The sequence below is a fragment of the Oncorhynchus nerka genome, linkage group LG8, assembly GCF_034236695.1.
Source record: "Oncorhynchus nerka isolate Pitt River linkage group LG8, Oner_Uvic_2.0, whole genome shotgun sequence".
Lineage (NCBI taxonomy): Eukaryota > Metazoa > Chordata > Actinopteri > Salmoniformes > Salmonidae > Oncorhynchus > Oncorhynchus nerka.
In genome coordinates, this window is record NC_088403.1 from 21,617,509 (window position 1) to 21,689,444 (window position 71,936).

A 71,936-nucleotide genomic window follows, 5' to 3' on the forward strand; every position below is an offset into this window, starting at 1 on the left:
ACCCTTGGTATGTTCACATTGTGTGTGTTGTTGTCATAGAGTTGGAAAGAGGGCCCACCTCCTATCTTTGACATTGTTGCTTCTGTGACAGCAAAGGTTTTGTGGCAAGTGTGCCCTCTAACCAACTCTATGGTCGGTGTGTAGGAGGGCGCTACTTGCCAACTCTATGGTCGGTGTGTGGGAGGGTGCTACTTGCCCTGTCACTAGCTGTAATATCTATGGAACAGTCAAACGAGTGTAGACTTCACAGTGATGGACAGAGTTTCCAGGTGAACAAGGTCGTGAGGAGGAACAGGTGGGAAAAGATTCACACTGTAATATTCTATGGTCACACACCAAACACAGAGTACTGGAGAGACTCTTAGAACTCCCTTAAAAGTTGAAAGGCCCTGATAACAAGCAAGCATAAGTGACTTTGTGCAAAACAACAACTATATCCATACGGTGAAATATCAAGGCTTTAGGGGATTAATGGGCTATCAAGGCTGACTTGAATGGTGTATTTATAAAGGACAATGTTTTCTGTAGTTGCCAGAACTATTGTTGTGCTGGCTCTCTGTTGAGAAGTCCAGGGAGGGGACTGGACATCTGAAAAAAACAGGATCCAAGGTAAACAGTAAGATTGGTGTAATGTAGATATACAGAATAATAATATATCAACAACAAGCTGAAAGCAACAGTAGTGTTAAAAATCACATCGCTTCAGTGAATATGAGCTACATTTATGGATTTTATAAAAAATATTGAAATGCGACAACTAATCAAGTAAAATGTAAATTGCCTATGGTTGTGGTTGAATAGTCTTGGGTATCAAGATACATCGTAAATACTGTATATTGTTTAATAGCTGACAGATTTGATACGAGGCCAGTGACACCCAGATAACTGTGGTTAAAAAAAAAGAAGATTTCTCCCCAAAAACATGACTGCTCTATAGGGGATATCTTCAGTCTTTTTCATGAATCATACTCCCGCAACAGGCAGCATGCCCTGGACCTCGCAACAGGCAGCATGCCCTGGACCTCGCAACATGCAGCATGCCCTGGACCTCGCAACATGCAGCATGCCCTGGACTTATGAACTATTGGAAGGTTGTGTTAACAACAAAGATAGACACTTTAAAACAAGTTTGCTCCCTTGACTCGTTAAAAAAAACTTAGGAAACCCGATATAGTATATTTACTGTGATAGTATTGATATCATTCATGGTTTTAGATATGTCTGTAAAGCCTCCATGATTCCTTGCCGATTTGGGTCACTTACACACACTGAGATACCAGACAATACACATATTGCATATTGACAGGGAGATATTTATACAGCAGTGTTTCCCAAACCTGTCTGTGAGTTCTCCCAACTGGTCAACGTATTTTCAAACCTAGATTAAAATCAGGTGCGCTCAGCCGAGCCATACGAAACATACTGTAATGAAACAGCAGCGACCTTCTAGCCCGACGTCCGACGCGCTTTCGACTGTGCTGCACAAGCATGCTCGTGTGGCATTGTCCATTTCCGGGTTTATAAACCCATAGTCGTTACAATACATATAGGCGAGTTGGTTGTTTAGCAACAAAACCAACGCGTGCGCAACTATGGGGCAAAATTAGATTGTTGACAACATGTCAATTATATTTAGTCTCCAAATGTTTATTGAAAACAAGTAAATTTGCACAATGAGCACTTGTTGTCTCTTAAATACGTTGTTACAGTTGTTGGTTAGCTAGCTAGTGAATTTCAACCATATTAGCATTGACATGAAATCAGTCAAAACACCTCAAAACAAGACGTGGTATCAAGAACAAGATTAAACCTCGTGAAACGAGCCACCTATGATTCCCCACATGGCAGCTTGTCATTTTCGCTAGCTTTCTGATCGTTCAGAATCATAACAAAGCACGACTTCCGACCACTTCGATGTGCGTGCATCATTTTCGTGACATTGTCAGCCAACACGTCTATTTTTGAGCACCTTTAAGACATATGATATGTACTAATGGTCTAGTTACTTCAGACAGAAAGTATGGAGGTTGGTCGGGGAGGAAGGGTGTGCTTAAACCGTCTAGCAAAAGGTTGAATGTTCAAGTCACGTCGGGGACAACTGTAGCATTTTAGCAGGATTGGGTAAATTACTTTCTAAATGTAATCCGTTAGTTACTAGTTAGTCCAAAATTGTGAATAGTAATGTAATTTTTGGATTACCCAAACTCAGTCAAATAATCTGACTACTTTCAGTTTCTTTTGGATTACTTTCCCCTTAAGAAGCATTAGAAGAAGACAAAAATGATCCATCAAATGCATTTGGTGTGTCATCATAGTCTCTGACTTTCAAAGTATCTGGAATCCTATTATTGATTGGAATATTTTTGCTGGTAACGTAACTGATTACAGTTTGTTTGTAATCAAATGGCATGTAACTGACTACGTAATCAGTTACTCCCAAACGTTGCATTTGAGTTGAACCCTTCCCCTAACCCTTATTCTAACCTTAACCCAATTCACCTCACCTGGAATATATGAGATGAGGAAATGGTACAGTATTCTGGTGTTTTGTACCTCTTGTCAAAGTGGGGCCTGTTATTTCGTGTGAAATACACAGTAATACTAAATGCTCTACAGAATGCTCTTCTCTAACAGAAGAAAAGGTTGGTGCCAAATAAGCCTATACATCTAAAAACTGTCATTTCTAGAGAGATTTATGATTTTAATGACTTGCTGTATAATCAAACAAGGTCTTCAATTAAATAACTGTCCATAACATAAGGATTACCAGAGAGATATTTGACAGGGCTGGAGCCCCAACCAGTAAGGTGATTGGTGGACGTTATAAGGAAGGTGAAGCATGTAGATCCATGACAGGAATGCATCAGTGTTGGAGCCTCTGGCAGTGGCACACACACATCTGTTAGTCACACTACAGCGTCATGGATCTCCTACCCCTCTCTGTCGCCCCCATGTGGTGGGTATTGTCTTCTCTCCATCACTCTCTCTGTCGACCCCCTCTGCACACACACACACACTCTCTCAGTGTGTGTGTGTGTGTGTGTGTGTGTGAGAGAGAGAGAGTGAGTGTGTGAGCATGTGGGTGTATACATAATGCACACATGGGTTGGCAGGTACATGCATGTGTGTGTTATGGCTTGATGTGCATATGTGTGTGTGTGTGAGGGAGAGACAGGCAGGAGAAGGTGCATGCATGACAGTATGAATGTCTCTATCCATGTGCCCACGTGTCAGAGTGAAACCATGTCAGAGTGAGACTACAGTATGTGTGAGTGAGACTACACTAGGTGTGAGTGAGACTACAGTATGTGTGAGTGAGACTACAGTATCTGTGAGTGAGACTACAGTATGTGTGAGTGAGACTACAGTATGTGTGAGTGAGACTACACTAGGTGTGAGTGAGACTACAGTATGTGTGTGAGTGAGACTACAGTAGGTGTGAGTGAGACTACAGTATGTGTGAGTGAGACTATAGTATGTGTGTGAGTGAGACTACAGTATGTGTGTGAGTGAGACTACAGTATGTGTGTGAGTGAGACTATGGCTGTGTAAAATATATACAGTATAGTCATGCTTATTACCCACCTGTGATGGGCCAATCAAACAAAAAAACATCACTCTGCAAATGGAGGGTGACATTATTGTCAAGCAAAAGAGCCCAGATCTGTGCAAAAAATACCATAAAACAATCTCTGCATCATGATTTTTTAAAGTAAGTCAACTGCATGTGATGCATTTGCGAGTGGCAGTATTTGGAACACACACTGAATAATGTGCCTTCCTGTCTATTTGAAATGTTAGCCATCAAACAGGCAGTGTCAATACAGGGCTAAAATCGAATCACACTACTCCGGCTCGGACGCTTGACAGATGTGGCAGGGTTTGCAAACTATCACGGATTACAAAAGGGAAACCCAGCCGTGAGATGCCCAGCGACGCGATCCTACCAGAAGAGCTAAATGTCTTCAATGCTCGCAAGCAACACTGAACCATGCATATGAGAGCACCAGTTGTTCCGGAAGACTGTGTGATCTTGCTCTTAATAGCCAATGTAAGTAAGACCTTTAAACAGGTTAACATTCACAAAGCAACGGGCCAGACGAAATACCAGGATGCATACTCAGAGCATGCTCTGACCAGCTTGCAAGTGTCTTCACTGACATTTTACATTTTCAAGTTTTAATGTCATGTGCACAAGTACAGTGAAATGCTTTTCTTGCAAGCTCTAAACCCAACAATCCAGTAAAAATAACAAAAAATAAGAAATCCCCTATCCTTGACCCGGTCTGTAATACCAACTTGTTTCAAGCAGACTACCACAAACCACTATAGTCCCCGTGCCCAAGAACGCCAAAGTAACCTGCCTAAATTACTATCGTCCCGTCGTTCTCACATCTATAGCTTTGAAATGGCTCACATCCACATCCACACCATCACCCCAGACACCCTGGACTCACTCCAATTTGCATACCGCCCCAACAGATCCACAGATGACGCAATCTTTATTGCACTCCACACTGCCCTCACCCACCTGGACAAAAGGAATATCTTTGTAAGAATTATGTCGAGGCTGGGAAAGACAGGCGCTGACAGGACGACCGCTGGTAAGCTTGACAAACAAGACCAACTGGCAACAGACAAACACAAAACACAGGTATAAGTACACAGGGGATAATGGGGAAGCTGGGCGACACCTGGAGGGGGGTGGAGACAACCACAAAGACAGGTGAAACAGATCAGGGCGTGATAATTACTAAGCATTTACCAATTGAATTAGAAAATGTAACTTAAACCCTGTACGAATCATGGATCTTGGAGATCTCGTAAAATGCACTGTAAGTCTAACTATGCCTAAGTAACATTTAATGATGTTTCTCTGTGGAAACAGTTCTCATGGGCACACAAATCCACAATAATGTCGTACTATGCCATTGCAAAATGTAATGCTTCTAACCCAAAGAGTCAACCATAGGCCTGCTGTCATTAACATATGCTTGTTGGATGGATTGGATGATCATTGGTGTCTAGCTGTAGGATAGTTGTCTAGCGGTATTGTCGATCATCATCAGGTGATCCAGGAAAGAAAACAAATATTGATAGAAAGTAATAAAGCTGTATAAATGGTCTGGTACTTCTGTCCCTGGACGGCACGGAGAAGAACAGTCCCCACGCGCACCTGAAAAACAAAACAATGAGCGCTCTAAACAACAGACCGACAAAAACAAACAATGATAAATCAACAGATTAAACTAATGCACTGGAATAAAGCCTATTTTTAATCAGGGACGCATGGCAAATAAATGGCAAAAATTAAGAAGTACAAAGGAAAATCTATACATGAAGAGTACTGCCACATATAAATAAATGGTTTAAACCATGACAGAGAGGTAGGGGTGTTTGAGTTGAAGATTTTCATATTTACCACTAAATTATTTAAAGAACCTCCACCAAAGTTCAAATTTTGTTGCAGTTAGGGGAGCTAACATCTCATTCAGGGGATCTGAGCCCCCCTTGTCCCCCATAATTCACACGTTACTGGTACTCTCTGTATATAGCCATGTATTTTTACTAGTTGTTGTTGTTTATTATTCACTGTATTTATTCCCTGTTACTATTTCTATTTTATCTCATTTATCTTTAGCTCTGCATTTCATGATAGTCGACACCTGAAGCTTGACAAATAAAATGTGATTTTGATTTGAAATCCTAGAAACCAAATGCTCTGTGCGCGTGTGTCTGTGTTTGTGCGGATACTCAAGTGTGTGTGTTGTATAAATGGGCTTAACCAGCTTAGTCTATCTTACATTAAGTGGATCTATTGGTTGCCCTTTTAATGCTTCGGTCAGCTCTGGTCAATGGTCCTGCTGCACATGTAGTACCTCATGCAGTGTGTGAGTGCCAGGATTGGCTGATCTGGCCAGGGATGAGCCAGTCTGTTATAAGACAAATTAAACACAGAGTGCGAACAAAAAGTGTGTGTGTGTGTGTGTGCGTGCGCGTGGGCCTGCATGACATCCCATTTTCTCCCTGTAGACATAAGGGGTTTGGGTACAGTTTGGGATGGCTCAAGAGGTGTGTGTGTTTGTGTCCTCCAATGATAGCTCAGAGTATGGTTTAGCATGAGATCGTTATTAAAATCATGACCTGGTTAATAAGCTGTCGGTTTCCCAGGAACGTACCAGTGTATTTCCTGTAGTGGACGTATCATTTTGTGTGTGTGTCTGTGTGTGTCTGTGCGCGTGTGCGAGAGTGTGCGTGTGTCTGTGCGCGTGTGCGAGAGTGTGCGTGTGTCTGTGCGCGTGTGCAAGAGTGTGCGTGTGCGAGAGTGTGCGTGTGTCTGTGTGTGTGTGTGCGAGAGTGTGTGTGTGTGTGTGTCTGTGCGCGTGTGCGTGTGTGCTACATTCACATATGAAAGTGTTAAATCTGGAACGTCTGGAAAATTTGAGCATTCCAATATACAGAACAGAATGGAAGTGTTAAATCTGGAACGTCTGGAAAATTTGAACATTCCAATAAACAGAACAGAATGGAGTTTGTTATTTCTGGATTGGCTGTATAAAGTTGTGATGCATTGTTTAACTGAGCTGACATAATGTTCTGTATACATGTTTGAATGGTTAATGAAACCATATGCTGTACCTAATGGCTAGACATCAATAAACCTACAGAAATAGAGGGATTTAGCGCATTAGCTAAATAAGCTGGCATAACACCAAATGGTATAAATACCTATTTCATTGTGTTGGAGCAGAGTTTTGCAGTTCATCTAAATGTATAGATGTAAGTTGCTGAGAAAGCAAAAAGATACTTCCAATTTTTCCATCAATGAAACAGCCATCGTTTGACTTGTTTACATATAGTGTAATAGTTCATTGGGAAGAACTGTGGGTTACTGGTTTGGGAAGAAAATGGGACTGGAAACAGAGGTTGTATTCTGTACCGAAACAGCTTTTCATGATATAACGTTCCAGTGCCATCCATTAGAGACTTAGAACGTGGCCAGTATTAACACCAGAAATGGAAAAACAATGTTACTGAAATATAAATGGGGAAAATAGTCCTTAGAGCCAAGACCCATCATTTTCAAACCATTGGCTCAGTTCTGAGACGTGGAGAGGAGAGGATGTGAGAGCATCAGGGTTGACGTCATCAAAGCGAACAGAGGAAGCAAGGTGACTGGGAAGAATATCTGTTTCCAAACTTTTGAGTGTTTGAGTAGGGGTGGGAATCTTTCCAAAGGAAAGTGCAGCAATAACAGGACTGAAACGTCAACACATCATCTTCAAGACATAAACACTGTACAGGGTAATGATGAGGTGGTAAACCAACCCACAAGGACAGGACTGGACAATGGAAAGCGCTAAGAAACATTCCACTGGGCAAAAATGTCAATATCAATGTTGGTTCAACGTCATTTCATTGAAATTACCTGGAAAAAACGTTGAATCAACCAGTGGGATTGCATTGTTTTCTGGGGGATTCAAAACAGTATATATTTCCACCTTTGGTCAATGTTTTGCCCTTCGAGAGAGGATTGAAACAATAAATTGGCTTGTACAATGCCAGAATGTTGTCAGCTAAGACAATATAAGGGAACGTATTTGGATAAACATAACACATTTACCCAGTCAGCCCCAAAGTAGATCAGTATATCTAATGACTGTGTTAACTGATCGTTAACAGGTAATACATTCTTGACCCCTAATGAATCTAATAGCTTAGTGAGAATAAACAGCACCACCTCTTTAGGGGGTCTGTCTCCGGTTATTAAAATTGCAGTAGCAAGATGCAGAGAGGAGGTGGTAGAGGTGACCGTCTAATTAGGAGACCAGATCAACATGTAAAAGTCATGTGTAAAGGCCACCACTAGCGCAGGGTGGAGGACATGGATTCAGATGTCTGAACTGGTATTCATGTCTACTACAGAATGTGTCAGAGTTAGAATCAAAGCTGCCAAAATGGATGCTCATTCCAAAATAAACATTCTGCATTACGTAGACCTGCAACAGGCGTGCATTCAATGAGTAATTAGCTCTCCATTGGTTTAATAATAACTGTCCAACTAACCGTGTAACTTTCCCTTCCTTCTAAGCTCAGCACACCCCAAGTCCACTACAGTATCATCAAATCAAATCAAATTGTATTGATCACATACACATGGTTAGCAGATGTCAATGCGAGTGTAGCGAAATGATTGTGCTTCTAGTTCCGACAGTGCAGTAATATCTATCAGGTAATCTAACAAATTCACAATGACTACCTTAAACAAACAAATGTAAAGAGATGGAATAAGAATATGTACATATAAATATATGGATGAGCAATGGCCGAACGGCATAGGCAGGATGCAATAGATGGTATAAAATACACTATATACATATGAGATGAGTAACGTAGGATATGTAAAGATTATTAAAGGAGAGGACTGAGAACGCACCCTTGTAGGGCCCCAGTGTTGAGGATCAGCGGAGTGGAGATGTTGTTTCAGACCTTCACCACCTGGGGGCGACCCGTCAGAAAGTCCAGGGTCCAGTTGCACAGGGCGGGGTCAAGACTCAGGGTCTCAAGTTACATAGGTATTCCTCTTGTTCTGATGGGTTAGGGCAGTGTGCAGTGTGATGGCAATTGTATCATCTGTGGACCTACTGGGGCGGTAATCAAATTGGAGGGGTCTAGGGTAACAAGTAGGGTGTTGGTGGTAAGATCCTTGACTAGTCTCTCAAAGTACTTCATGATGACAGAAGTGAGTGCTACGGGGCGATAGTCATTTAATTCAGTTGCCTTAGCTTTCTTGGGAACAGGAACAATGGTGGCCATCTTGAAACATGTGGGGACACCAGACTGGGATAGGGAGAGATTGAATATGTCCGTAAATACACCAGCCAGCTGGTCTGCGCATTCTCTGAGGACACGGCTAGGGATGCCGTCTGGGCCGGCAGTCTTGTGAGTGTTAACACGTTTTAATGTTTTACTCACGTCAGCCATGGAGAAGGAGAGCCCAGAGTCTATGGTAGCAGGCCGTGTCGGTGGCACTGTATTGTCCTCGAAGCGCGGAAAAATAAGTTGTTTCATTTGTTTGGGAGCAAGAAGTTGATGTCCGCGACGGGACTGGTTTTCTTTTTGTGATCCATTATTGTCTGTATTATTGTCCTGCCACATACGTCTTGTGTTTGAGCCATTGAATTGTGACTCCAATTTGTCTCTATACTGACTCTTTGCTTGTTTGATTGCCTTGCAGAGGGAACAACTACACTGTTTGTATTCGGTCATGTTTCCACTTAAAACCATGACCTAGGCTTTCAACTAGATGGGATGGTGAGATGGAGGAGAAATCGAGGGACAGTTGCTTGAGTTTGGGACGACCATGTGGGACATGAAGAAGAAAATGATCTAAGGACAAGAATGATGGAGGTGAACACAGAAGCAAGCAAGGACATGGCTTTTTAAAACGGTTGGATAGCAATACTTATGGTCAAAGCTCTCGAGGATCCTAATCTTATCAGAAGGGTCTGGAAGCTACTGCAATTTGCCAAGTCGAGAATCTTGAGCAATTCGGTTATGTGTGAGTAGGACGAATGTTCATTGTCAAATTAATAATAGGTTTTTCTAGCCATAAACTTCCCAGTCGGCCACAGTGGTTTTGTTTCCAAGAAAACCATTTTGTGAATAATAAGAATGTTAATTGTTAAATTAATCATGGGTTTTTGCAGCGATAGGCTACACAGCTGGTTATTTTGGAAACACTCGAAAAAGAAGTATACACATGCTCCTTCACAAATCACTTCTGCAGTCCAATGTTGATGCGGGAAGTCTTTTCAATATAAGATGGCCGCCAAAAAGGCATGAGCTGTGTTCGAATACTCATACTAACCACACTAACCGTACTATTTGTGACGTGAAATTGAGTATATAGTATGCTTATTGGTCATAGTATGGATATAGTTAGTATGCCAAAAGTTCCCGGATGTCGCCAAAATATGAAGTATACACGCAGAGGACACTATTTCCGTACTTTAGGGCCCATAATGCAATTCTTCAGGAAATGGGCGTGGCTTCACATCGTTTTCAGATTTGAAGACAATGGCGGAAAATATGCAGCCGAAGTACAACGAGAGCAGATACAAATTCATTGCTTTATCTAATTATGACAAATGTTATGAAAAGTTTGAGCAATGTAATAAAGTAATGACTATTCAAATAAGTTACCTTACGTTAAGTTGACTGACAATTTGTTAGCTACGCTGTCCTTATGAACCACATAGCATATCATTACAGCAGTATGTACCGGTATGTCAAACTTGCCAGTATATTAACTATAGGCTATCTGACTTCCCAGCGTTTATTGACTTGATTATTCCAGTCATTCTTAGCTTTGCTAAATGGTATAGTCGTTGTGCGTTCTCAATGGACGTCCGGGTGCTTTCATAAATTCAGTCTGGCTATCTACTCCGATTTCAGAGCACTCTCGTGAGTGTACCAGAGTGCAGAGTAATGAATTTACGAGCACTCAACACCCATTGAAAATGGCCGGTGTCAAGTAAACGTAAGCAAAAAAAGCATAATTAAATTGTTGCCAGAGAGCGAACCACTCTGAATTTACAAACGGACAATCTGACAACGCTCTGAATTTACAAGCTCACTCTGGCACTCCACATTGAATTTAAGAACACACTCGAAGTTGTAAAATGTCTAACTAGTCATTTGTTATGCTAACTAGCTAGCAAGAGGTTGCATAGCAACAGCATCAACTTCCGGTAGACAGGCGAAGAGCTAGTACGCTCAAATGAAAGCATACTGTTCGTTTATAGTATACTAAAATGAACTAATAGTATATAGTGTGTAGTATATACTCATGAAGTATGTAGTATACAGTATGTTAGTATGGGTATTTGAACACAGCTATGGTTTCCACTAGTAAGCACAGCCACAAAGTCAAAATTGGCTATATTGGAAAATATTTGAAAATAAAAATTACTTATTTGGTCTTAATTTAAGGTTAGGGTTAGGCATAAGGTTATCAGTGTGGTTAAGGTTAGGTTTAAAATCACATTTTAAGAAGATATTTTTTAGAAATGGGTGGGGTTTATTATTTTGTGGCTGTGGTAACTAGTGGCGACTGAAAGACGTGTGTGGAGACACACATGGGACTGTGACCAATTGAATCCAGACGACAGACCTGCGGTGATGCAAGAGTTGAACATAAACAAAGAAAGGTGAAATTGGGAAACCATTACAATTTCAGTCTTCTTCAGCAATTTCAACAAAATCTTCTAGAAGAGCCATTGTCTTGAAACGTGTACTGTAGATGCAGTGCAGTCTGCAGACGGATAGTTGGATATGGAAGGAGATGAAGAACACTTTGAAGTGTGTGAAGATAAATGGAGGGAGCAGGAGAAGGAGGGGGTCTGACGGCACTTGAGTGATTTACAGTGGGGACCAGAGGAGGTTGGCGGGAGGAGCTATAGGAGGACTGGCTCATCGTAATGGCTGGAATGGAATGAATTGAACAGAGTCAAACATGTGGTTTCCATATATTTGATGTGTTTGATACGGGTTCAATGAGGCCGTCCTCCCATATCTTCTCCCACCAGCCTCCTCTGCTGGGGACATATGGAATTCATTGGACTCACATCTGCCTCACCTTACTTTCCTCTATTATGGTACCATGTGTTTACCATGAAGAGGCAGATGAGGTTAGGGTTTAGGGGCTAGGCACTCTCCACGGGCTCGGAAGAAAGCGGATGTTTACGATTTTCAGGATTACGGTATTTTCAACCTAACTTCCGTTTCCCCTGAAAAAACGGATGTGGGGACTCGGAAGTCTTCTTCCACCTGCTACGTTAGGTTAAGGGCTAGGGGTCAATTTGGGATTCAGCATAGGCTGTTTTACAATCCTTTTCTGGTCCACTAAGACCTCGTCACTTTTTCCGAGACCCTATTTAAGGTTTCATGCTGCAGCATAACAATTGGCAGCTGGCTCTGGCTGCAGACAGAGTTTCTCCACACACCTTCTTTACCATTCCAGGAACCTTTTGTTTTAACTTGTATCCACTTCGCTTTTTTGTTAGTAAGGGAAAGGAAGAAAGGGAGGTGGTTGTTAGGTGGAAAGGGAGGAAAAATGACAGATATATATGATGCCATGTGTCCTTTGTGATGCTTCGCATCCTCATTCACGCATGAGGCGGACCTCGTATCCCAGACTGCACTGGTGCACCTGTGACTGGTTAGGCAGAGCCCATAATTCTCAGATTCTATGCCTTAAAAACTCATGTCGATGTCATCGTCTTCATATACTACAGTTTGGGCAGCTGCCTTCTGTCAATCCGGGACCACAGTCATCTGAAGAAGCAGAAGTTTTCCCACCCCTTTCCCTCGCTCTCTCTTTATCTCCCCCTCCCTCTCCCTTTCTCCCTCGTTCTCCTCCCTCTCTCCAGAGACATCTGGCTTTTGAGCAACCACAGTCTTCTTACCTGCTGACCTTCTATCCCACACGCAGAGGGAGAGAGAGAGAAAGAGGAGAGAAAGGTAAGAGGAATGGACTCTTGTCATTTCCTGAAGGGTTCCTGCTCGGTTGTCCCTAGGTATTTGGTCTTTCCATGCTGGGATTGATAGCTATCCCAGTCCCAGCTAAACTCCGGGGGAGGATTGTGTGTGATACAGGGTTAACTAGTTGTCACTTGACAAGAGAAAGGAGTGGAGAGATTTTTGTACTTCGACTTTATCTGATGCTTTTCATGTTGCGTTGGACAATGTGTTGTTCTTATATTGCACCATGGCATGAATGCATTTATAAAATGAATACACTGAATTGATGCACAGTATTGTTAGTCAAAGGCATTAGTGTGTTTGCATTTGCAGTACGGTATTATCATGTGATGACATGTCATACTTTAAATCAACACATTGAGTTAAATCCTCTTAAAAGTGTCAATATGTTGTGATGATATTTATTGTCTTTATTTGTTGACATTATAAAGTGTGTGTTCACTGAAAAACCTGCATTGTTGGTTCATAGATAGTTCTGAGTATTTACAGTAGGGATCTGCCTCTTTTTTTTTGAAGAGATTTGCAATTCACTGGTATTACCAGATTGCTGCTTTTAGGGTGATTCATGAATAGTTTTGGTCAATTGAGCTTTTTCAATAGATGTTTTTCTCTCTCTCAGGGAACCCTAGTGGCCTGAGATGAATGTTTCTATCTTGGAATCTGTAACAAGTCCATTCTTTACCAGTTTATGTTGTCTATCATCCAATCGAAATGTCATGTATTTAACTGTTCAAATAGAGTTTGTTCTCTGTAGATTTTAAAATCAAAGTACCACTCAGGATAATAGTCGGTAAGACTATGTATGAAATGTTCAAGATGTGGTAGACAAACCTTTGCTGACTTTCTCCCTGTTTCACTTTACGTTTTTTCTTTGTCTCCCTTTCTCCCTCTGTCTGTTTTCTTCTCCCCAGTACAGTTATGTTTCCCCTCCGTGTCCCCATCTTTGCCGTGCTGGTCAGCCTGACCGTGGGTCAGTACGATGACTACGACTACCAGCCGGCCTCCCAGTACGGCCCGTCCACCGCCAACTGTGCCCAGGAATGCGAGTGCCCCATCAACTTCCCCACTGCCATGTACTGTGACTCCCGCAACCTTAAGTTTGTGCCCATTGTGCCCTCAGGCATCAAGTACCTGTACCTGCAGAACAACCTGATCGAGGAGATCAAGGCTGGGGTCTTCGACAACGTCACGGCTGAACTCCGTTGGCTGGTCCTGGACCATAACCAGATCACCAATGAGAAGGTGGCCAAGGGAACCATCGACAAGCTGACTGGACTTCATAAGATCTTGTTCAGCTTCAACAAACTGACGGAAGCTGTGATCCCTCCCTCCATGTCTTTGGACGAGCTGAAGATGATGAACAACCAGCTGTCCAAGTTCCCCGCAGGGAGTCTGGCCGGCATGCAGAACCTGACCTCGGTCCACCTCCAGAACAACGAGTTGACCTCTAAAGCTCTTAATGGGGTCTTCAAGGGCCTCAACAAGCTGGTGGCCATAGACTTGACCAACAACAAGCTGAAGAAGCTGCCCTCAGGCATGCCTAGTTCGCTGGAGACCTTCTATGGCGATCACAATGGCATCAGCAGCATCGCCGCCGGGGACCTCAAAGAGCTGCCCAAGCTGGCGTACCTGAGGTTGGCCTACAATCAGATGACGGATGCAGGGATTCCGGCGGGCGTGTTCAATGTGACGAGCCTGATCGAGCTGGATCTGTCCTACAACAAGCTGCAGTCCATCCCTGAGATCAACGAACAGCTGGAGCATCTCTATCTGCAGGTCAACGAAATCAACAGTGAGTGATTTGTATTTCCTCTTTTTTTTTCATTCTCTTTCTCTTCTCTCTTTCTCTTTTCTCCCTTTTCTCTATTCTCTTTTCTCTCTTTCAACATTCTCTTTCCGTTCTCTTTCTCTATTTCGACATTGCAATTACAAATACATCTAAATCAGTCATATCCATCCTCAAGTCTTTACTGCCTCCCAGCAAGTGTCAGGCAATCGGAGTAGGATGTGTACATACAGTAGGAAATGTTGAATCATGTCAGTTCACCAAACCCCTTCCCACCCTTCCAGAGTTCAACCTGGAGAACATTTGCAAGTTCTCTGGCCCTCTGAACTACTCCAGACTGAAGCACCTGCGTCTGGATGGGAACAACATCACACATGCCGACCTACCCCATGACTCCTCCAACTGCCTGCGCCAAGCCTCTGACATCATCTTCGACTAAGGACCCTCCCCTCATCCGCAAGACTCCCTCTGTGACCCTCTCCCGGCACCACGACCTACCCTAAACTAATCCTTCAAACCCCAATAGACACAATGTGGCTATATTCCAATATCTACAATAGCATACTACTCAGAGTATATGGCCAATATGTTTCTTTATTCTAAGTGGAATGCTAGTGTGGATAATGAACCCGAGTGACAGTGTTTGCAACAACCCTAAATACGTATCCTCCCCCTACCGGCGAAATCGAGGTCACCTCTGTCAACTCATCGGTAGTCCTTTCTGTAAACACAGACTATGAAATAACAAACCAACAAAGTTTAGAAACCCCGGAGAGACCTTTTATTTTGCAGTGCATCATGGTATTCTCATGACAACTATAGAGTATTTTGTCCGTAGCAAATGGCTGGCTCTGTACCAATAGTTTTGTCCAAATTTGCTGCAAATCAAACAATCGGCCGCAATATAATGTAATGGTGCCTCGTAAAAAGCACTTGAACTGTACTTGTATGTATTTGTTTCAAACAATAGGTGCCTTTTCTTGTGAAAAAGAGACAATATAGGAACATAGTGATTCCTGAATTAAGTGCTTTTAATGAAAATGCAGCTCACACACTTCAAACATTCCAAAAGTAGTGGCACATGTTGTTTTCAGACAAGTACATTGAGGAATATGGGAATAAATCTCACTTGCAAATAAATGCATTGCCCATTCCTCTTTTGTATGTTTGTCATGATGTTTTTTAAAGGTTTTTTGTATTTAGTCTGTACACTCCCAGAATCACATTGCTGTGCAAAAGACCTGCAGGTAAGGAATAAAAGTATCTAAGAGAGCTGTGTTGTGTACTCTGGTGTAATGTCTACTGGGGAAATATTGAACAGTGGAACACTTTTGGAACCAAATTAAAACTCATATGTCATATGTCAAAAGCTGTGGCATATTACCCACCTTTCTGTATGAATGTTGGGGGGAAAGTTACTAACCATCCTTATCGACAAGATTAAAAGGCTCGACACTGAATAGCTCTGCTGAAGTAATTGACTGTTTTTTGAATGAGTTACTATGCAGTTAAATAAGAGTCAATCGCCCGTTCATTGCAGATCACCGTTGTTATGCCGACATTTATACAACATTTGCATTGCTTGCATGCATCTCATGGTAACTCTGTATGATAATAAAAGCTAGCATTTTACGTTTTTTTGTCCATTCATGGTTACCTTGTTTGCCATGTTTAATGTGTGCTTTTGCCCATATAGCTTTATCAGAATAACAACAATTTGTTGTGACGCTAACTTTATCTTGCTCTGTTGCAGCAACGTTGGTGGAATGTCATGTGCTGTTTGGGCAGAGTATATCCAGATTTATTTTCATTATGGCTTTTGACTCAGTAATCGCTGGTGAATTTACTGTGAGGACATAACATACACTTGAATAAACTACATTTCCAATACTCATGTATGGTAAATGTTTGTTTTAAACCTATAATACCCAGTCCAGAGGAAACAGACAGTACATGTGTCTGCAGTATGACAACATACACAAAACACGTGACACAAGAAGAATGAAATCTCTCTAGTCTCTTACCCCCCAGGCCCTACACTGACACATGTATGTTGCTTCTTACTTTAAGCTTTCCTGAGTGGGTTGTGTTTTAGGGGTTAATGTGTTGTGTTTGGGCCTGCACCACGATGGTTGGCAACTCTCTTCCTGCAGGAAATGGGTCTTCTCCCAGTGTCATGCTGTGTCTCTGCACATGAATATCAAGTGGAAAATTCTGATCTGTTCCATATTCTCCTTGGATGTGTGGGTGGATGGGTGGGTGGGTGGGTGGTGGGTGGGAGGGAGGGAGGGTGGATGGGTGGGTGGGTGGGTGGGTGGGTGGATGGATGGGTGGGTGGGAGGGTGGATGGGTGGGTGGGTGGGTGGGAGGGCGGATGTGTGGGTGGGTGGGTGGGTGGGTGGGTTTGGTGGATGGGTGGGAGGGAGGGTGGATGTAGTGCCAGTGCAGGCATGTAGGTATGTAGATCCTATGGTCCTGGAGGGCTGCAGGGGTTGCAGGGTTTGACTGGAAACCAGAGCTGAAATGCTCAGTTGAGGTAGCTGTAACTATCCACACGGTTAGCTTTGATGTAATGATGTGTGGTAAACAGGTTTTTGGTGTTCCTTACATGGTGATTTGACAGAAGGATACCTGTTACTTAATCAACAGTAAGTAACGCCAAACAGGTCAAGCAGCCACTTGGGTGATGTTTGGCGGCCATTTTGTGTCAGAACACTCAGTGCTTTGGGAGTCATTTGTGCAGTGTGCACCACCTCCAACACAGGATCATAACTAAAGTATGGCCCAGTGGTGATTTTCCATCAGAATGACATAAACACGTAAGCCAGTGCCTACATGTTCCAACAGGTCTACACGTAGGCACGGGTTGTTTTTGCAGATGGTTTTGCAGATGTTGACAACCTCTCTGAAGTGTCCAGGATGGGTGGGACTGGGGGAGTCCATTTGGGATAGGGAGAGGGGATTTCAGGGAAGAGCTGATGGATGAGCAGAACCAGTGGACTAATGCGTTTCTCACATTGTACCAAGCTGTAATCCCATACACTCCTCCTCATCTTTTCCAAAGACCAGACATGGCAAATTCCTGGCGCAGACAGTCCACAGACAAATACACCGTCCAGAGTGAGGAACGTTGGACTAATTTTGTGAAGTAATTCTTCCAGTTCAAACGCCGAGGCTGAGAAATGCCGGTGTTGAGGGAGGGATACTTTAAAACATTTACTCCCTCACGTGGAAATATCTGCATCTGTTGGTTTTCTTGTGTAGTTTTATACTGAAGACATTTCTGTTTTAATGTGTAGTAGGAGTGAACTGTTAGCATGCTGGCTATGTAAAGTCGTATTTGGGATGGGATCTGTGCTGGGATCAGTGGTGTCGGCTAACTCGTGCATGCCCAATTAGAGCAGACACTTTCTACAGGCTCCAGGTCAGCTAATTAGCTAAACGTCTTTAGCGAGTATCACTGAACGGGTTGCCAGACGTTCAATTTTTCCAGCCTGTTACTCGTAATAAGATCCCGCAGTTATAGTCAATCACACCTTGCAATTGCTCCTCTTTCACAAATAATATCGTTGAGAGGGCTATATTATATTTGACACAGTGGTTTTCTTTCAGTGCTATTCTGCCAGTGCTTCTATATGTCTAGTCACTTTGACCTAAACAAGAGACCTACCTCAAATGAAATTTGAACCAATTGAAGCATGGGCGGCAGGATTTATAAAACCCCTAAATTACCTAGATGACATGCATTGTATTAGTCTTTACAATATTGCTCACGTCTTACTGTGTTTTTGCACAACCATTCTTACTGATCCCAAATCCAATATAATTTCCTCCTCTTCCTCCTCGCCATTTCCGTTGGAGAATAGCTTGGAGCTCTTGCTGCCGTGTCTAGACAATAAAGCCCTTCATAAAGTCATGGCCGGCACTTCCTCTTCCCTGCCTTTGGAAATGTTTCATGAAAGTTTAATCAGCTGCCTGGCCAGGACGTTCGGCTCAAAGGCCCATCCTAGGCACCTTCTCCAGCTGTTCTCACTATGCGCTTTCTTTCCTCTGTTAAATGTTCTTGTCTCCCCTCTCTCCCTCCCTCCTTTCTCTATTTACTCTGTCTGAATAGTAAATTCCTAGGATCATCAACTAGATTCAACCATGGGACGATTTTTTTCTTGAGCGGATGGTCATGATTACTAATCATTTGTAGACTGCAAATTGATTGCAAGAAGCCCAAACAGATATAAGATTTGACTAAAACAAAATCATTTAAAATATTGCTTACATTTGTATACAATCCGTGTGTCTCTGTACTATGCATGAGAATAAGATTTCCTAAAGTAAAATCACTGATTTCCTGGTGTTTTTATATTCTTATATCCAACAATGAAAATAATTTTTGCTCAGAAAATTTTGGGGCAAGTTTTCTCCCTACTCTCTTTCCCATATCCTTTATTCTCTTGCCCCCTCTATTCTCCATTTCCCCGTTTCGTTCTCCCTCCAGGATCCAGATGTCCCCGCTCTGCTCCTGGCCTCCCTGGGCCTGCCCTGTTTATCACACACAGAGAGAGAGAGAGAGAGAGAAAGAGAGAGAGAGAGAGAACGGAATACATAAACAGAGAGCCTGAAGGGATGAAGGGACAGTAGAGAGAGAGGTAGAGTGCTGCAGTGTTAACCCTGTCAATGTTCTTTGTGTGTGTGCATGTTGCTCTGTTTGTGTCACTAAGTGCCTGTGAGTGTTAGTACTCAGTAGCCTTACATTCTTGGTTATCAAGGTGCCTGAACGATTCCCTAAGCTCCAGTCAGTCCTGGACTGACACTATGATAAACATAACCTATGAAGAGGTCATGTGCATTGCTATGGCGATAATGATTGGGTACAGGTCGACGTTCCAGCTAGGGCCGGGACAATACCAGTATCACCATAATTTTTTCCATTATAAAAATTAAAACACAAAGCAGAACAAACTCTTTGGTCCTTTAAAACCCTGCTGTGCTGGTGAAAAGTAGCCAATGAACACTTCCGAAAGGACAATCCCCACAAACCCATACCCCCACCCTTACCAGCACACACACATGCACACACACACACACACACACACACACACACACACACACACACACACACACACACACACACACACACACACACACACACACACACACACCCTCACCCCCATCCTCACCCGTACACTCCCACCCTCACACACACCCCCACCCTCACCCCTACCCCCTCACCCACACACCCCCACCCTCACCCATACCCCCCACCCACCCTCAGACACACTCCCCCACCCTCACCCCTACCCCCAATCTTACCCCCCACCCTCACCCTCACACACACACCCTCTCTCTGATCCAACAGTGGATGTCAAAGGTACAGCCTTGAGGAAATAATATTAAAAACAATACAGAATCTAATAGGGCTTTCTCTTTCTCTCCTCCTTGGTCGCAGGGAGCAACTGAGACTGTTAGAGCACTGTGGACCAGCACCAGAGAAGAATACTGGAGGACCAGACAACCACTACTACCCCTGAGCCAAGCATCACCTGGCCATACACTACCAACAAACACCGTTTGGAGAAGCAGGTATTGTTTTTCCTGAAGAGGGGGCTAAAAGGGGTGTGGATGGGTCATCCTTTTCGGTTCATTTCTTTTGGGGGGCATTATTTTCATCTGGAGAGACTGATATGAGAAGTGTTCTGGTCTTTACCTTTGATCTTGTGCTGCCAGTTTCTGTTCCAAAAACTAACAATGTGTTCAAGAGATCTAACTGTATTTTGTGCAGTTTGCTGCAGTCTTGCAGGGGGTGTTGCCATTCAATTAGAATTAGAACAGGATTTTGTGCAGTTTGCTGCAGTCTTGCAGGGGGTGTTGCCATTCAATTAGAATTAGAACAGGATTTTGTGCAGTTTGCTGCAGTCTTGCAGGGGGTGTTGCCATTCAATTAGAATTAGAACAGGATTTTGTGCAGTTTGCTGCAGTCTTGCAGGGGGTGTTGCCATTCAATTAGAATTAGAACAGGATTTTGGCACAAGTGTACTCGCAGATTGTTTCTTAGTTAAATGTCTCTCTTGAAAAGTATGTTTTGAAGTTTGTTAGTGGAAAGAAATAATGCAGTAACAGATTGATAATGACAGCAGTGGAAGAGTTTATAGAAATGTTTGTGGTCATACACACATCCTTAAAAACGTAGGTGTTGGGCTAAAGAATGAAACATGAAAGGAACAGAGGCCTGCATTATGAATATGCTCCCAAATTACCACCTTTTTACTGGCCACGGTTCAATCCAGCACTGAACATTATCAGGTCAAGAGCAGGTGGTAAATTGAGAGCATATTCAGTGTGCGGGCCTCTGTTCTTTCCAAGTGGAAGAGTTTATTCCATAATCAGTCTCATGTAAATATCCATAGATACTATTGTAAAATCTGCAGAGATAAAAACTGCATCATGTTTCATATTCCAATGCCAGACATAGTTCTGCTTTCCAGAGCCTTGTAGTCTTATGTTGACACAGGGCTTGTTTAACACAGCTGTAACTGAGCTGAATGTCCTCTGATCAATGCTGGAGAGAAGTCCATTTCATTTCAGCGCAGTCATCAAGTAGAGCTGAACCCAACTGAAGCCCGTTCAAACACAGTCCTTTAACTAATTAACATAGCTGGCTTTGACTGGAAACCTCTTCCAGGAAATTGACATTATCATACTCCTCCACATGTTTCTTTTCAGATTGTCAAACAAGGAAGTGGCCAACATTTGTTTTTCCATCCTGCTTTGTTCCATTCTGCAACATAATCAGAAGAGTCACAAGTTAATACAGTGAGATCATGAAAACTTGGTTGTCACTTTGCCATTAAATCAATAGTAATGTAGTTATACTCATGAAAATCCTAATGGATGGATTCCCTTGGGGTGCATATCTGCAGTCTAATCTTTCATTTGATTAGAGACATCTGATTTCCATCAAGACGAGGTAAAAACATGACTGAAGTATTGCCAAGTTACTGTGGTTGGTTTGCAGTGCAGAACACTTCATTAATTGTTATTGTTTGTCCATTTCATGCACATTTCTCATGACCAGTTTTACTATATAGTTACTGCTGATGTGTAAGTGCCTCTAAGGAGAAACAGATGATTTTTTAAATTAAATGTAACCCTTATTTTATCATGTAAGTTGACTGAGAACACGTTCTCATGTACAGCAACGACCTGGGGAATTGTTACAGGGGAGAGGAGGGGGATGAATGAGCCAATTGGAAGCTGGGGATGATTGTGTAGGTGTGGAGCACTTGACTCTGGCAATGACCACACCTTTCTCCATCTTTATTGATATACCAGCTCTGCTAGACTGCTACCACTATAGAGTGGTGGGCGTATGCTGAGGGTGTCTTTTCAACAGCGAAGTGTTTTGTGATGATGATGGAGATCAAACAAACTGTGGACCGTTATCTGAGAGCATGTCAGATGAGATGCTGTATATGCCAAACCAGAAACTCACATATTTTCATTATAAGTGGACATGACGTAAACAATATGCATCACTGATTTGCAACTTCCAGGTTTTGAAAACAGGACTTTAGGACTTTTCTATTTTTGAGTGAAAGCAACATGGTGTCTGTTCCCATTGAGGTCAAATAACCTGTGAGGAGATAGGCACCGTGACTCAAGCACAGTCACTGTTCATTAAGGGGTTAGAGTGTTTCTACCTCTCACATTGTGTTGAGGAGGTACTGTATTGTGTACTAGCAGCTTGCCAGACACGAGACGATCCCTATTGGTCTCTCGCGGCACATCTTGGATCAAGGCTAGCTCCAACCTGGACAAGCCAATCAGATGGGATTATCCCAAGGTATTAGGTGGGCCTATGGCAGCTTCAAAGCAAAACAAAATGACCTACCCATCCCAGCTAGCCCAACCCCAATGCTAACTTGAGAACACTTTGCCAACCCAGTCTACACCTTTTAAATCCCCTTATTTTCATTCTAACCCCACCCCATTAAGTCTCATGTCTGGACAGACCGATCTGTACTTAATTGTACTGGGTTTGATGTCTTTTAAGGTCAGAGTCTGATTGTGTCCGATTGTGCTGGAAGATTGTTGGGTGGGTCCGCATCAGAAAGGATTTAAACAAATCTGAATCATTGGCAAAAGTCCATTTGTTCCCACAGTGTATAATTTGTTTGGAGTTCTCTGAATTCCAATTCAGAGAACTGTCAGAAAGAACACCAAGGACTGAAAGACATTGTCAAAGCCATACGTTGTGAGTGGGATTATCCTATGTCGTGAATTGGCCCAAAAGAGGGCCATCAGCACATCCCTTATCATGCCAACACAAGGAGACACTGTGACCATATTTCTCCTGGGATTTTATGGCCAAGTCACTATTATGAGGAACACATGGATTGCTATTGCACCATTCCGCACAAAAAAAATGAGGAGAAAAATTTGTTTCTTTCAAACAGAGTTGAGTTGTTCCATTCAGACATCGCTGCCTGATTAGCGCTAAGAACATTAGAGATCTCAGCAGGACATTTACCTGAAGGACATAAACAGAGAGATGATGCCAAGTGCCAACTATGGGAGAACGGGGAGTGGACAGAAGGGTTAGGGTGGTTTCATAGTGAGTATAGGCCCGTATTAGCCTGATTTTGAGTGGGCCAAGTCTCACAGCCTCAGCTACCACACCGTCGCAGGCTTAACAGGGAAAAAATCACCACATGGATTATGACCTCTGATTACAGGCCTCTGATTGGCCGAGAGGAACTACAGTGTGACTGTCAATGAAGGGTTCCCGCCAACTGAATGAAGACACCGATGGTACAAATACAGGGGAGGTGAGAGGTGTTTCTCTGAGTTTGGGACTGCAGTTACTACCACATTTCTTGAGCAAGGCAGAAACAGGGCGCAAAGACAGACTTTGGAAAATCACTTGAACTCAAAGGTACGTGTGGGTCTAGGGGACGATTACATTGGGTTTCCAGTTTGAGGAAAAGTAGGTATAGATCTGACTTTGCTTGCAAACTAATGGTCACAAAGACAATGTGAGTTCAGTTCTGGGAGGTGAAAGTTGAGGCACATTGAGTGGCTGGACCTTTATTTGGCGATTTTCTGCATTCATTTGTACTATACTGTAGGTAATTGCACTGAAAAACCAGAGCTTGTGAATGGATTTGAGGCTTTGAACGAGTGAGGCTCTGGAGAGATTCCAGTTATGGTCTTTACGGCAGTTTGCTTAACAGGAATTTCCCATTTGACAAATGTGTTAAGTAAAAGTAACTTTTCCTGACCTTGGCCAAACTAAATACTAGCAGCTATAATTATGGTCAGGTAGAAAGTTTAACCCAACAGTTGGGTCTCTAAGGTTAGAGGCATGGACACATGGTGTTCCATAGATCTTTGGCCCCATACAGTGAGATACGAGATGCCAGGGGCCCCATGAACAGGTGAGCGGGCCACGTCTTTGAAGTGGGCCCAGCCATGGCATAACCAGGCCTGTTGAAAATGAGTTCCAGACCAACGTGTGGAGCACACACCAAGAATTTAAACCAGCACCAGATGACAGTTGAGAGGAATCAAGCATTCTGGGACAGGATGGGTGGATGTGCTATTGCAGAGTTTAGATGCCTCTGAGTTATTGTCTGCCTCTGTCAATCTCTTTGTCACTTTGGCTTCCTGTCTCTCTATCATCCCCAGTTCCTCTTTTCTCCATGTTTTTCCTCTTCTATGTAGGTTAATTCCACTTTCTCTGTCATGATTGCGTGGAGAATGTATCTGCTTTTATATGCATCTGTGTACCGTATGTATAAATGTTTATATGGCATTCCACGGCTAGGTGTGTTGGTGGGTACTTTAATTCATTACCAATGTCAGGTGTAACAGATTGTGCTTCATCCACAACAGAGTCAGGTGGATTTGGTTTGCTCTGTGTTTTACTCCTAAAGGAGCACCCAACCTCAGGCCAACTTCAACTACCTCTTGCATGTGCCGATTTGACAGATTAGCATCCAATCAGAAGTATTCGTGTAAGGCCATTAGCTGACCTGGCAGTGCGTCCTGTCCTTAAGAAAGCTTATAATCTCCCATGGACCCAGTGGACAGCTGGCCTGACCACATGATGTGCCAACGCTCATTAACTTAATGTAAACTCGATTGCTAATGACCTTGCTTCAATGCAGGAGATTTGAAGCTAGCTACGGCTAGTTTGGGCTAGCCATTGATGGAAGGCCTGGCAGTTTTTTCAATAAGGGACTAAATTAACGAGACACCTGGAATCGTTGTTGTTTACATGTGAATGAACTTAAGGCAGCTTGATGAACACTTGCACACTTAATGCACCATGTCCAAATAAGCTCATCTGTACTTGAAAGCACTTAATCTAAAATAAGGTGAGAGGAAACGAGACTCTCCTATAAAAAAACAGGATAGGTCACAATGAAGTGCTAACACCTACCTGTAGTTCTCAAGCCGGTCCATGTTGAGCTATCTTGGAACATGCAGAGATCATCATATGTGCATTTGGGTTGGTGTGTTTGTTCAACCATGTTCTTGATCTTCTCTTCAGGGTTTGTGTCTGTGCCTGTATCTGTGTCTGTGTTTTGCATAAGAGTCAGTCTCATCTCATGTGTTTTCTCTCTCCTCTACCCCAGGCTGAGTGTTAAGATGGCGCTTCTCCTGGCCTTTTCCTCCGTCCTCCTTCTGGTCGGTCCCGCTCTGGCCCAGAGCCCTGACATGTCCTACGGCGACTATATGGCCCAGTTACAGGCCTGTCCCAAAGAGTGCCGCTGCCCGCCCAGCTTCCCCAATGCCGTCTACTGCGACAACAAGGCTCTGAAGCGCATCCCCAACATCCCCCCACACACATGGTATCTGTACCTGCAGAACAACCTCATCGACGTACTGTCAACAGATGCTCTCCGCAACGCCACGCAGCTGCGCTGGATCAACCTCAACCGCAACCGCATCACCAGCGAGGGCATAGAGGAGGGTGCCCTGGCCGCCATGCTCCGCTTGGTCCACCTCTTCATGGATGACAACCTGCTGAGCTCCGTCCCAGCCAACCTGCCCTCCAGCCTGGAGCAGCTGCGCCTCTCCCGCAACCGCATCTCCAAGATCCCCGCCGGGGTGTTCTCAGGTCTGGATCGGATGACACTGCTGGAACTGCAGGGGAACAAGCTCCAGGATGACGCAGTGACCGAGGTGAGCCTCAAGGGCCTGAGAAACCTGGTCCAGATCAACCTGGCCAAGAACCAGCTTACCACCATGCCCCTGGGCCTCCCCATCACCATCACCCAGCTCTTCCTGGACAACAACGCCATTGAGAAGATCCCCGCTGACTACTTCAAGGGTCTACCCAAGGTGGCCTTCCTCAGGCTCAACCGCAACAAGCTGGGAAACGGCGGGCTGCCCAAGAACGTGTTCAACATGTCCAGCATCCTGGACCTGCAGTTGTCCCATAACCAGCTAACTCAGGTTCCTATGATCCCCTCAGGCCTGGAACACCTCCACCTGGACCACAACCAGATTAAGAGTATGTTTTTGACATGGTTCTAGTTTCATTGATACATTGACTGATTGCCTGGATGGTTAACTGATGATTGGTTTAAAATCCAGATAATTATATTATTATAATCAATGGAAAATGTTTTTGATGAGTTGTATGACCGTTTTGCTAAGATGGTGTATTTGCAATTGCAGGTGTGAATGGATCTGATATCTGCCCTGTGTCGGCTGATGCTCTGGAGGGCTATGTCACTGAGACCGCTCCTAAACTCCGCTACCTCCGTCTCGATGGCAATGAGGTCAAGCCACCAATACCCAGAGACCTCATGATGTGCTTCCGTCTCCTCAGGTCCATCGTCATATAAGAAACACACTTCCACCAGCCAATCGCATCTAGTTATAGTCTCCTGGATCCAAGGGCAGATGATTACTAACGAATGGAAGTGACTATGCTAATCTATATGGATTTTTGATCTGTGGACTACACATTTGCATACTTATGTTGACAACTACATGTTAGACGCCAGGGTTAGGGTCAAACCAAACTCTGTCAATTTAAGAATTAATGCAATGAATTGGTCAATAGAAAATAATGGGCCATTTTCAGTTGTTGAATTGAGTCTCCTGAATTGGTAGAATGGGAATGGAATTGACCTCAACCTTGTTGGGTGAAGGTCACCTGACAATCTGTAGATAGTGTGATTGGACTGCACTACTGTCTTTTGACCACTAGTTGTGCCTTATGTTCGTCCTATAGTCACAAGTGCTTAATGCAATAGTGCAGTATGTCTGAGTTGCTGAGTGTGCTGTTTCAATACAGCACACATTGATCTGAAAGTGGTAGAAAACCTTGAAATGGTGTTTTTCCAAAAAAGACAATCATTTACTATGGCAATGTGATTGGGACAAGATAAGAGGAATATTGTTTTAACCGTATGTATTTAAGGCATGTTGAATCTTCTGATGACTCGTTGTCCCCATTCTCTTTATTTGAATGGAAGATCATCTTTTGTGAATACCAAAATAATACTTTTGAAACATTTTATACTGCTCCTCTCTGACAGAATACCTTGAATTGATGATATCCGACTTGAAACCAAATGAAATGCTAATCCTTTTAATTTCAAGTTCTCTGTGAATATGAATATGTTGAGCTAACTTTAGACACATGCTAGTCCACACAAACATGCAATTGTTTGCTCTTTCACGTTTAGCTCATTTATTTCATTGTCTGTTTTCACTGAATTCACGTAATTCTTGATCACTGTCTCAAATGTGAAGTTCCATTTTGTACTCAATGGGTCAACCTTTTTGCAGTCATCTTACGTATTTCGCAAATGCCAAAGCAATTTTGGAATGCTTACATTTTGTTAAGTTGTGAATTCCTTATACAGTCAATAATATAAATAAAAAAAAATTCTGGAAAAACATTAAACGAAAGAAGAAATATGTTACATTAATCACCTTCACTTCTATAGACACACTCACAAACACACAGACAGACACACACATACAGACACACACAGACAGAGAGAGACTCAATCACACTAACAAACACACACAGAGACAGAGAGAGACTCAATCACACTCACACAGAGACCTAGAAACCACACATTCTTTGAGTGCATATTTGCGGTAGTCTCTATGACTTACTGCTTAATAGTTGGAGCGCTAAGATCTCCCAGAATGCACTCCCAAGCCGCTGGCCTGGTAATGATATCATGACGGTGTTGTCACTTTATGATCTCTCTCAGGACACATTTCCACCATTCTGCTATAGCCAATGTTTGGTGACCGATGGAATCAACAGTACAGTCAGAGTACTATTCTTGCAGGAATACCACAACAGTGGCAAACACACTCAGTAATGCAACAGCGTGCAAGAATTGACAGGGATTGATATTGTATGCCAGAAGCAAGCATTCCTCGTGTCAGTTGTGATCAATCACTCTCGCTTCATATCGCCTTCTTCAGAACTTTCTCTCCCTCTCTAAATCTCTCTTTCCTTTTCATGGTTGGTGTTTTTAATTGATTGTAGCTTCATATTTTAGCTGGTAACAGTCTCAGATTAAAATATGAATCAATTAACCTTCTCAGAATCATTCTGGGGTTAGTAAAATCAGAACTCCACCTGACCATAGCTATACACTGAGTGTACAAAACATTACGAACAACTGCACTTTCCATGACATAGACTGACCAGGTAAATCCAGGTGAAAGCTATGATCCCTTATTGATGTCACCTGTTATTAAATTCACTTCAATCAGTGTAGATGAAGGGGAGGAGACAGGTTGAAGAAGGATTTTCAAGCCTTGAGACAATTGAGACATGTATTGTGTATGTGTGCCATTCAGAGGGTGAATGGGCAAGACAAAATATTTAAGTGCCTTTAAACGGGGTATGGTAGTAGGTGCCAGGTGCAGCAATTTGAGTGTGTCAAGAACCGCAATGCTGCTGGTCATTTTTACACTCAACCGTTTCCCGTGTGCATCAAGAATGGTCCACCACCCAAAGGACATCCAGCCAACTTGACACAACTGTGGGAAGCATTGGAGTCAACATGGACCAGCATCCCTGTGGAATACTTTCAACACCCTGACAAATTGAGGCTGTTTTGAGGGCAAAAGGGGATGAAACTCAATATTAGGAAGGTGTTCCTAATGTTTTGTACACTTAGTGTATGTCACCATTCCTGGTAGCAGGTGTAGCACGATTCCCAACGATTCCCAATGATTCTAAACGATTCCAAACGATTCCCAGCATTCCAGCATAGTTCAATTTCTCTCACTCAGCAAAAACTCCAGTTACTTGAGGAGAAAGAAAGAGATAGGTTTGGGGGGTCGAGTGAAAATTGAGGCCAGAAAACCAGAAACGTAGGATTAAACTGACACATGAAAACTAGTAAGGTACTTCCAGTCTGTGTCTACTGCTCCGGCCTGGGTGGAAGTAGGAATAGCAGGTCCTAGGTCAGTTTGTATTTCCCTCCTATCGGTTTAACATTAGGAATTAGAATTAAGTGAGTTGACCCTGGATCTGCATTTAATTCCAACCTCTGCCTGATTGGGCCTTGACTGTGCTGCACCAAGACCCAAGCACAGATACAGGATTTGATTTCCCAGTCCAAGTCTTGAACAATAGAAATTGAAGATAGAACTGACCTGTGGTTAGGAGGAAACGTAGCTGAGTTATACCAGTGTATGGAGAGCTGAGGCCGTTCTCCTCCAGGCAGGGACTTCCTCTCGGCAGCGTGCTAACAGAGGCTCCTCACAGAGGCCCCATTGTGTTCTGGGGCCCTGTAGATTCCTCACCATACATGAAAGCCGCACATGCCAGAGTTTCACCTTATGAAAAGGAAGACAAACATTTCTGAGTCACACTGCAGGTCTGATTAAGCCACGCACCCCTCTAGAAAAATAAGGGCTACTCTTGTTAGGGATTAAGATATTTTGTCCATTTGGGTGCTTCTCTCTCGCTCTCTGTCCCTCTCTGTCTCTCTCTCTCTCTGTGTGTCTATCTGGTGTCTGTTGATATAGCAGGTTCTCTATGTGTGTGTGTGTGTGTGTGTGTGTGTGTGTGTGTGTGTGTGTGTGTGTGTGTGTGTGTGTGTGTGTGTGTGTGTGTGTGTGTGTGTGTGTGTGTGTGTGTGTGTGTGTGTGTGTGTGTGTGTGTGTGTGTGTGTGTGTGTGAAAAGTGTTCATGGTACGGGGTGGGTGCACAGCCCAAGTCCGAGTGACCAAAAGCAATCCGCTCCCCTCCGATCGTTCTCAGTGCCTACCTTCTCACACGCAAGGTAGGGCACACTGCTCTGGTCTGCCAGAGCACACACACCTACACACACCTATACACACCTACACACACACACACACATACACACCTATACACACCCACCCTCTCTCTTCCCGGCACCGTGAGCAACCTCTCACCATTGGCCAGGTCCCCAAGCCCTCAGCATCTCCATCACGGCTGAAGGGACCATTCAAGAAAACAGGAGACAGAGGTAAGCCTTCTGGGTGCTATCTTCACTATGGGCTATGGGTTTTAGTATGCAGGATTTGCAAGGCACTAGCAAAATGAACTCCTCTAAAAAGTGCTGTTCACAGGGGTTTGTGCAGTGCACAAAGACACGTTGGTTAATTGCTGATAGAGGTTTTGATATTCCATTTTTTTATTGCTTTGGGATTTGAACATCAATTCTTGGTTTGGATGTCTAGTGTCTGATCATATCAAGTAAATATATTTATTTATTTATTAAGTGTTTCCTTATCTATTGCTTAGTGCACAACTGGCTTGGTAATTGTGGTGACAGCAGGTGACTTCGAGGAGTAGAGACGGCACTTTTGACACGTCCTCAATTTGGACCTTAACATTTGATCCGATGTCAAATTTCATACTGAACAGAGCAGTGGTTGACGTACTTTTTAGGGATGAAGTTATGCACGTTCTGATTGGATCCTTTAATTGGATTGCTAGCGCGTTGTACCAAGTGTTTTGATCCCTTCTAGTAACCATTGTGGTGACGGGGAAATTGGCACCCTGGATTGGAATCAGCAGGTTGAAGAGATTGGAGATATTATATTTGACAATTGGTCTATTCATATTTTGAGCCAATTTTGCCTGAATTTCAATTTACAGTAATTGACTGTACTTTTGGCTCTTCAGTTTGCACAAATTAGTCTCACTGCTAATTTTGTGTATGTAAGTCTGTCAAAAATAAATCAGCTTTGCTTCCAGCTATTGGGAAGAATAAGAAAAACTGTCAAATCACTGAATATCAGGAATGTCCAACGCAGAGCCAAGCAAAACACAGAGGCAGTCTGTAAGGCTGCACACACTCACACACACTGTGTGCTGTTATGGTGTGTATAAAAGCAAGCCTCTGTCTTTAGTATCGTCCCTCTTTCACCCTCTTTCACCGTTGCCATGCGTTGTCATGGTTTCATGACATTCTGAAAACTGACAGATCCCAGACCTTCCTCTATGCACCAATAAAGAGTAGAAAGTGTGCTGTTATAAATAGCAGAGGTATAAAACCACATTTAGATGGCTCTCTACCTCATATCAACAATGAATGGATTTATGACTAAAGTAAGTTTATTTTTTATTTTTTTTATCAGCACTCATCCCAAAAATAGAGACTCAATGTTCTTTCTGAAAGATAGGTGTGTTAGGTGTGTGTGTCTCTGTGAGGGTGGTGTTTGTGTGAGTCAGTGTTTAAGTGTATGTGTGTGTGTGTGTCTGCAAGTGTGTGTGTGCGCATTGAATGAAGGTTTTCCTTGCAATCGTAACTCACTGCCATCCTGTCCACAAACCTCGGTGGAATTTCGAGTGTGAGTGCTGAGACAGGCCGGGACGTGGACTCATAAAGAACCTCTGTGAAGGCCGAGGAGGCGAGTCAGCTCTTTCTCTCTCTCTCTCTCTCTCTGTCTCTCTCTCTGTCTCTCTCTCTCTCTTTATCTCTCTCTCTCTCTCTCAGTGATATTTTCCCTCACTCTCTCCAGCTAACCCTGAGGGCCAGTGCCTCATCCACGTCTCTCACACTCCTCTCTCTCTCCCCTTGCTCTCCGTTTCCCTGCCGGCCTAAAGGACTCTCTCTCTTCCCTTGCTCTCCGTTTCCCTGCCGGCCTAGAGGACTCTCTCTCTCCTCTCGTTTTCCAGGGCCTTTTTTGACCGGCCTGTTTCAATTCAGTCCAAAGTCAGGCCCTATGTTACTGTAGAGGCTGCACTCACAAGTTGCTGTCTGGTCCTTGATCTACTGAATATCATTTAAACTGGCCTTTTCTTTTTCTTTTCTCAGTATTTTCACAGCCAACAGTCCGTCTGGAATTGGCATTTTGTCTTTTATAGTGTCCAGAGATAGTCCTTTATAACCTACAGATGGTCGTGTCAGACATTGTTACTGTTTGTGTGGAGTGCGTGATGAATTAAGTATGAAGGCTAGCATCAAAGCTCTCGTCCAAGTAGGAGAGAGTGAGAGAGAGAGAGAGAGAGAGAGAGAGAGAGAGAGAGAGAGAGAGAGAGAGAGAGAGAGAGAGAGAGAGAGAGAGAGAGGTCTGACTCAGAGTTTTCTGCACAACAAGCGGAAAAGCACACATGATAAATATTCACCAATTCAAGTGAACCAAAACTTCTTATGATAACATAGTCAAAATGTTGTGACATATTCTAGTAGGGAATAAAAAACAATGGTGATTCAGCAGTAAGACAAAATGCCCCAAAAATGAACAAGGGGAAACAACCCATATTTCCCAGCACCTTGTAAACCAATGTGTTGGGAAGATTCAGCAAAAAAACATGTTCCCACGGCACCACTGAATATAATTGCAGGTACAGCAGCACTTACCAGATCAACTCTGACCCTTCACCTTTGACACACCACAGGCAGGCAATGATTAAAACCAAGATGGCCACCACCTCTTACAACAGTGAGCTCTGGGCTTTAAGGAAGGAGGTTTCAGGGGAATTTAGGGGACTCATAATTCATCTATTTGGGCTGTACCTTGGTAATGAATATTGAATTCCCTGACCTCAAAAATGTGTTCTACCAACCAAACGTCCAAACCGGACCCACAGCACACCCAAGCAGTTGGTAACGGAGTGATGCTGATACTCTTTCAAATCTGTCATACAAAAACCAATGACTGCAAAGTTAAACAAACCATATGCACAAGGACTACTTTTAATGATTTCCACACAACAACAGAAAACCTTTACTAGAAGAACATTGCAGATGCAACATTTGTTAACAACGACTGTTTGTGCTGTTGGTGCCGCCATTCTGTTACCAAAGTTCTTCAAGTAAATGTGTTTTCGTAAAAACATTCTGTGGAAGTCATCCAATGAGCTGTATGGTTTGTGTAACTTTACAATTACTGGTTTTTATTTGACATACATTTTAGTCTCAGCATCACTCTGTTACCATGAAATTGCCCTGCAGGTACTGTAACATGGGCAAACAAATCCTTTTCCTTTGGATATGATTGGTTTCCATGGCTATTAGAGCTGTATCTAATGCAGAGATGTGACTTTCCAATGTGTGTGTTGGCGCTCTGAAATTCAAAGGCTTGCATATACAGTATATGCATTGTAGGAATACCATGACATTTAGTGAAGACATAGCAACGTCATTTGTAACTTCCTTTGTTGCCTCTGAAGATTGGGGATGGGATGATACAGCCTTTGCCATACACACTACCGGTCAAAAGTTTTAGAACACCTACTCATTCAAAGGTTTATCTTCATTTGAACTATTTTCTACATTGTAGAATAATACTGAAGACACCAAAACTATGAAATAACACGTATGGAATCATGTAGTAACCAAAAAAGTGTTAACAAATCAAAATATATTTAATTTTATCTTCAAATAGCCACCCTTTGCCTTGATGACAGCTTTGTACACTCTTGGCATTCTCTCAACCAGCTTCACCTGGATAGCTTTTCCAGCAGTCTTGAATGAGATCCCACATATGCTGAGCACTTGTTGGTTCATAAGATTATGCTAATGTTTGAATCTAAGTCTCAGTAAAAAAATATATAAAAATCCCTTTTCCTCAGTAAAATAAAATATACTGAAAGTTTCATCAATATGTCTTCTTTGTGTACTATGAACGCTTCATCAAAATGTTTCTTTATCGGTGTTCAGGTTGGGTTCAGGGTTCATGATCTCGCTCTCTGTGTTCAGTGCTTGGTTGACATTTCCTGTGTTTCCAGGTGGACTATGAGGATGTTGGAGGGGCTCATATTGGGACTCTTCGTCCTCAACGCAGTGGTGGCCAACCCCAGATTTGCCCGGCAGGTGGATTTCGACACATACGACAGCGCCAACTATGATGTGGATCTAGAAAACTTGAATTTGGAGAATCAGAATGTCAATGATTATCAAGATGGACTGACTATTGACGAACCTCAGGTAAGATACTGGGGGGAAATTGGAGGGATGGGTGACGGAGATGCTGAGATTTGACCTCAGACTCCGTTTGAACATTTTAAGAATGTATCCCTCTATCCACACGTCCTTGAAACATTCACTAACCGGTACAATAGATGAAAGAAACTAGCAGAGGACATACTTTAGCTTACACTGACTCAGTTATGACAGGTCGGTGACAGAGGAAGGAACCTCACATCACAGACATCCTATGTTTTGAAGGTGAATGTATTATTTTTGAATTTTGTACATTGTACGTATCACATTACTGTTTTGCCTTGGTTGATATTGCCGGCACTTTGCTAGCTCCATTTCCTGACTCAGACGTCAATGTCAAAGTGCCATGTAAGTTGGTGGATAAAGCATTGATCTTGTGGAAGATGGCGTGTTAATTCGTTGATGGGGACTTATCATGGCGTAACACCCAACAGTATCCTGAGCCTCGATGATGGAATCTGCATTAATGAAACATAGGAAGAGTTTAAGACCCAAGGACTTGGGACTATGTTTTTACTATCGTTTTGAGATAGCTGTTTGTCCCAGATCAGAAACCTTCAGACTCAATAAGTTACAGTCACATACAATTATTTTTGATTGACAACCCAGCATTGTGTGATTATTGCATATAGAACTTTATAGCACCAAAAAGCTGTTTGACCAGATGTTTGTATCATATTGTAAATTTACTTGTAAAAGACCACTTAAAGAGCAACTCTATGTGAATATTATTTTTTTGGACCAAAATATAAAATATAACCTCAAAACCTTTCCTGCTTATTAGTTTGAATGCTCATAGCTGACTGTAGTTTTCAACACTTGTCACTTTGGCCCAATTCCATGTATCCCTTTCCTCCCCCTTCTCTCCAAACTGCACTCGTTCACTCCCCCCTCAAGGGTTGATTGGCACCGATGGATTGTACTGTATGCATGGACGGAAACTAGGGTGTCTTGAACGTTTTTGAGAGACATCTTTTTAACTCTTCTATGAAGAGCAATGGTTGAAGGGAGAAGTTGAGTTTTGAGTTGCGTGGGATTAGAGGTTCCATGCTTCTCAACTCTGATTATTAGATTACATCTAGGCCTATTACAGCCGTGTAGAATTCGGAGTCAAATACTACCATTGCTGTGTCTGTAGACATGACTTGATGGGCTCAGTGAACATTTTTCCTCAGCTACAATGCCTTCAGACAGAGAATAATGCATACAATGACATCTATGTCGGAAAATCTTCTTTATCGTTAGTCAGTCAGGTATTCAATTTCTCTCTGAAAGCAGCTGTATCCCCCCCCCCCCTTTGGGATTAGATTGTAGACTACAAACAATACTGTAGTCTTGCATTAGTGTGTTGGTTTATCAATGTGTTTTCTCTAATGAGAGTGATTCGAATTTGATGAGTTTTGCAGATTTTGTCATCTCAGAGAATGTTCTAATGGCTCAGTTCGATGGAGGAAGGTCATGTTAATGCAGAGTGTGTGTGCGTGTGCGTGTGCGTGTGTGTGCGTGTGGGCATGTGTGCATGTGTGTTGCTCCTGATAATCACTTGTTAAATTACCACATTTTTATTTCAAGCAATTACATCTAATTAAATCTAATTTACTTTGGCCCAATTAAAACTCTTCTCAAAATGAACAGGACAGATGGAGTATAGACCATAGGATCCAAAAGCCTTGCATACAATGCAATTGTCAGACTCAAGTACTCAATCTCTCTGAAAGCAGGTGTATCTTTCCCCGCTTTGGGTTTACTACTTGGTTGGTTCTGGGTTTATTATCCAGTTCATCATGATGCCATTTTGCATGGTCAAACCCTTCATCCACAATAGGGGGCAGGCCCTATAGCTTGCCGTTACCACCTGGATATTTATATTTAGATCAGTTATTTATCAACGTTACAAAACGAGACATCTGATTTACTGTCACTGCTGGTTTAAACTGGCCATTTTTCAGAATATTTCAAATTGCCTGTGGGGAGAAGAAAAACATGCATGAAAATATTGTGCTTGTGTGTTGGGGCTGGGGGGTTAGATTGAAATGTATGCATTGAGCAATACAGCTGTATCATATTCTGACGTGATTGGGAGTCCCATAGGGCGGCGCACAATTGGCTCAGCGTCGTCCGGGTTTGGCCGGGGTAGGCCGTCATTGTAAATGAGAATTTGTTCTTAACTGACTTGCCTAGTTAAATAAATGTTAAATAAAAATTAAATAAATAAATACAGCTGCAGGGTTCGAGCTTCTCAACTCACTTGCATACAATGTATTCATAAAGGGCTGGGGAAGGGATACAATTAGGAATGTAGCTACATTAGACATGGAACTAGTATGGCAAGATGGATCAAAGTCAATGAGTGGCGTTGCTGTTTGTGAGAGGTGTTAGTACCTTCTACAGTAGCCTGTAGATACCGATGGCCTATGTGGCAAAGGATATTATAGCCCTTGTTGTTAAGTTCAATTCTAACCCACATTTGGCCCAGGTCTGACATTGGCATGCTAAAATGGGCCAAACTGCTCTGTGCTAGCCAGAACCCAAAGGGTTTCAAGTGGGCCAGAGGGTTCTGTCGGACATTAAACAATCTGAACAATAAAAAGCACCCAAATGAGTCCAAAATGGCGGAAAGAGGAGAGTGAGCAGAGAGAGCGCTGCCCATGCTAGAAGTAGCCTTCAACGGCCCAAGTTGGATGTGATGCAACTAGTCTGCAATGCAGGTTTGGACAGAGAACACTAAAACAGCCCATTTCAGCCAATGTTCCCGTTTATTTTCTTTTGTAACAAAGACACAATGCCAAAACGATGTCAAGCTGGCATGAGGCTCAACAGCGGGATCAGATTTTCGACTCGTTCCCCTTGAGCCAAACCATTTAAACTGAACCCGATGTGGTATGCCACCATCCAAGTCAGTCCCACAATCCAAGGCACATTTGGCTATTATGACATGAGGGATCTGTGTACAAAACAATGTTGTAGTCGTTCATTAGTCTGCTGTGTTATCAATGTGCAATCTCATGTTCTAATGGCTCAGTTTGATGGAGGAAGGTGATGTTAATGCAGTGTGTGTGTGTGTGTGTGTGTGTGTGTGTGTGTGTGTGTGTGTGTGTGTGTGTGTGTGTGTGTGTGTGTGTGTGTGTGTGTGTGTGTTGTTTTGGATAATCACATCTGTTAAATTACCACATTTTATTTCAAGCAATTACAGCTAATTACATCTCATTTACATTGTCCCAATTCAAACTCTTCTTCTCAGTATAAACAGGACAGATGGAATATAGTGCATGTAATCCAAACGCCTTGGAATGATTCAGGGGAAAGAGAAACTGATACAGGAGAAAACTAACCCTTGACAATAGTGTAGATAGAAGACAGGAAAAACTCCAGCAGTTCCCTTCAGACCTTCTCTTCAGTGGTGTGTGTGTGCTGGGGAAAATATACTCCAGCAGTTCCCTTCAGACCTTCTCTTCAGTGGTGTGTGTGTGCTGGGGAAAATATACTCCAGCAGTTCCCTTCAGACCTTCTCTTCAGTGGTGTGTGTGTGCTGGGGAAAATATACTCCAGCAGTTCCCTTCAGACCTTCTCTTCAGTGGTGTGTGTGTGCTGTCCAGCAGTTCCCTTCAGACCTTCTCTTCAGTTGTGTGTGTGTGTGTGTGTGTGTGTGTGTGTGTGTGTGTGTGTGTGTGTGTGTGTGTGTGTGTGTGTGTGTGTGTGTGTGTGTGTGTGTGTGTGTGTGTGTGTGTGTGTGTGTGTGTGTGTGTGTGTGTGTGTGTGTGTGTGTGTGCTGGGGAAAATATACTCCAGATCGCTCTCACATGATTAACATTTTCAGTGCGATTATAGTATATTTGTTAGTGTGTGGCAGCGCTTGCCCTTGATACAGTTGGCTACTGAAGGGTGAGAGGGCAGATTTAGGAATACGGATGTAGAGTGGGAAAGGGGATCATGCAGACTGGAAGGAGTCCTCCCTCACCAAGTCAGAGGAGACCCAATGATGATCTCTGCTTTCTCTTTCCAGCTCTCTATTGCCTTTCTTAATTCTGCAGCTCGTCTGACCCTAACCCTAAGAAGCGTCACACTTTCTCCTGTAAACTGTAATCCAAGGCCAGAGTTACTGATCTGGTGCATTTAAAGCTCTTTGCAGACACTCCTAGAACAGGAGCTGACTTGGTTTAGAGCACTGTAGAGTATGTGTCTGTTGTGAATAGGTCACAGGTCACATTGCATCAGCAACATGCAAATAGAAGCTTGTAATGCTCACTTTGGTCTATTTAAATGGTACCTCTAAGCAGCTTCAGAATAGCAGCTTTAGAGACGGTGCTAGGGGCCACTCGTGGAAAACAAGTTAAGTTATGTAGTAAAAATGCGTAGCTTTATTCTGTTTATACCTGATTGTTATTAGCCTCTAGTGGTGTCCTTAAATATGTTAATACCAGACCTGGGTCACATACAGCCAGGTATGGAAAATACTTTAAAATACTTGAACTGCACTTCATTTAGTTTTTCCGTTACAATAGAACCAATAGAATAGTCCCAAAAGTTCAAATTTCAAGTTCAATCAAGCTCATCTAAAATGTTGTACCTCTGATCGCTCAGGTGACCTATGACCTTGTGATTGGCAGTTGCTGCACATGGACAGGGATTAGTGTTTTCATCAACTTATAGGTCACGCATGCTGAACCCGTGTCATCTGGGCACCACAAGTCCCTATTAGCCCACTTAGCTAAACCCTAAACGTGAGCCAAGTGTTTAAGTCCTTCATCACATGTAACTAGGTCACCAAGCTTTATAGCAGAAAGCCTTTCAATGGACAACATATTGTAGAGTAATCAGACCCCTTGACTTTTTCCACATTTTGTTACTTTATGGCCTTATTCTAAAATGGATTAAATTGTTTTTCCCTCATGAATCTACACACAATACCCCATAATGACAAAGCAAAAACAGGTTTATATAATTTTTTGCTCTTACAAAAAAAAAATATATATATATATATCACATTTACATAAGTATTCAGACCTTTTACTCAATACTTTGTTGAAGCACCTTTGTCAGTGATTACAGCCTCGGGTCTTGGGAATGATGCGACAAGCTAGGCACACCTGTATTTGGGAAGTTTCTCCCAATCTTCTCTGAAGATCCTCTCAAGCTCTGTCAGGTTGGGTGGGGAGCGTCGCTGCATAGCTATTTTCAGGTCTCTCCAGAGATGTTCGATCGGGTTCAGGTCCGGGCTTTGGCTGGGCCACTCAAGGACATTCAGAGACTTGTTCCAAAGCCACTTCTGCGTTGTCTTGGCAGTGTGCTTAGGGTTGTTGTCCTGTTGGAAGGTGAAACCTTGCGTCTGTCTGAGGTCCTGAGCGCTCTGGAGCAGGTTGTCATCAAGGATCTCTCTGTACTTTTCTCCATTCATCTTTCAATCAATCCTGACTAGTCTCCCATTCCCTGCCGCTGAAAAACATCCCCACAGCATGACGCTGCCACCACCATGCTTCAACGTAGGGATGGTGTCAGGTTTCCTCCAGATGTGACCCTTGGCATTCAGGCCAAATAGTTCATTCTTGGTTTCATCAGAACAAAGAATGTTGTTTCTCTTTAGGTGCCTTTTGACAAACCCCAAGAGGTCTGTCATGTGCCTTTTACTGAGAAGTGGCTTCCGTCTGGCCACTACCATAAAGGCCTGATTGGTGTTCTCCCATCTCCACAGAGGAACTCTGGAGTTCCGTCAGAGTGACCATCGGATTCTTGGTCACCTCCCTGACCAAGGCCCTTCTCCCCTGATTGCTCAGTTTGGCCAGCTCTAGGAAGAGCCTTGGTGGTTCAAACTTCTCGCATTTAAGAATGATGGAGGCCACTGTATTCTTGGGGACCTTCAATGCTGCAGACATTTTTTGGTACCCTTCCGAGATCTGTGCCGCGACACAATCCTGTCTCAGAGCTCTATGGACAATTCCTTCGACATCATGGCTTGGTTTTTGCTCTAAAATGCACTGTCAACTGTGGGACCTTATATAGACAGGTGTGTGCCTTTCCAAATCATGTCCAATCAATTGAATTTACCACAGGTGTACTCCAATCAAATTGTAGAAACATCTCAAAGGATGATCAATGGAAACAGGATACACCTGTGCTCAATCTCGAGTCTCATAGCAAAGGGTCTGAATACTTATGTAAATAAGGTATTTTCTGTGTTTTTTTATTATACATTTGCTAAAAATTCCACACCAAAAAATGCTTTTTCATTATGGGGTATTGTGTATAGATTGATGAGAAAAAAATATTGAATCCATTTTAGAATAAGGCTGTAATGTAACAAAATGTGAAACAACGGAAGGGGTACGAATACTTCCCGAATGCACTGTATTTGTTTAAAATTCTTGTTTATATGTAAAGAAGCACTTTCCAACATACCACTTCACCCCTATGTGCATGGAGTACCAATACACATACTCTAAAGTTATTCATTCCATTTGCCAGTTTTGGGTTCCATTGTATATCTTCTTGGACCTAAACAAGCCTGATATTGTCTGACAACTAGAAGACTCCTAGACAAACCCATTTAGCCTCTTCCTGTGCAAAGAAACTACATCCACATGGGTGATCATGTGTGGTATACACTCTGACAATGACCCAACATATAAACCATTCTGTGAGGCTAGGACTTTGTGGTAAATGGGATTCCTTGGTTGGTTTCGTGACGTGTTTAATGGTGACATAGCTTGGTTTGGAAGAGTGGTGGTATTATGCATAGATCTCTCTAGAGTTGTGAAGTTTCTAAAGAGATGCATTGGCGAGACCAGAAAATAATGTTTGTGAGAGAGCAAGAAGGCAGTGCTGCACAGAAAGATCTGTATGCTTCAAATCAGCTCCTCTATTTCACATTATGGAACTTCAAAACTCTCTCTCTGCACATTTTGTATTCCCACATTGTTTCCCAGAGTTGTTTTTTTTTTGGTAGCCAAGCTTTCGCCTCTCGTTTCCCCCGAGTTTGTATGTTTGCTTTTTGGGGGGAGGAGGAGGAGGAGGAGGAGGAGGAGGGGCATCAGCAGCAAGCAAACTAACTCTGTGCAAGACTACTCAAAGGCCTACCTTGTTGTCTCCTAAACTCTGTCACTGCCAAACTCTCAAAAACATGCATTTTCAATTTCATACCCGTTCTACGTGGCTACGTTTACAAACGTCCCCATTTTACTGTACATGCCTTTCCTTGCATCTAAATGTGTATCTACTTTTAGGAATTTCATTATACAGCAACATACACTTTGTGGAGAGTTGCCTTTAAGTAAGTCTCAGGCTACCTCAGGTTAGGAATCTGTGGTGGGTTGCCTTTAGGTAAGTCTCAGGCTACCTCAGGTTAGGAATCTGTGGAGAGTTGCCTTTAGGTAAGTCTCAGGCTCCCTCAGGTTAGGAATCTGTGGAGAGTTGCCTTTAGGTAAGTCTCAGGCTCCCTCAGGTTAGGAATCTGTGGTGAGTTGCCTTTAGGTAAGTCTCAGGCTCCCTCAGGTTAGGAAACTGTGGTGAGTTGCCTTTAGGTAAGTCTCAGGCTACCTCAGGTTAGGAATCTGTGGTGAGTTGCCTTTAGGTAAGTCTCAGGCTACCTCAGGTTAGGAATCTGTGGTGAGTTGCCTTTAGGTAAGTCTCAGGCTCCCTCAGGTTAGGAATCTGTGGTGAGTTGCCTTTAGGTAAGTCTCAGGCTACCTCAGGTTAGGAATCTGTGGTGAGTTGCCTTTAGGTAAGTCTCAGGCTCCCTCAGGTTAGGAATCTGTGGTGAGTTGCCTTTAGGTAAGTCTCGGGCTCCCTCAGGTTAGGAATCTGTGGTGAGTTGCCTTTAGGTAAGTCTCAGGCTACCTCAGGTTAGGAATCTGTGGTGAGTTGCCTTTAGGTAAGTCTCAGGCTCCCTCAGGTTAGGAAACTGTGGTGAGTTGCCTTTAGGTAAGTCTCAGGCTACCTCAGGTTAGGAATCTGTGGTGAGTTGCCTTTAGGTAAGTCTCAGGCTACCTCAGGTTAGGAATCTGTGGTGAGTTGCCTTTAGGTAAGTCTCGGGCTCCCTCAGGTTAGGAATCTGTGGTGAGTTGCCTTTAGGTAAGTCTCAGGCTACTTCAGGTTAGGAATCTGTGGTGAGTTGCCTTTAGGTAAGTCTCAGGCTCCCTCAGGCTAGGAATCTGCCTGACACGGAGTGAAAGTCGATGGACAGCTTCTCTCAACATTGGTTGAGAGAAGTGGAGTGAAATATGCATTTTTGCAGCTACCATGTGTCTCTTGGTTCCACAAGGACCATTCCCTCTTTTGGAAGATAGGATCAGCCCATGGGTGTAAGAGAGTCAAATATTACCTTTTGCACATTGTGGGGTTTCAGCGCCCCTATGTGGCTAATAATAGAACTGCATGGAATTACTCTGGTGGTTTGCTGAACAGCAAGGACAATGAAGGCAGGTACCCCTTGAAGTATCTATCACATTCTTAACATTAGTTGAGAGTAGATATTTCTTTATTGTCTGATTTTCAGATATTTGCTTTACATGCAAGAAAATGCACTGTGGTCAGGTGGCATAGGCCAGACATAACATCAAACAAGCAAGAATGACAGTTCTTACCCCTCTCTTCCACATTCCATAACATAGGAACATGTAGCTGTGTTGGAAGTGTTGCATTATGTTCATCTGTTTAGGAGGTGAGATGTATGGCTTAAAGCGCAGTAGAAAGATGCAGTTGATATCATAACTGGTATTAAAACAATGAGTGTGTCGTGCTTTGCTGTGAGGCACTATCAGAACAGACTATGGGGGCCCTCTTACAGCCAAAGACAGCTTCTGGAAAGTGTGCCGTTAGGATTTCAAAATGTCCTCTTGACATTGAATATTTTGGCTGTCTGTTTGGTCAATTTCAGCCGAAATGCTTTGACATTCTGACACACACACACACACCTCATTGGGTTCTGAGGAGTGTGAGAACATGGAGAGGTGAAAGGTCAACAGGATAAGATGTGACTGAGTTTAGGAGATTTTCTTTAGATGTAGGCCTACCTTGTAGTGTGACTGTTTATTTGCTTTCTAAACAAACCAAACACCTGCTGTGGTCATCATTCCACATGAAACAGGTTATAAACAGGTTATGAAACAGGTTATAAACAGGTTATGCAGTCCCCAAGTTGAAGACCCACAACAGTCAGTTAAATGGGAAGTTCGGTATTTTACAAGTTGTCGAATGGTTGGTCACACTGAAAACGTCTTTCCAAATGTAAAAAAACAAACATGGATTACGGTTTCCCCTGATCCATAGACTACTTTTAGGGTGAGGAAGTTTCTAACATAAAATTGTAAAATACTGAACTTCCCCTTTCATGAAAATGATGTTTCATTTTTATAGGACGTTCCTATTGTATAGTGGCGAAAAGTTGGTTTGTGCCACACCTGTGATGTTTGAACTGATGCTCACTATCCTAGGCGGCAGGGTAGCCTACTGGTTAGAGTGTAGAGGCGGCAGGGTAGCCTACTGGTTAGAGTGTAGAGGCGGCAGGGTAGCCTACTGGTTAGAGTGTAGAGGCGGCAGGGTAGCCTACTGGTTAGAGTGTAGAGGCGGCAGGGTAGCCTACTGGTTAGAGTGTAGAGGCGGCAGGGTAGCCTACTGGTTAGAGTGTAGAGGCGGCAGGGTAGCCTACTGGTTAGAGTGTAGAGGCGGCAGGGTAGCCTACTGGTTAGAGCGTTGGACTAGTAACCGGAAGGTTGCAAGTTCAAATTCCCGAGCTGACAAGGTACAAATCTGTCGTTCTGCCCCTGAACAGGCAGTTAACCCACTGTTCATAGGCTGTCATTGAAAATAAGAATTTGTTCTTAACTGACTTGCCGAGGTAAATAATCCTGTTAATTTTGACCAAACATTTTACAGTTATGTTTACAAACCAACAGACCGTGGAGAATGTGGTAACAGTGAGAAATCTGCAATAAAATATATGTAAAACAGGGTAAGAATAGTCTTGTTTCCTTGGTTGGAAGGTGGAGTTTCCCCACTAAAAACCCTTTATGTTGTGCCTTTACCCAGATTGCACTTGTATTCTTCTCTCATCTCGGTTTGCACCCAGACATTTGTATCAACATTTTCCAATTCCTGGCTGGGATATTTGGGGGGAGGTCAACCCTTGAGGGTCTTCCTCAAATCAATATTCATGTCGTCAATTTTTTTTCAACATTCACCTGTAGATATTAAGCAATACACCAAGTCCTCCACTACTTGGCCATTACCAGTGTCATGATCATTTAGGAGGTTTATCATGACTGAGTAATCTGCATGCACAATGATGTGTCTCCGTTCCTGGTTGCTTCTTCAGTCATCTGTATATAAATGTTAGAGGTGAAACAGCATAGCCCTGAGGTGCCCCTGTTAAGCTACACCGGTGAATGACTGATACTATAACTGTCTCTGGATCTTCTATTCTCTCTGAACGGTAGAAGTCAGGATGTCTAGAAGTCCTCGTGTCCCTGGTCCTTTTCCTGGGAACTCTTTAGCTACTCGTGTTGTATCCAAACATTTCATTCCTGTTTGGTCGCTGTTAAGATGTATTGCCTATTGAGCATGGTCATACATAACGTTGTCCTGTGACATAAATTGGGTACTGATGAGATGATTACTGATATTGAACTCAAAATCAGTGCTTCACACTCTGAACGGCTGGACCAAAAGACGTAGAGCTTCCGGTCTATGAGCGACAGTTGGCTTTTGAAACCTCTGGTTACTCAGTAAGTGAGGCTACTGCTCTCTGGTGATCTCTGGTGCTCACTGGCGTTCTCTGGTGGTCTCTGGCGCTCCCTGGTGGTCTCTGGCTCTCTCTGGTGCTCTCTGGTGGTCTCTGGCTCTCTCTGGTGGTCTCTGGCGCTCTCTGGCACTCTCGGGCGCTCTCTGGCGCTCTCGGGCGGTCTCTGGCGGTCTCTGGCGCTCTCTGGTGGTCTCTGGCGCTCTCTGGTTGTCTCTGGCACTCTTTGGTGCTCTCTGGGGCTCTCTGGTGGTCTCTGGTTGTCTCTGGTGGTCTCTGGCGGTCTCTGGTTGTCTCTGGCGGTCTCTGGCGGTCTCTGGTTGTCTCTGGTGGTCTCTGGTTGTCTCTGGTGGTCTCTGGTTGTCTCTGGCGGTATCTGGCGGTCTCTGGTGGTCTCTGGCTGTCTCTGGTTGTCTCTAGCGGTCTCTGGTAGTCTCTGGCGCTCTCTGGTTGTCTCTGGCGCTCTTTGGTGCTCTCTGGCGCTCTCTGGTGGTCTCTGGTTGTCTATGGTGGTCTCTGGCAGTCTCTGGTTGTCTCTGGTTGTCTATGGTGGTCTCTGGCAGTCTCTGGTTGTCTCTGGCGGTCTCTGGTTGTCTCTGGCGGTCTCTGGTTGTCTCTGGTGGTCTCTGGCGGTCTCTGGTTGTCCCTGACGGTCTCTGGTGGTCTCTAGCGCTCTCTGGTGGCGCACCTCCTGCATTAGCAATGACTCCCTCTGTCGCTGTCTTTCCCACAGATAGAGATTGGCACACTGGCCCCACTGGATTATAACTACCCTGGCCCTGGTGGCCCTGCATCACTGGAGGAGGAAGAGGAGGACGAGTTGCCCCTAACACCCCAGCTCATCCCCCAAGGCTCAGGGGGGTCTGGGGTACTCATGGGCCCCGACGCACAGGGAGGTCTGTATACACACATACACACACCCACAGCACATACATCGTGTCACCTCACACTATGAGCCTATACACAGGGAGGTCTGTATACACACACCCACAGCACATACATCGTGTCACCTCACACTATGAGCCTATACACAGGGAGGTGTGAATAAACACACCCACAGCACATCCACTCTGTCACCTCACACTATGAATCCATACACACAGGGTACGAAGGTATGTTTCCAGTACTGACAGTGATACATAACACACAACCTTCCCTCTTAACGCCTACCCATGCAAATCGACCCCTTTTTACAATCATCCTTCGTCATTTCCAAATGCATGAGTTCCATTTAACTGTCTGACATTAGTTAAATGTGTGGTACTCAACCATAAATCTCATTAACTTTTTGTAATGTCACCTAATCATCATTGTAAACATGACTCACTAGCCCTAAACTGAATCATGGTCCACTGTGCTCTAACCTGTCTCTTCTAACACCTAATCTTGTCTCTAACAAGAGGAGGAGCTGCGCCTGAGTCCCATTGACATTCTTCATATCTCCGGGACTTTGGGGGTCCCATGGGTTCTGGAGGTTCCGGTGGCTCTGGGGTTTCCGGAGGTTCTGGGGGTTCTGGAGACCTTTTGGCTTCCGGTTCTGGGGACCTTTTGGCTTCTGGAGGCACAGGGGGTTCCAGGGAAATTGTTTCAGCAGGTTCTGGGGATCTTGGTTCTGGGGGTTCCAGGGTCCTTGGTTCCGGAGACTCTGTGGGTTCCGGAGACTCTGTGGGTTCCGGGGACCTTGGATCCGGAAGCTCTGTGGGTTCCGGGGACCTTGGATCCGGAGGCTCTGTGGGTTCCGGGGACCTTGGTTCTGGACGCTCTGGGGGTTCTGGGGACCATGGTTCTGGACGCTCTGGGGGTTCTGGGGACCTTGGTTCTGGAGGCTCTGGGGGTTCCGGAGATCTTGGTTCCCGGAGCTCTGGAGGATCCGGCACCCTCCTAGGCTCAGGGGGTTCCGGGGTCATATTGGGTTCCAGTACTGGGGGTTCTGGAGGTTCTGGAGGTTCCGGGGACTCAGGAATAATAATTATATCTGGAGGTCAGTACCTATACTTATACAGACTACACTGTAGAAGTATACAGATAGTTGGTTGGGCCTATAGTGGCCTTGTGAACCTAGTACAGTTCCAAGCACTGATTGATACGCTAAAACTATATGGGATTTCATTGCATTTCTAAATTTGCCTTTTCATTTAACTGCTTTGTGCTGGTTAAATGTGGATTGATAATGCTTTCTTGTGACTTGCTACTTGTCGTCATTGTAAACCCTGTGTAATTGCTTTGTCACTTACAGTATCGTTATCATTGTAAACATCACTCATTGTCCTACCATTGTCATTGCATTACATACCATAAGTTCCTAATCATTGTCAACCTAACCCACTGTCAAACCATGTTTGAGAATGATTGATTGATTGGCTGATTGAATGATTGTTGATTGACAGTCCATCCCATCCCACGAGAAGCACTAACCTGTTTCCTAACCCCTCCCCTTGGCTCTAATAAGAGGAGGAGCTGCCCCTCATTCCTGACACTACCCCCCAGGAGGCATCGGGTGCTTCTGGGGAGTCTGGGGCCTCTGGCACCTCAGGGGCCTCAGGGCCTGGGGACTCCGACTCTGGTGGGTCAGAGGTCACATTAATCCCTGACCCTGAAGGTCAGTACCACTAAATAAAGAAACAATAAGAAAACAGATCTCTATGGTATTAACCTATTGTATCATATGTGTAAGGATAACAGAGGTAAAGATCCTGAAAACTTTGAGCAGAAAGCATGCTCTGCTGCCATGTCCGTATTTGGACAAGAGAAGGTGACCAAATAATCTGGTCAAGACATGCTTTTCAAAGGATTTGTGGTTGACAAGTATGAATCTCCAATTCCAGCTTAGAACACTGTTCCAATGTACCTACAGTTAAAGTAGAAGGTTTACATAAACCTTAGCCAGATACATTTCAACTCCGTTTTTCACAATTCCTGATATTTAATCCTAGTAAAAATTCTTAGGTAAATTAAGATCACCACTTTATTTTAAGAATGTGAAACGTCAGAATAATAGTAGAAATTTATTTATTTCAGCTTTTATTTCTTTCATCACATTCTCATTGGGTCAGAAGTTTACATACACTCAATTAGTATTTGGTAGCATTGCCTTTCAATTGTTTAACTTGGGTCAAATGTTTTGCGTAGCTTTCCACAAGCTTCCCACAATAAGTTGGGTGAATTTTGGCCCATTCCTCCTGACAGAGCTGGTGTAACTGAGTCAGGTTTGTAGGCCTCCTTGCTCGCACAAGCTTTTTCAGTTCTGCCCACAAATTTTCTATGGGATTGAGGTCAGGGATTTGTGATGGCCACTCCAATACCTTGCCTTTGTTGTCCTTAAGCCATTTGCCACAACTTTGGAAGTATGCTTGGGTCATTGTTCATTTGGAAGATCCATTTGCGACCAAGCTTTAACTTCCTGACTGATGTCTTGAGATGTTGCTTCAATATATCCACATAATTTTCCTTCTCATGATGCCATCTATTTTGTGAAGTGCACCAGTCCCTCCTTCAGCAAAGCATCCTTACAACATGATGCCGCCACCACCATGCTTCACTGTTGGGATGGTGTTCTTTGGCTTGCAAGCCTCCCTCTTTTTCCTCCAAACATAACGATGGTCATTATGGCCAAACAGTTCTATTTTTGTTTCATCAGACCAGAGGACATTTCTCCAAAAAGTATCATCTTTGTCCCCATGTGCAGTTGCAATCCGTAGTCTGGCTTTTTATGCCGGTTTTGGAGCAGTGGCTTCTTCCTTACTGAGCGGCCTTTCAGGTTATGTCGACATAGGACTCGTTTTAATGTGGATATAGATACTTTTGTACCTGTTTCCTCCAGCATCTTCACAAGGTCCTTTGCTGTTGTTCTGGGATTGATTTGCACTTTTCGCACCAAAGTACGTTCATCTCTAGGAGACAGAACGCGTCTCTTTCCTGAGCGGTATGACGGCTACGTGGTCCCATGGTGTTTATACTTGCGTACTTTTGCTTGTAGAGATGAACGTGGTACCTTCAGGCATTTGGAAATTGCTCCCAAGGATGAACCAGACTTGTGGGGGTCTACAGTTTTTTTTCTGATGTCTTGGCTGATTATTGGCTGATATTTTGATTTTCCCATGATGCCAAGCAAAGAGGCACTGAGTTTGAAGGTAGGCCTTGAAATACATCCAGAGGTACACCTCCAATTGACTCAAATGATGTCAATTAGCCTATCAGAAGCTTCTAAAGCCTTGACAAAATTTTCTGGAATTTTCTTATCTGTTTAAAGGCACAGTCAACTTAGTGCATGTGTTAAGGTTTTCTTCCGGTGAAGGAGAGGAGGACCAAAATGCAGCGTGGTTATCTCGATACATCTTTAATAAAGATAATAACGAACAATACAAAACGTAACGTGAAAAAACCAAAACAGCCCTGTCTTGTGCAAACAAACACAGAGACAGGAACAATCACCCACGAAACACTCAAAGAATATGGCTGCCTAAATATGGTTCCCAATCAGAGACAACGATAAACACCTGCCTCTGATTGAGAACCACTCCAGGCAACCATAGACTTTTCTAGACAACTATACTACACCACAATCCCATAACCTACAAAAAAAACCTAGACAAAACACACCACATAAATAACCCATGTCACACCCTGGCCTGACCAAAATAATAAAGAAAACACAAAATACTAAGACCAGGGCGTGACAGCATGTAAACTTCTGACCCACTGGAATTGAGATACAGTGAAATCATCTGTATGTAAACAATTGTTGGAAAAATTAATTGTGTCATGCACAAAGTAGATGTGCTAACCAACTTGCCAAAACGATAGTTTGTTAACAAGACATTTGTGGAGTGGTTGAAAAACTAGTTTTAATGACTCCAACCTAAGTGTATGTAAACTAGTTTTAATGACTCCAACCTAAGTGTATGTAAACTAGTTTTAATGACTCCAACCTAAGTGTATGTAAACTAGTTTTAATGACTCCAACTTAAGTGTATGTAAACTAGTTTTAATGACTCCAACATAAGTGTATGTAAACTAGTTTTAATGACTCCAACCTAAGTGTATGTAAACTAGTTTTAATGACTCCAACCTAAGTGTATGTAAACTAGTTTTAATGACTCCAACCTAAGTGTATGTAAACTAGTTTTAATGACTCCAACCTAAGTGTATGTAAACTAGTTTTAATGACTCCAACCTAAGTGTATGTAAACTAGTTTTAATGACTCCAACCTAAGTGTATGTAAACTAGTTTTACTCCAACATAAGTGTATGTAAACTAGTTTTAATGACTCCAACCTAAGTGTATGTAAACTAGTTTTAATGACTCCAACCTAAGTGTATGTAAACTAGTTTTAATGACTAAATGACTCCAACCTAAGTGTATGTAAACCTAATGTGTTTAAGTTTTAATGACTCCAACCTAAGTGTATGTAAACTAGTTTTAATGACTCCAACCTAAGTGTATGTAAACTAGTTTTAATGACTCCAACCTAAGTGTATGTAAACTAGTTTTAATGACTCCAACCTAAGTGTATGTAAACTAGTTTTAATGACTCCAACTGTAAGTGTATGTAAACTAGTTTTAAATGTTTTAATGACCAACATAAGTGTATGTAAACTAGTTTTAATGACTCCAACCTAAGTGTATGTAAACTAGTTTTAATGACTCCAACCTAAGTGTATGTAAACTAGTTTTAATGACTCCAACCTAAGTGTATGTAAACTAGTTTTAATGACTCCAACTAAGTGTATGTAAACTAGTTTTAATGACTCCAATTTAAGTGTATGTAAACTAGTTTTAATGACTCAACCTAAGTGTATGTAAACTAGTTTTAATGACTCCAACCTAAGTGTATGTAAACTAGTTTTAATGACTCCAACAGAAGTGTATGTAAACTAGTTTTAAACTCCAACCTAAGTGTATGTAAACTAGTTTTAATGACTCCAACCTAAGTGTATGTAAACTAGTTTTAATGACTCCAACCTAAGTGTATGTAAACTAGTTTTACTCCAACATAGTGTATGTAAACTAGTTTTAATGACTCCAACCTAAGTGTATGTAAACTAGTTTTTGACTCCAACCTAAGTGTATGTAAACTGACTCCAACCTAAGTGTATGTAAACTAGTTTTAATGACTCCAACCTAAGTGTATGTAAACTAGTTTTAATGACTCCAACCTAAGTGTATGTAAACTAGTTTTAATGACTCCAACCTAAGTGTATGTAAACTAGTTTTAATGACTCCAACCTAAGTGTATGTAAACTAGTTTTAATGACTCCAACCTAAGTGTATGTAAACTAGTTTTAATGACTCCAACCTAAGTGTATGTAAACTAGTTTTAATGACTCCAACCTAAGTGTATGTAAACTAGTTTTAATGACTCCAACCTAAGTGTATGTAAACTAGTTTTAATGACTCCAACCTAAGTGTATGTAAACTAGTTTTAATGACTCCAACCTAAGTGTATGTAAACTAGTTTTAATGACTCCAACCTAAGTGTATGTAAACTAGTTTTAATGACTCCAACCTAAGTGTATGTAAACTAGTTTTAATGACTCCAACCTAAGTGTATGTAAACTAGTTTTAATGACTCCAACCTAAGTGTATGTAAACTAGTTTTAATGACTCCAACCTAAGTGTATGTAAACTTCCCACTTCAACTGTATTTATATTAAACATATATCAACATAACATCATTTGATTAACTCTCAAAATCCATTCCCAAGATTCCATTTAACTATTACCTCATTTAATCAGTTAAATGTGTCATAAACAACGACAACAACATAACTCCCTTGCTATTTGTGACTTCTCACTGTGGCAAACAGCACTTGTTGTCATGTCACTGTCCATGCTGTTTCCAACCTGTCTCCTACCTCATCTCTATCTCTAACAAGAGGAGGAAGTGCTCCTGACTACTCCGAAAACCCCTCAGGAGTCTGGAGGTACAGTAGGCTCAGGGGGCTCTGGGTTGCCAGAGGTTGACTTGGACATTAAAGGTCAGTATCCAGCACAAACACGAACTATTCAATCAAAACCTGTAACCAGGCTTCTGGGGTTATAGGGTCTATTCTACTTCATATACAGTATATGGGGTCTATCACATTCCCATATTCAAACCTATTTTCTCATATCTTTCTACGAGTTGTCTCTTCCATTTCACCCCAGAAACCCTGGTTTTGATTGAATAGGGTTATTGAATCTTATGTGCCTCCTGTTAAAACTGACCACAAACTGTGTTGAAGCCATATGTATCTGTAATGTCCGTTACACAATGTCTTGTCCTTACCTGTCACAAGCACTGTCATGTGTCTGTCTGTATCATGTGTTTACTATCAAGTTGCTCTACGATATGAGTCTGTAACATCTGTTATCGTCATCTTCACCAAACGTCTGTGTTATAACCTGTCCCGAACACCATTAACACAATATGTCTAACATTGGGAATGCACTACACCTCAACCATAGCACCTCAGCAACAACCCTCATAATGTGCACACCTTGGTCACATCAAAAGCTGCATCCAATCCAGACTTGACAACATTTCTTGATGCAAGAGGTAAAACAAACAAATCATATCAACACTGAGTGCACGTCTCCACCATTCTACAAACCCATTGTTACTGCATCGAAGGCTGGTGGCCTAAACTTCATCACACAACATTTCAGACCTATCAACTGTTCTCTCAAGTGTATCGCCTACCTCCTTCTTACTTCCTTGTACTGTCTGTCTGTCCCAGGTATGCCTACCTGCCTGCTGTGCACCTGTCTGGGTGGTTCTGTCTACTGTGATGATGTGAAGCTGACGAGCGTGCCGCCTCTCCCCAAAGAGACCACTCACTTCTACGCCCGCTACAACCACATCACCAAGATCAACAAGGGCGACTTTGCTCAGATGAGTAGGTGTCACATGTTAAAGGCACAGCCTGTGAGATTTCCTGCTGTTCAATGGCTGTTTCAATTAATGAAACCACGTGGAACAGTCTGTGTACTTTACCTTCTCTCTCTTGCAGACAAGCTGAAGAGGATCGACTTGACCGCCAACGAGATTGCATCCATCGCCGATGATGCGTTCTCCGGCCTGCCCGTGCTGGAGGAGCTGGTGCTCCGTGAGAACGGCGTGTCACAGCTGCCTGCCCTTCCGCCCGTGATGACCCTCATCGACGCCAGCCACAACAACATTGGCGCCACAGGCATCCACAAAGAGGCTTTCAAGGTATGTAGGTCTGGCAAGGATTACAAACAATGTATTTTCTTTTTCCCAGCATTATCACATTTGATTCCCCTAATGGACTAATCACCAAGCCCTTGATGAGTTGAATCATGTGTGAGTGCTGGGATGAAACAAAAACAGCTATGTATTGAGAGACTGTCTGGCATAAATGACTCCACTCTAAATGTAAACACTGTGTTTTGTTTAGGACATGACGGGTCTGCTGTATCTGTACCTAACAGACAACCACATCGACCACATCCCTGTGCCCCTACCGGACAGCCTGCGCTCTCTGCACCTACAGGTACCTGCACTCCTGCCTCATTACTGCCCTCTTGTGGGTAATGTGAGAACTATAGGATTACCTCCATACTGTACACTGGTGGTGGTTAGAGGGATTTTTGCTCAACTAACCACCATATCCCCTCTATCTGCAAGCTGTTTCAAAACATTCTGGCCAATACTCTGCCATCAGTTTCAGTTATTAGGGGAAATTGTTGTATATTTAAACTGTACTTTTCTCCAGCACTGTCAGACCTGTGCAGAATCTCAAACAAGCATTAGTTCATCTTGCATTGTTTTTTAAGGCCCATAGATTAATGAATGTGTTGTTTCGAAGTGTTTTCTTAGACTTCCAATGCCTTGTTTTCCAGCGCAACAATATTCAGATGATACACGAGGACACGTTCTGCAACCTGAAAGACTTCAACTACATCAGGAACGCACTGGAGGACATTCGCCTGGACGGCAACCCCATCAACCTCAGCAGGACCCCACAGGCCTATGTGTGTCTGCCCCGCGTCCCCATCGGAGCCCACATCTAACCACACACTGATCAATACACACGCATCTTTACACAGCTCAACTCATTGTCTACGAGACATATGTACATACCATACACACTTACCTACTGGACAGATCCTAAAAGTTGTCCAGTCTGTCAGTTCATTTGCAATCTGCACATACAGTAAACACCGGAACACACTACCTAGCTTCCCTAATTTAAGTCTGATCAGTTGTTGATCGCATACATAACACACAGTGAGAGAGATGGTGCGTATCTCTCATTCCTACACACACACACACACAAATACACACCAGATATCTTTTTGTCAAAAGCCAAACTGTTCAGCAACTTGAAGCAAACAAAAAGACAATGAAAATGTGACATTTTATTGATCCAACAATCGAACATTGTTTCATGTCTGTTCATGACTGGCAACGACAACCAGTAATATTGTTTAAATATGTTTTTGTAAAGGAAAAAAAATTATATTACAGAAATCTAACACTATTTTAAAAAACTATTATACTAGCATAAACGAATTGAAGCTTACTGGAACGCTAAATTGAATACCAATGCAATAAAAGAAGCAATTAAACAAGCATTTGTAAAGTCTGTACTGTAATATAAAAATATATTCTGAATTTTTTTTTTTTTTTACATGAACTGCAATATTTGGCATATTACATTTCAAAGTTATTGTTATGACCACAATAGCCTATTTCAATAAAGATGAAGACTATTGTATGAGCAGGGGGGGGGGTAATAAGAAGAAACAGCCTGCTATTGTGTGCTTTGTATGGAAATACCACAATTGAATAAAGTTGTTTTGATGACCTGGCTTAACATTTTAATTGAGAATTGACCGGTAAGGTGTGTAGCTGCAAAGTGATTTTGAATGAACTGATTGAGTACAACTGTTTAGGCAGTTAATGTTCAAATACTTCTAGCCCAGATAACAATAGGCATACAGGCATCTCTGAACAGCAATACAAAAAGGATTTGTCATTGAAAACTTTGTACATTCATAGAAAATAAAACCAATACAAATTATATCCAATTACTTTCCAATTGAATAGTCTAGTGTAAACAAACATGTAATTGTTCTTCACATACGTTCAACCAACTTTTCAAACATCTTGAGGAATCTCTCGGTTCTTTCCAACGACCCAACGACCCTCTGTCCTCCTGTTTTACAGCTTTGTCCTTCCGCACCGTTCTCCTCCGCTGCTCTACCCTCCGCCAGTAGAACTCTGTCTCTGTCCACAGCCAGCCGATCCCTGGCCACCTGCGCTTTCTCCTTCTCTATCAGCCCCCTCTCCCTCTCCACCGCTGCCTTCTCCCTCTCCAGTTGGGCACGCTCCCGGTCCAGGTTGGCCATCTCTCGTTCCAGCCCTGCTTGCTCTCTCTCCAGTGCCATCCGCTCTCTCCCCATCACCTCTCGCTCGCCCTCCAATGCCGCCCGTTCGGTCTCCAGCGTCGCCCTCTCGGTGTCCATCTCGTCCAGGTCGCAGTGCATCCCCATCACCCCTATTCCGCCAATCATGGATCTCTTCCTGGGCCGGGCGTCAGGGAGAAAATCACTGTCGCTAGTGCCCGGGGGGAGTGGGCCGATGATGGGGGCTGAGCCTGCCAGACGCCCCTCCATTGCGTCACTCATCAGATCGTACCAACGCCAACTGTGGGGGAACACCTGCACCCCTGGGGGAGGGTACTTCAGCTCCTGTCCCCAAATGAAGGATAAACAGTATTAGTAGGTAGTCGGATAATGAAGGATTTGATGAATAGTTGAGTAGACGTTAGGCTTGGACAAAGTAGTAGGCACAGGATGTCTCTAGGACAGGGTTATTTAGAACTTTACAAGGATGCCTATTAAAGGCTCAATTTCAGAGGTTTCCATCCTGAGGTACAGTGTGGCCAAAAGTATGTGGACACCCCTTCAAATTAGCAGATTTCCATTTCAGCTACACCTGTTGCTGACGTGAATAAAATCAAGCACACAGCCATGCAATCTTCATAGAAGAGCTCAGTGACTTTCAACGTGGCACTGTCATAGGATGCCACCTTTCCAACAAGTCAGTTCGTCAAATTTTTGCAGAGCCCTGAGCCCCATCAAACACCTTTGGGATGAATTGGAATGCAGACTGCGAGCCAGACCTAATCAGCCAACATAAGTGCCCGCCCTCACAAATGCTCATGGCTGAATGGAAGCAAGTCCCCACAGCAATGTTCCAACATCTAGTGAAAAGCCTTCCCAGAAGAGTGGCGGCTGTTATAGCAGCAAAGGGAAGACCAACTCCATATTAATACCCACGATTTTGGAATGAGATGTTCGACAAGCAGATGTCCATTTACTTTTGGATATGTAGTGTAAGGATGCAATTGCTACCTTGTATCTCTTCTTCAGATTTTCCCATTTTTTCATTGCCTGACTGGCCGTCATCTTCCCCTGCAAGCCCATGTGTTTGAGGATGGCCCTGCAAAAAAAAAAAAAGAAGGTACACAATGATCATTTCGATTTCAAAACATACACATTGACTCGTCTCCATGACAGGTAAAAATGAAAAAAACGTATCTAACAAAACGTGTACTGGGAGGATCTCGGGTAAGTATCTGAACTCACCTCCAGGCCAGTCGAGAGGCATTTCTCCTCCCCGTAAACATGTAGCGATTTGATACGCGCAATTTCACAAAGTCCATTGTTTCATATTCAGACACTGAAATAAATACATGTTTTAAATCACTACATGCACAATGTAATTGAAATTAAATAACAATCACATTTTGACTAATAGGACAAATGTGGATCGCACCGTCTGATGTCTACGCACGCATCTGCTCGAACAAGTATTCGAGACAAGGCGCCATGATGTCCCCTTTGTAGGTAACGTTAGCTAGCTTTCTTGCTAACTAGCTCGGAGTTCCTTACTTCATTTGTAAGTCCTAAATAAACATAGAAAGGATACATTGACTACTTACATTTGTATGTGTATTCTGAATTCACTTTCTTTTTACTTTTCTTTTTTGCATTATTCGAGTATAGCGGTAGCGTGTGTTCGATGTTTTCCATTGTAGCATCCATGTTAGCTAGCACTGCGAAGGGACCACAACGGAGTGCACTTCGTCTCTTCCGCCCTTCGTCTCTTCTTCTTCGTGTTGGTTTCCGCCCGCAGACTAGTCGCATCTAGGCATATTGCTTCCACCCACAGTTCAGACTGTGCACACGCACCACATACTACCATTCCTCACCACACATTCGCAAGTGCCACTGCCTACATCAGAACGGTTGATTACTAAAGCTGTAAGATATGCAGCGGGTCACAGTCTAGCTAGTGGCTCAGGTACATATTCAGGACGAATTCTGTGTTCTACACATATCAAATCAAACCTTATTTGTCACATGCGCCGAAAACAACAAGTGTAGACCTTACCGCGAAATGCTTGCTTACAAGCATAGATAATAAACAGCTAGTATCAGCATTGTACAAAACAAATGGTGGCTGGTGGCCATTTGATGAACTGTTCAGCAGTCTTACGGCTTGGGAGTAGCAGCTGTTAAGGAGCCTTTTGGTGCTAGACTTGGAGCTCCGGTACCGCTTGCTGTGCAGTAACAGAGAAAACCGTCTATGACGTGGGTGACTGGAGTCTCTGACAAACAGAAAATATATCAATAAGGGATCATAGCTTCAACCTGGTCAGTCTGTCATGGAAAGAGCAGGTGTTCCTAATGTTTTGTATACACACAGAGATATAGGCAAACAAATGCTCGACCTGCAGATGAGTATGAGGGGGGAGTTTCTGTAGAAAAGCCAAAGATAAAGGCTTGCACTCCTTTTTTTATTTGTGTTGTGCTGTTGCTTCACTTTGTGCATGGGGGCGTTGTCATGCTGTAACAGGAAAGGGACTTCCCCGTTGCCACAAAGTTGGATGCACAGAATTGTCTAGAATGTCATTGTAAGCTGTAGTGTTAAGATTTTCCTTCACTGGAACTAAGGGGTCTAACCCAAACCATGAAAAACAGCCCGAGACCATTATTCCTCCTCCACCAAACTTTACAGTTGACGCTATGCATTGGGGTAGCATTCTCCTGGCATCTGCCATACCCAGTCGGACTGCCAGATGGTGAATCACTCCAGAGAACACATTTCCACTGCTCCAGAGTCCAATGGCGGTGAGCTTTACACCACTCCAGCCGATGCTTGGCATTGCACTTGGTGATCTTAGGCTTGTGTGTGGCTGCTCGGCCATGGAAACCCATTTAATGAAGCACCCGATGAACAGTTCTTGTGCTGATGTTGCTTCCAGAGACAGTTTGGAACTCGGTAGTGAATGTTGCAACCGAGGACAGATGATTTTTACACACTACACGCTTCAGCACTCGGCGGTCCTGTTCTGTTGTTGCTCCTAGATGTTTCCACTTAACAGCACTTACAGTTGACCGGGGCAGCTCTAGCAGGGCAGAAATTTGACTAACTGACTTGTTGGAAAGGTGGCATCCTATGACGGTGCCACACTGAAAGTCACTGAGCTCTTCAGTAAGGCCATTCTACTACCAATGTTTGTCTATGGAGATTGCATGGCTGTTTACTTGATTTCATACACCTGTCAGCTACGGGTGTGGCTGAAATAGCCGAATCCACTTATCTGAAGGGGTGTCCACAAACTTTTGTATGTATAGTGTAAATCAAAATCCTTCTTGCCAATTTAACCGGGTCCATATTGCTGTTATCAATTGTGGGAAACACATTTAACACTGCATTCAGTCTAAACCCCATAATAAAAGGACAGTTCAGCATTACACACTGTAAAACTGGATACGTTTATTTTGAGGAATTATTATTTACAGGCTATTTACAGATGGACTATGTACAGGTGCAGCGATTGGTTAGCTTCTCAGATAGCTGATGTTTAAAGTTAGTGATGGAAATATAAGTCTCCAGCTTCAGCGATTTTTGCAATTTGTTCCAGTCACTGGCAGCAGAGAACTGGAAGGAAAGGCGGCCAAATGAGGTGTTGGCTTTGGGGATGACCAGTGAGATATACCTGCTGAAGTGTGTGCTACGGGTGGATGTTGTTATCGTGACCAGTGAGCTGAAATAAGGCAGAGCTTTACCTAGCATAGACTTATAGATGACCTGGAACCAGTGGGTCTGGCGACGAATATGTAGCGAGGGCCAGCCAACTAGAGCATACAGGTCACAGTGGTGGGTGGTATAAGGGGCTTTGGTAACAAAACAAATGCCACTGTGATAGACTGCATCCAGTTTTCTGAGTAGAGTATTGGAAGCTATTTTGTAGATGACATCGCCAAAGTCGAGGATCGGTAGGATAGTCAGTTTTACTAGGGTAAGTTTGGTGGCGTGAGTGAAGGAGGCTTTGTTGCGAAATAGAAAGCCGATTCTAGATTTGATTTTGGATTGGAGATGTTTAATATGAGTCTGGAAGGAGGGTTTACAGTCTAGCCAGACACCTAGATATTTGTAGTTGTCCACATATTCTAGGTCAGAACCGTCCAGGGTAGTGATGCTAGTCGGGTGGGGGTGTGCGGGCAGCGAACGGTTGAAAAGCATGCATTTGGTTTTACTAGCGTTTAAGAGCAGTTGGAGGCCACGGAAGGAGTGTTGTATGGCATTGAAGCTTGTTTGGAGGTTAGTTAACACAGTGTCCCAGGAAGGGCCAGATGTATACAGCATGGTGTCATCTGCGTACAGGTGGATCAGGGAATCACCCGCAGCAAGAGCGACATCACTGATATATACAGAGAAAAGAGTTGGCCCAAGAATTGAACCCTGTGGTACTGCCATAGAGACTGCCAGAGGTCCGGACAACAGACCCTCTGAATTGACACACTGAACTCTGTCTGCGAAGTAGTTGGTGAACCAGGTGAGGCATTCATTTGAGAAGCCAAGGCTATTGAGTCTGCCGATAAGAAAATGGTGATTGACAGAGTCGAAAGCCTAGGCCAGGTCGATGAAGACGGCTGCACAGTACTGTCTTGTATCAATGGCGGTGATGATATCGTTTAGTACCTTGAGCGTAGCTGAGGTGCACCCGTGACCAGCTTGGAAACCGGATTGCACAGCGGAGAAGGTACGGTGGGATTCGAAATGGTCAGTGATCTGTTTATTAACTTAGCTTTCGAAGACTTTAGAGAGGCAGGGCAGGATGGATATAGGTCTATAACAGTTTGGGTCTAGAGTGTCACCCCCTTTGAAGAGGGGGATGACCGCGGCAGCTTTCCAATCTTTAGGGATCTCGGACGATACGAAAGAGAGGTTGAACAGACTGGTAATAGGGGTTGCAACAATGGCGGTGGATAGTTTTAGAAAGAGAGAGTCCAGATTGTCTAGCCCAGCTGACTTGTACGGGTCCAGGTTTTGCAGCTCTTTCAGAACATCTGAATTTGGGTGAAGGAAAAGCTGGAGAGGCTCGGGCAAGTAGCTGCTTGGGGCGAAGCTGGGGTAGCCAGGAGGAAAATAAGGTGTAGCTAAAGGGGTGGTTGGCCATAGAATAAACATAAAATTGGGTACTGGTGTGCTTCTGCACCCATTTTAAGTTGTGTCACAAATATCTGTCTCTCCAATGTCCAGTCATATTATTATTTTTTTATTAACAACAATTTTAACAATATACAAACACATCTTTAAAAACCTATTTCACCAAATAACACAGAAACTTTATACACAGGGGAATACACATTTAAACAAAAAATACACACGGCTTCACAGGCATTTAGGGTTCCGTTTGCTTTACAGTATTTCAGATTACACAGCATTTAAAATAAAAAATCAAGTTCAATTAAAAAATTAAGAGTTTTCTTTTGCCCACTTGCATTTATGTAAATATTTTTTTACCATATATAATGAAGATTTGCATTATTTTGATTTAAATCATGAAACAAAAGTAAAACATCTTTACCATCAACATGAACCCTAGCACCGGTTGATCTAAAAAATAAATATTGTACATCCATCCAAAAGATCAAATACATTTTTAAAAAAATTTTTAAAAAAAATTAAAAAATTATTTCACCTTTATATAACCAGGTAGGCTAGTTGAGAACAAGTTCTCATTTGCAACTGCGACCTGGCCAAGATAAAGCATAGCAGTGTGAACAGACAACACAGAGTTACACATGGACTAAACAATTAACAAGTCAATAACACAGTAGAAAAAAAGGGGAGTCTATATACATTGTGTGCAAAAGGCATGAGGAGGTAGGCGAATAATTAAAATTTTGCAGATTAACACTGGAGTGATAAATGATCAGATGGTCATGTACAGGTAGAGATATTGGTGTGCAAAAGAGCAGAAAAGTAAATAAATAAAAACAGTATGGGGATGAGGTATGTAAAAATGGGTGGGCTGTTTACCGATAGACTATGTACAGCTACAGCGATCGGTTAGCTGCTCAGATAGCAGATGTTTGAAGTTGGTGAGGGAGATAAAAGTCTCCAACTTCCGCGATTTTTGCAATTCGTTCCAGTCACAGGCAGCAGAGAACTGGAACGAAAGGCGGCCAAATGAGGTGTTGGCTTTAGGGATGATCAGTGAGATACACCTGCTGGAGCGCGTGCTACGGATGGGTGTTGCCATCGTGACCAGTGAACTGAGATAAGGCGGAGCTTTACCTAGCATGGACTTGTAGATGACCTGGAGCCAGTGGGTCTGGCGACGAATATAGTTAAATGACTTATAGTTTGACAAAACACACACTTTTTATCAAAATACATTTGAAATATTGTATTTAAATATTAAGCTTGATGCCCTCAATCTCACACAAATTATCAATGAACCTACCAGGTACAACCCCAAATCCGTAAACACGGGCACCCTCATAGATGTCATCCTAACTAACTCACCCTCCAAATACACCTCTGGTCCTCTTCCGGCGCCGACAGAGATGGCCGCCTCGCTTCGCGTTCCTAGGAAACTATGCAGTTTTTTGTTTTTTTACGTGTTATTTCTTACATTAGTACCCCAGGTCATCTTAGGTTTCATTACATACAGTCGAGAAGAACTACTGAATATAAGATCAGCGTCAACTCACCATCAGTACGACCAAGAATATGTTTTCCGCGACGCGGATCCTGTGTTCTGCCTTACAAACAGGACAACGGAATGGATCGCCTGCAGCGACCCAAGAAAACGACTCCGAAAAAGAGGGAAACGTAGCGGTCTTCTGGTCAGACTCCGGACAAGGGCACATCGCGCACCACTCCCCAGCATTCTTCTTGCCAATGTCCAGTCTCTTGACAACAAGGTTGATGAAATCCGAGCAAGGGTAGCATTCCAGAGGGACATCAGAGACTGCAATGTTCTCTGCTTCACGGAAACATGGCTTACTGGGAAGACGCTATCCGATGCGGTGCAGCCAACGGGTTTCTCCACGCATCGCGCCGACAGAAACAAACATCTTTCTGGTAAGAAGAGCGGCGGGGCGTATGCCTCATGACTAACGAGACATGGTGTGATGAAGGAAACATACAGGAACTCAAATCCTTCTGTTCACCTGATTTAGAGTTCCTCACAATCAAATGTAGACCGCATTATCTTCCAAGAGAATTCTCTTCGATTATAATCACAGCCGTATATATCCCCCCCCAAGCAGACACATCGATGGCTCTGAACGAACTTTATTTAACTCTTTGCAAACTGGAAACCATTTATCCGGAGGCTGCATTCATTGTAGCTGGGGATTTTAACAAAGCTAATCTGAAAACAAGACTCCCTAAATTTTATCAGCATATCGATTGCGCAACCAGGGGTGGTAAAACCTTGGATCATTGTTACTCTAACTTCCGCGACGCATATAATGCCCTGCCCCGCCCCCCTTTCGGAAAAGCTGACCACGACTCCATTTTGTTGATCCCTGCCTACAGGCCGAAACTTAAACAAGAGGCTCCTACGCTGAGGTCTGTCCAACGCTGGTCAGACCAAGCTGACTCCACACTCCAAGACTGCTTCCATCACGTGGACTGGGACATGTTTCGTATTGCGTCAGATAAAAATATTGACGAATACGCTGATTCGGTGTGCGAGTTCATTAGAACGTGCGTTGAAGATGTCGTTCCCATAGCAACGATAAAAACATTCCCTAACCAGAAACCGTGGATTGATGGCAGCATTCGCGTGAAACTGAAAGCGCGAACCACTGCTTTTAATCAGGGCAAGGTGTCTGGCAACATGACCGAATACAAACAGTGCAGCTATTCCCTCCGCAAGGCTATTAAACAAGCTAAGCGTCAGTACAGAGACAAAGTAGAATCTCAATTCAACGGCTCAGACACAAGAGGCATGTGGCAGAGTCTACAGTCAATCACGGACTACAAGAAGAAACCCAGCCCAGTCACGGACCAGGATGTCTTGCTCCCAGGCAGACTAAATAACTTTTTTGCCCGCTTTGAGGACAATACAGTGCCACTGACACGGCCTGCAACGAAAACATGCGGTCTCTCCTTCACTGCAGCCGAGGTGAGTAAGACATTTAAACGTGTTAACCCTCGCAAGGCTGCAGGCCCAGACGGCATCCCCAGCCGCGCCCTCAGAGCATGCGCAGACCAGCTGGCCGGTGTGTTTACGGACATATTCAATCAATCCCTATACCAGTCTGCTGTTCCCACATGCTTCAAGAGGGCCACCATTGTTCCTGTTCCCAAGAAAGCTAAGGTAACTGAGCTAAACGACTAGAGCTAAACGCACTCACTTCCGTCATCATGAAGTGCTTTGAGAGACTAGTCAAGGACCATATCACCTCCACCCTACCTGACACCCTAGACCCACTCCAATTTGCTTACCGCCCAAATAGGTCCACAGACGATGCAATCTCAACCACACTGCACACTGCCCTAACCCACCTGGACAAGAGGAATACCTATGTGAGAATGCTGTTCATCGACTACAGCTCGGCATTCAACACCATAGTACCCTCCAAGCTCGTCATCAAGCTCGAGACCCTGGGTCTCGACCCCGCCCTGTGCAACTGGGTACTGGACTTCCTGACGGGCCGCCCCCAGGTGGTGAGGGTAGGCAACAACATCTCCTCCCCGCTGATCCTCAACACGGGGGCCCCACAAGGGTGCGTTCTGAGCCCTCTCCTGTACTCCCTGTTCACCCACGACTGCGTGGCCACGCACGCCTCCAACTCAATCATCAAGTTTGCGGACGACACAACAGTGGTAGGCTTGATTACCAACAACGACGAGACGGCCTACAGGGAGGAGGTGAGGGCCCTCGGAGTGTGGTGTCAGGAAAATAACCTCACACTCAACGTCAACAAAACTAAGGAGATGATTGTGGACTTCAGGAAACAGCAGAGGGAACACCCCCCTATCCACATCGATGGAACAGTAGTGGAGAGGGTAGCAAGTTTTAAGTTCCTCGGCATACACATCACAGACAAACTGAATTGGTCCACTCACACTGACAGCGTCGTGAAGAAGGCGCAGCAGCGCCTCTTCAACCTCAGGAGGCTGAAGAAATTCGGCTTGTCACCAAAAGCACTCACAAACTTCTACAGATGCACAATCGAGAGCATCCTGGCGGGCTGTATCACCGCCTGGTACGGCAACTGCTCCGCCCTCAACCGTAAGGCTCTCCAGAGGGTAGTGAGGTCTGCACAACGCATCACCGGGGGCAAACTACCTGCCCTCCAGGACACCTACACCACCCAATGTTACAGGAAGGCCATAAAGATCCTCAAGGACATCAACCACCCGAACCACTGCCTGTTCACCCCGCTATCATCCAGAAGGCGAGGTCAGTACAGGTGCATCAAAGCTGGGACTGAGAGACTGAAAAACAGCTTCTATCTCAAGGCTATCAGACTGTTAAACAGCCACCATTGAGTGGCTGCTGCCAACACACTGTCATTGACACTGACCCAACTCCAGCCACTTTAATAATGGGAATTGATGGGAAATGATGTAAATATATCACTAGCCACTTTAAACAATGCTACCTTATATAATGTTACTTACCCTACATTATTCATCTCATATGCATACGTATATACTGTACTCTACATCATCGACTGCATCCTTATGTAATACATGTATCACTAGCCACTTTAACTATGCCACTTTGTTTACTTTGTCTACATACTCATCTCATATGTATATACTGTACTCGATACCATCTACTGTATGCTGCTCTGTACCATCACTCACTCATATATCCTTATGTACATATTCTTTATCCCCTTACACTGTGTATAAGACAGTAGTTTTAGAATTGTTAGTTAGATTACTTGTTGGTTATCACTGCATTGTCGGAACTAGAAGCACAAGCATTTCGCTACACTCGCATTAACATCTGCTAACCATGTGTATGTGACAAATAAAATTTGATTTTTTTTGATTTGCTGTTTTCAATCAAGATCTCAGCGATCACTGCCTCATTGCCTGCATCCGTAATGGGTCTGCGACCAAACGACCACCCCTCATCACTGTCAAACGCTCCCTGAAACACTTCTGCGAGCAGGCCTTTCTAATCGACCTGGCCGGGGTATCCTGGAATGACATTGACCTCATCCCATCAGTAGATGATGCCTGGCTATTCTTTAAAATTGCCTTCCTCACCATCTTAAATAAGCATGCCCCTCTCAAAAAATGTAGAACTAGGAATAGATATAGTCCTTGGTTCACTCCGGACCTGTCTGCCCTTGACCAGCACAAAAACATCCTGTGGCGTTCTGCATTAGCATCGAATAGCCCCCGTGATATGCAACTTTTCAGGGAAGTTAGGAACAAATATACACAGGCAATTAGAAAAGCTAAGGCAAGCTTTTTCAAACAGAAATTTGCATCCTGCAGTACTAACTCAAAAAAGTTCTGGGACACTGTAAAGTCCATGGAGAATAAGAGCACCTCCTTCCAGCTGCCCACTGCTCTGAGGCTAGGAAACACTGTCACCACCGATAAATCCACTATAATTGAGAATTTCAATAAACATTCTCTACGGCTGGCCATGCTTTCCACGTGGCTACCCCTACCCCGGTCAACTGCCCGGCATCCTCCACAGCAACCCGCCAAAGCCCTCACCATTTCTCCTTTACCCAAATCCAGATAGCTGATGTTCTGAACGAGCTGCAAAATCTGGACCCCTACAAATCAGCCGGGCTAGACAATCTGGACCCTCTCTTTCTAAAATAATCTGCCGAAATTGTTGCAACCCCTATTACTAGCCTGTTCAACCTCTCTTTCGTATCATCTGAGATTCCAAAAGATTGGAAAGCTGCCGAGGTCATCCCCCTCTTTAAAGGGGGTGACACTCTAGACCCAAACTGCTACAGACCTACAATGGGGCAAAAATGTTTATCTCAATACTTTGTTATATAGCCTTTGTTGGCAATGACAGAGGTCAAACGTTTTCTGTAAGTCTTCACAAGGTTTTCACACACTGTTGCTGGTATTTTGGCCCATTCCTCCATGCAGATCTCCTCTAGAGCAGTGATGTTTTGGGGCTGTTGCTGGGCAACACAGACTTTCAACTCCCTCCAAAGATTTTCTATGGGGTTGAAATCTGGAGACTGGCTAGGCCACTCCAGGACCTTGAAATGCTTCTTACGAAGCCACTCCACAGTTTCCCGGTCGGTGTGTTTGGGATCATTGTCATGCTGAAAGACCCAGCCACGTTTCATCTTCAATGCCCTTGCTGATGGTAGGCTTTGTTACTTTGGTCCCAGCTCTCTGCAGGTCATTCACTAGGTCCCCCCGTGTGGTTCTGGGATTTTTGCTCACCGTTCTTGTGATCATTTTGACCCCACGGGGTGAGATCTTGCGTGGAGCCCCAGATCGATGGAGATTATCAGTGGTCGTGTATGTCTTCCATTTCCTAATAATTGCTCCCACAGTTGATTTATTCAAACCAAGCTGCTTACCTATTGCAGATTCAGTCTTCCCAGCCTGGTGCAGGTCTACAATTTTGTTTCTGGTGTCCTTTGACAGCTCTTTGGACTTGGCCATAGTGGAGTTTGGAGTGTGACTGTTTGAGGTTGTGGACAGGTGTCTTTTATACTGATAACAAGTTCAAACAGGTGCCATTAATACAGGTAACGAGTGGAGGACCGAGGAGCCTCTTAAAGAAGGTCTGTGAGAGCCAGAAATCTTGCTTGTTTGTAGGTGACCAAATAATTATTTTCCACCATAATTTGCAAATAAATTCATTAAAAATCCTACAATGTGATTTTCTGGATTTTTTTTTTCATTTTGTCTGTCATAGTTTAAGTGTACCTTTGATGAAAATTACAGGCCTCTCTCATCTTTTTAAGTGGGAGAACTTGCACAATTGGTGGCTGACTAAATACTTTTTTGCCCCACTGTATGCTACTGTTCAAAAGTTTGGAGACACTTAGGAATGTCCATGTTTTTAAAAAGAAAAGCACATTTTATGTCCATTAAAATAACATCAAATTGATCAGAAATACAGTGTAGACATTGATAATGTTGTAAAAGACTATTGTATCTGGCAACGGCTGATTTTTTTAAATTGAATATCTACATAGGCAAACAGGTCCATTATCAGCAACCATCACTCCTGTGTTCCAATGACACGTTGTGTTAGCTAATCCAAGTTTATCATTTTAAAAGGCTAATTGATCATTAGAAAACTATTTTGCAATTATGTTAGTACAGCTGAAAACTGTTGTTCTGATTACTTAATATGGTTTGGTTGACTGATCAAAATTCTTTCAAGGATTTTGAACGAATACTTTTGGTAACTTTTCTCTCTCTCTCTCTCTCTCTCTCTCTCTCTCCCCCCCCCTCTCTCTCTCTCTCTCTCTCTCTCTCTCTCTCTCTGTAGAGCAGTGAGTATTGATTTCAAGGCGATGAAAGTCCGCGGTAAGAAGAATCGAGGGTGAGGCGCTTGGATGGTCAGCAGGCAGAGTGGATCTGGTTCTACTCAACTAGCAAAGGCTGGACCATATATGGAGAAAAGGTACAGCAGAACACCAGGCAACAACCCCAAGTGTACCGTTATCTTTAGAAGCTGAACTTAGGAACATGCCAGGGTTAAGGTCTATTCTATTTCAATTCAGTCAATTCAGGAAGTAAACTGAACCATGGAAACCTCTTTTGGAACTCTGGAATCCTCTTCTCCAGTCTTAATTCAGCTTAGAAACATAATATCATATGACATGTAATGCTATCGAGAGACAAAAAGTGTCACAGAAACCATTGTTGAGTGACAGGAAGAGTGTTTGTTTTTTCTCTCAGGATTCCAAGGGAAACCCAGGCCCCATCCAGAGTTCTGAGATCGAGAAGAAATTCCAACGCAACCGTAACGGTTCTCTTACGTTCAACATCGGTTCCAATATCTTCGAGATCCGTTTCAGACGTGAGTCAGACTGAAAAAAACCTTAGACAAACACTTATATTGACATTAAAACTTTAATGTCAAATCAATCAAATCACATTTTATTTGTCACATGTGCCAAATACAACTGGTATAGACTTTACCGTGAAATACTTACTTAAGAGCCCTTTCCCAACAATGCAGAGTTAAAACCTGTTAGGGAAGTTGCGAATTTTCACAGCTTTTTGTTAAAAATCGCGCAACATTTCAGCGCCCTGCTATTCATGCCAGGAATATAGTATATGCATATGATTAGTATGTGTGGATAGAAAACACTCAGACGTTTCTAAAACTGGTTAAATCACGGCTGTGACTATAACAGAACGTGCGTTTCATCGAAAAGTGCAGGAAAATCTGATCACTGAAAATGGAAATAAATATCCATGCGCCACTTCCAGGAATTGTTCAAAGTGAACCGGATTAAATGATTCCGAGGTTGCAGTACCTACAGCTTCCACACGATGTATAGAGTCTTGTCATTTGCTTCGGCTTTGATTCTTGGTCAAACCTACATCGCCTCCTGATTAATTTTATCGCTTATTAACGTGTACTAATACCTAAAGTTGCATTACAAAAGTATTTCAAAGTGTTTTGTGAAAGTTTATCGTCGACTTTTTTAATTTAAAAAAATGACGTTACGTTAGAAAAAGCTATTTTTTTCCGTTGTTCACACAGTATTCATAGATCGATATCTAGGCTATATATGGACAGATTTAATCGAAAAAAGACCCAAAATGATGTTTATGGGACATCTAGGAGTGCCAAGAAAGAAGCTCGTCAAAGGTAATGAAAGTTTGATATTTTATTTCTGCGTTTGAGTAGCCCCCGGCTATCGCAAAATCTGTCGTTACGTGACGTTGCTGTATTCTGGGGGATACATGCTATCAGATAATAGCTTCTCATGCTTTTGCCGAAAAGCATTTTACAAATCTGACTTGGTGGATAGATTCACAACGAGTGTAGCTTTAATTCAGTACATTGTATGTCCATTTTAATGAAAGTTTGAGTTTTATCAACCACTATAGGTGGCGCTCTTGAACATTTCCGCTGATTGATGTTCCTACCACGGGACCACGGCCCTAACAAGTTAAAAAGTAAAACATTTGCTAAAGAAAAAAAGGAAATAGTAACACAATAAAATAACAGTAACGCGGCTATACAGTTTTTACAGTTGAAGTCGGAAGTTTACATACACCTTAGCCAAATACATTTAAACTCAGTTTTCCCAATTCCTGACATTCAATCCTAGTAAAAATTCCCTGTCTTAGGTCAGTTAGGATAATTTTAAGAATGTGAAATGTCAGAATAATAGTTGCGAGAATTATTTATTTCAGCTTTTATTTCTTTCATCACATTCCCAGTGGGTCAGAAGTTTACATGCACTCAATTAGTATTTGGTAGCATTGCCTTTCAATTGTTTAACTTTGGTCAAACGTGTCGGTTAGCCTTCCACAAGCTTCCCACAATAAGTGGGGTTAATTTTGGCCCATTCCTCCTGACAGAGCTGGTGTGACTGAGTCAGGTTTTTAGGCCTCCTTGCTCGCACAAGATTTTTCACTTCTGCCCACAAACTTTCTATAGGATTGAGGTCAGGGCTTTGTTATGGCCACTCCAATACCTTGACATTGTTGTCCTTAAGCCATTTCGCCACAACTTTTGAAGTTGTCCATTTGGAAGACCCATTTGCAACCAAGCATCCTGACTGATGTCTTGAGATGTTGCTTCAATATATCCACATAATTTTCTATTCTCATGATGCCATCTATTTTGTGAAGTACACCAGTCCCTCCTGCAGCAAAGCACCCCCACAACATGATGCTGCCACCCCCGTGCTTCACTGTTGGGATGGTGTTCTTTGGCTTGCAAGCCTCCCCCTTTTTCCTCCAAACATAACGATGGTCATTATGGCCAAACAGTTCTATTTTTGTTTCATCAGACCAGAGGACATTTCTCAAAAAAGTACAATCTTTGTCTCCATGTGCAGTTGCAAACCGTAGTCTGGCTTTTTTTATGCCGGTTTTGGAGCAGTGGCTTCTTTCTTACTGAGCGGCCTTTCAGGTTATGTCGATATTGGACTCGTTTTAATGTGGATATAAATACTTTTGTACCTGTTTCCTCCAGCATCTTCACAAGGTCCTTTGCTGTTGTTCTGGGATTGATTTGCACTTTTCACACAAAAGTACGTTCATCTCTAGGAGACAGAACGCGTCTCCTTCCTGAGCGGTATGATGGCTGCGTGGTCCCATGGTGTTTATACTTACGTACTTTTGTTTGTAGAGATGAACGTGATACCTTCCGGCATTTGGAAATTGCTCCAAAGGATGAACCAGACTTGTGGAGGTCTACAATATGTTTTCTGAGGTCTTGGCTGATTTCTTTTGATTTTCCCATGATGTCAAGCAAAGAGGCACTGAGTTTGAAGGTAGGCTTTGAAATACATTCACAGGTACACCTCCAATTGACTCAAATTATGTTAATTAGCCTATCAGAAGCTTCTAAAGCCTTGACATGATTTTCTGTAATTTTTCAAGCTGTTTAAAGGCCCAGTCAACTTAGTGCATGCAAACTTCTGACCCACTAGAATTGTGATACAGTGAATTTTAAGTGAAATAATCTGTCTGTAAACAATTGTTGGAAAAATGAATTGTGTCATGCACAAAGTAGATGTCCTAACTGACTTGCCAAAACTATAGTTTGTTAACAAGAAGTTTGTGGAGTGGTTAAAAAAATAGTTTTAATGACTCCAACCTAAGTGAATATAAACTTCCATCTCCAACTGTATATATATAATTACACATATATACACCGCCTGTTATAGAGCTCCTGGATGTACTGGGCCGTACGTGCTAATGGATCCATGCCCTTCACTGGTCGTTGCCAAGCAGTTGCCAGTCTGTGACTCACTCATGTCTGTGACTCACTCAAAACCGAAAGACTCAACGTAACTGGGAAAGTGAAAGTATGTGAATAAACATTTTCTGCGTTGCTTATTCATTTCTCTGTTCATTTTGTGTTTGTTAGAAAGGAGACAGGTGAGCGGCAAGAGGAAGAGGAAAGTTGTCCGTGGTCCAAAGTACCAACCACCTCAAAGCGGAATTCTGTAAGTTCAAACACAATCGAACGGATTGCTACTTTAGGAGAAGACATCGACTGTTGCCGTAGATAAAACCCTCATTATTTGAATGTGCTGATTTGAATGTATTGATATTTTACTTGAGATAAACTAAACGGTCTCTCTGATTGAACAGAATTGGTCGAATGACGTCTGCTTTCCAGAGAGTGAAGATGTCTCCAGCGGGTCAGAGTGAATCTCCAGAGTGGCAGTTTGGGGGGAAAAGTGGGCGCTGGCACACCTTCAAAGACAGTGCTGACATTGAAGACCAGTACCAGAAGGACTTCAATGGATCCATGTCCCTCACTGTCAACAGACAGGCCTACAAGCTGGACTTCTCAGGTAGGAGGCCTCGAGACGTGTGTCGCCTTGCAGATGATGTGTAACTCATGTTAGAGGAGACACAACTTCAGTGGGATCTCTTTTGAAGGTCATCATTCTTATAGTTCGATTTTCTAGAAAAGGAATGACAATATGTAGTTAGGCCTTGTCTGAAGCATTCTCTAAATGTCTCTGTCTTTTGCAGCCATGAAGCAAACCAACAAGTCTACAAGGGCGACGCGCAACATCAGGCGTGTCTAGAGAGCATGAAGAACAACGCAACACTCCGACATCATCATTTATGTTTATTTTAGGGGACGTAGAATTGTTGGGTTGCTATGATTTACATGCAAGAACCTGCCATTAGATCACTAACGAAATGCATGCCTATTGCAGAAAAGGACTACAGATATTGAATATACTCCTGTACACGCTGTGTATGAAACAACATGCACAATAACAAACTGTTGACCTTTTTCTGTGTGTTTTGTTGTTGTTGTCCCGCAAAAACATTTGATCTGTTGTAATGGCCTGGTGTAATATGTGATAATAAGGCATTTTGTTTCCTGACAAGAACAACCCAGTCAATCAGAATATATCATGAAGTACCAGAAATTGCTGTATGTCTGGACATAAAAAGACTTTGAAGTCAGATTTGGCTGTTAAATATTTTAAGCAGATATTGCACTTTGTCTTTGT

General features: G+C 43.2%; 3 protein-coding genes and 1 pseudogene across 6 annotated transcripts; 3 read left to right on the top strand and 1 right to left on the bottom strand.

Annotated features, from left to right (window-relative positions):
- Positions 1 to 12,033: 12,033 nt before the first annotated feature.
- lum (lumican) lies at positions 12,034 to 16,222 on the top strand. Of its 3 annotated transcripts, none has more exons than XM_029665637.2 (3): positions 12,034 to 12,581; positions 13,458 to 14,338; positions 14,617 to 16,222. In XM_029665637.2, the coding sequence occupies exons 1-3, from the start codon at positions 12,535 to 12,537 to the stop codon at positions 14,769 to 14,771; spliced, it is 1,083 nt and encodes a 360-aa protein (XP_029521497.1). In that variant the 5' UTR covers positions 12,034 to 12,534; the 3' UTR covers positions 14,772 to 16,222. The 3 variants fall into 3 exon arrangements, with proteins under 3 accessions (XP_029521497.1, XP_029521496.2, XP_029521498.1); XM_029665636.2 differs by having other exon boundaries at positions 12,049 to 12,525; positions 13,463 to 14,338; XM_029665638.2 differs by having other exon boundaries at positions 12,052 to 12,525.
- Positions 16,223 to 19,670: 3,448 nt separating this feature from the next.
- On the top strand, positions 19,671 to 26,862 carry LOC115132918 (keratocan-like). Of its 2 annotated transcripts, none has more exons than XM_029665640.2 (3): positions 19,671 to 19,909; positions 24,967 to 25,847; positions 26,015 to 26,862. In XM_029665640.2, the coding sequence occupies exons 2-3, from the start codon at positions 24,980 to 24,982 to the stop codon at positions 26,182 to 26,184; spliced, it is 1,038 nt and encodes a 345-aa protein (XP_029521500.1). In that variant the 5' UTR covers positions 19,671 to 19,909; positions 24,967 to 24,979; the 3' UTR covers positions 26,185 to 26,862. The 2 variants fall into 2 exon arrangements, with proteins under 2 accessions (XP_029521500.1, XP_029521501.1); XM_029665641.2 differs by lacking the exon at positions 19,671 to 19,909 and adding an exon at positions 23,130 to 23,261.
- Positions 26,863 to 29,546: 2,684 nt separating this feature from the next.
- Positions 29,547 to 54,285, top strand: LOC115132919 (leucine-rich repeat protein soc-2 homolog; annotated as a pseudogene).
- si:dkeyp-38g8.5 (uncharacterized protein LOC568385 homolog) lies at positions 53,825 to 56,614 on the bottom strand. The gene is made up of 4 exons (XM_029665643.2): positions 56,429 to 56,614; positions 56,073 to 56,166; positions 55,839 to 55,926; positions 53,825 to 55,172 (listed from the first exon to the last, which is right to left on the bottom strand). The coding sequence occupies exons 1-4, from the start codon at positions 56,529 to 56,531 to the stop codon at positions 54,558 to 54,560; spliced, it is 900 nt and encodes a 299-aa protein (XP_029521503.1). The 5' UTR covers positions 56,532 to 56,614; the 3' UTR covers positions 53,825 to 54,557.
- Between the last annotated feature and the right edge of the window lie 15,322 nt (positions 56,615 to 71,936).

Excerpts from the sequence above, each read along its gene's own strand:
- lum (XM_029665636.2), top strand. The coding sequence starts at position 12,132 with ATGATGCCATGTGTCCTTTGTGATGCTTCGCATCCTCATTCACGCATG. Across the intron at positions 12,526-13,462 it reads GAGAGAAAGAGGAGAGAAAG|TTATGTTTCCCCTCCGTGTC; the intron begins GTAAGAGGAATG and ends TCCCCAGTACAG. Across the intron at positions 14,339-14,616 it reads GCAGGTCAACGAAATCAACA|AGTTCAACCTGGAGAACATT; the intron begins GTGAGTGATTTG and ends CCACCCTTCCAG.
- LOC115132918 (XM_029665640.2), top strand. The coding sequence starts at position 24,980 with ATGGCGCTTCTCCTGGCCTTTTCCTCCGTCCTCCTTCTGGTCGGTCCC. Across the intron at positions 25,848-26,014 it reads GGACCACAACCAGATTAAGA|GTGTGAATGGATCTGATATC; the intron begins GTATGTTTTTGA and ends TTGCAATTGCAG.
- si:dkeyp-38g8.5 (XM_029665643.2), bottom strand. The coding sequence starts at position 56,531 with ATGGATGCTACAATGGAAAACATCGAACACACGCTACCGCTATACTCG. Across the intron at positions 56,167-56,428 it reads TTCAGAATACACATACAAAT|TGTCTGAATATGAAACAATG; the intron begins GTAAGTAGTCAA and ends TATTTATTTCAG. Across the intron at positions 55,927-56,072 it reads GCCTCTCGACTGGCCTGGAG|GGCCATCCTCAAACACATGG; the intron begins GTGAGTTCAGAT and ends TTTTTTTTGCAG.